Raw genomic sequence first — 72089 nt, 5'->3', positions numbered from 1 at the left:
GTGACGGCCGCCGATGTTTTTTCCATCCCTGTGCATGCAGTATGTAACAGGTATTGTCCATAATACCAATTGTTATTGGTAGAAAAAAATAAAGAACGCATAAAAACAGTTCATATCTTTTATTGCATCACAGCCATACGCGAAAATTCTCGAGGCCCGTGTACTTAGATTTAGGTGCACGTTAAAGAACCCCAGGTGGTCAAAATTTCCGGAGCCCTCCACTACGACGTCTCTCATAATCATATCGGGGTTTTGGCACGTAAAACCCCATAATTTTTATAAACATATGATTTTGGACTTGTGGCACAGAACGTAATAGTCATAACTGTTTGCTGGCACTCCATGTCGACATAACATTTTGCACTTGTGACCAGATCATGATAACCATAACTCTTTGCTGGAACTTTATGTCAACATAACTTTTTTGCACTTGTGGCACAGAACGTGGTAGCCATAACTCGTTGCTGGCATTGCTTGCCATAAGAACCATTTATAATAAACAAATCAAAATAGGTAAGAGCACGAACACATTGATAACGAAGAATGAGACGGTAGAAAACATTAGGAAATGAGTAAATGAAAAACAAAACAATGACAAGAAGCGCAATAACACTTTCAGGTGCCATTGAGACAGCAATGAAACAAGGCATCAAGCACTATTGGCATTAGATCACACAGAAAAATGAACACAATTTTGAACACTTCAATCTGCAACTAAGAAATGTGGTTCTCGCAGATGCAGCATATAACGTAAAAGTTCATGCATGGCCGTGATACATCATCACATCACAGCCACCGTAACAGTACAGTGCAATGTACACGGCCGCTGACACAAAAAGCACAGGTTTGAGCCTGTCGCATTTCGATGGATCAGAAATGCCAGGCGCCCGTGTACATATGTTTCGGTGCATGTTAAACAACACCGGGTGGTCAAAACTTGTGCAACCCTCTAGCACGGCATGTCGCATAAGCACATCGTCGTTTTGGCACACAATATCCCAATAATTGTTATCACATCACGGTAACGTAACCACAACATACACGAAGTGCAATGAAACATAGAGATATCGGCAGATTAAATTAAAATGAAGTGAATAAGCAATAAAAGTGTAAATAAATAGCAGTGACTGATGGACCTCAAAAGCAATATCACAGTTTCTGGTTAGGCACGCGTGTAATCCTTTGGTTGAAGCTTTGAAAAAGCACACATGGAGATGCTCATGGCAGTTCATCAATTCGGTTCATGTCAGAGCTGCTCGATTCATCAGAAGTACTTGAATCTGTGCCCAAAGAAATTATGAGACTTTCTCTTTGGCTGTCTTATCACGTGAGCGCAGTCTCGGCACCAGTTCTGCGAGGTCGAATCGATCTTGAAGTCAGTGTTCTCTGAAGCAACATAGCCTTTGACCTGGCTCCACACGAGCTCTATTGGATTGAGCTCACAGTGGTAAGGAGGCAAGCGCACAACCTCATGACCGGCAGCGCTGGCAAGTGTGTCAATCTGGTAAACAAGGGACATGTGCTTATGCTGCTTCACGATCTGCAGCAGTTCGCTCTTCAGTTGGTCATCCGAAAAAGGGATACTTTTCGATTTGAACCAGCACTGGATGTCGGCTTTTCTTGATGATGAACCTGGCACCTTTTCAACTTGAGCACTGTGATACGACGCATTATCCATCACAACACACTGCGTGGCTTGATGTTCGGTTTGCAACTGTTCAACACACCATTTTTGAAAACGCGCAGCATCCATTTCTGTGTGGTAATCACCAGCGCCCTTCTTGGCACGAAACACTCGGGCGGCTCCATTAACAAAGCCTTCCTCACTGCCAGCATGCAAAACAATTAGGCGTCCTCCTTTACCGCTCGGTGCACGGAGACCTGTTGAGAGGCCTTGACAAAATGCGTCTCGCCGGGACATCACTTTGGTGCCTGCCCATACGGTCTCCTTAGTGTGGCCAGAGTTTACCCAGGTCTCATCAAAGTAGTATATGGTCCTGTAAAAGAAAAAGAAATCAGTCGTATAGTAAAGAGCGTACTTTTACTGGCAACAGCCCATTACTAAACCAGCGGCCTTGATTCAAGGTTATGCCTATGTTACAGCGCGAAGAATCCACTGACAAATCCCATGTGAATAGATATAACAAAGATGAGCTGGGAAAACTTCCCCTGAGTAAAACTGAAGCGAATGTTTAGAAAATATATTTCAGGCTGCTCATAAAAGCTAATGCAACCACATGCCCAATTATGTGCACAGCATATTCGCTGAATAAAATTAGCTATTCTTTTCTTCAAGCCATTTAGATTCCTTGCTCCTACGCGGAAAAAAAGGCAGTAAACCTTCCCAAACAATGCGACGGCAAATTCCTGCAGTACCGAAATGCTCAGTTACATCTTCGGCACAGATCATCGCATCCTCGGCTGATACTATTGTCCACCGTACAAGCGCAAGCATAAACAGCTACATTATTTTACTGGGGAATTTCACTGCGACTTAAGTTAGGATTATGTGAGGCTTTCGATCACTCGCGTCAACAGCACACGTTTGGCGATCACTGATGCAAAGCATACCTTTCGTTTTCGCTCACCATTAGGTACACACGCATGCTCACCATTCGCGTCCACACTTTTACCAACAAGCACGCGCAACGAAAGTTTCCAGAAATTAAAGGAACGCAAGAACTTACCGCTGCTGCCTCCGCATTTCTCGGATTGTTCGGAGGTACTTTCGACGCCAAGCAACGACGTCGTCTCTTTCGAGTAATTCGGAATTCGTTTTTCTCTTTCGGTAGACGAACCCCAATTCGTTCAGCATTCGTTGCATCGTGCGAGTGCTCATCGTCGGCATGTCCATGTCAGGGTCGCTGATCACGTCATTGCGTAGCTACTCGGACGTAGGCAGTTCATTGCACATGAAATAGCTGTGCACTTTGCGCCGCAATGCTGCCAACGCAAACGTGTCGTAGCGCAGCACCCTCGTCTTGGCGGTCATGCGCTTCCCAGCTTCGCCCGACTTCAGCCTTGATTCGAGTTACCGTTCCCATAACTCACTCCGATGAGCTCGTCGACAGTCCGGCAAACAGAATTCGTCGACAGCTTGGGCTGACGGAGCCTTACTCTAGTGTAGACATTGCAAATAACCTACTTGGTTTGTTTGGAGACCCACTTCTTGTCACACTTAGAGTATAGCCTCCTCGGAGAACAAAAAGGAGAGTTTGCGGCCGCACACGGTACCACCGGCACCGGGGACGCCATGTTTACTGCGAGAGCAAGCAGCAGGCTGCAAAAAAATGGTGCGGTCCAAGAAATAAAAAAAATAAAAATTAAGGCGCACGATAACTTTTTTTTTCATGAACAGCTTCCCATACTTGTTCCATATTTATAATGAAGGAAGTTTTATTTATTCGGGCCAAATAACTCTTAGAATCAGAAAATAAGATAGGTGCTATTTCCTGGTGCGCACGCATGCAGGCGGTTCGGCTCTGTAGCTTCCACAGTGCTGTCAAGAAAAGCTGTCGCAGAGTATAGATTCGGTGTCCATGGAAGCCGACTCGTCCTGCGGAAGAGGGGCCTTGCGTTTGGTCTTGTTAGCCTGCGACCCTTGCTCCTGGGTGGAAGGTTTCTGAACACTAACATTTTGTTGGGCGTTAGCCTTCTGAAAAGCATCGAAGTCGGCCCTCATTTGCCGCATTCCCGCCTTTAGACGAGCATTTTCTTGTATGAAAAACGCGACCTTTGGGTCCTCCCTTTGCTCTGGCAATGCTACCTGCGTTACCTTTTTCCGTGTCGTTGTCTGTGGCTTGACTCGATCCGCCCAGGTAGGCTCCTCCTGGATCCGCACCTGGGAGTTGGAGCACCCCCTGGAACGGGAGCGCCCCTTGGAGAGACTGCGCCGACGAGCAGCTGGTGTGACGGAGCGCCCCTCTCTTGGGGCGCTCGACACGCTGGAATTACGTGATCGGCTCTCCCGAGGCGCCTGTGTCTTCTTGGCGCGCTTTCGGCGCCGCCGCCTCCTTTGTCTGACAATGTAAGTTACTTGGAAACGCTCCTTACATTTTTTGTCCGCTGTAGGATTTTGTCCACCGCACAATGAACATTTTGGGATGCACTGATGTCTCTCCACTGGAGATGTTGTTCCGCAGCTTCGGCACACTGTGTTGTTTGGCTTAGGGCAAACATCCGCTCAATGGCCGAGGCCTCCACACCCATAACAAACATCCGTTTGCATCTGTATAACGTGCAGTGAAACATCCTGGCGCCACATAACGCGTAGTTTGGCACTTTCATGCCGTCGAACAGCACGACAACCGTTGTAGTGGTCTTGATTCTTCGAGCCTCCAGGGCCCCAAGGTTTCGGTGATTAATGATCATTGTTTGGAGTTGGGCGTCGTTGATATCGGCGTCGACTTTTCGTATGAGTCCCTTGGACGTGGTGTCCGCGGCGGCTAAGTAAGCGCACACCTTGTACGTTCCTTCGCTCAGCCGAACCAGTTTAATCTCGCGTAGGCATCTGTAACCGTTTTTGCAACGTGTTTCGGAGACCGTTGCCAATTGAGCGTCGTGAAAAGCTTCTCTGAGCAATCATTTACTGAACAAGGGTACGCGAGCCTTAAAGTGTCGGTTGACAGCTTTTCATTGACGTATGACCCGCAGCTACTACGCTATCGGTTTTTCCAAAAGGTGCGAGTGGGATGGGTCAAACCACAGAGAGCAAGCCAGAGAGGAAAGGCAGGGAGGTTAACCTCAAGTGACTTTCCGGTTTGCTACCCTACACTGGGGTGGGGGATAAAGGGGTCAGAGAGAGTGCAAAGAGAGAGAGAGAGAGAGAGCAGGAAAAAAAAACAAAAAAACACAGGCATACATAACAGAATAGGTGTTCCGATAACAGACGTTCTCACAGGCCAGTGGACTTCAGGAAGCGCAGGAGCGCTTGCATGGCCTTCTGATGCGATGTTGAGTCGTGTCGATGTTGCAGAATTCTTTCTTCCGATAAAGGCTGGTCGTCTTACTGATTCAGCACGACGGAAAGCGATTGTCTCTGCACACTGTATTGTGGGCACTGACAAAGAACATGACGAATCGTTTCCGCGTCCCCACAATTGCAGCAGGCTGCACTGTCGGCCATCTCTATGCGGAACGCGTAGGCATTGGTGAACGCGACACCCAACCATAGCCTACACAGAAGGGTCGCATCTCTTCGGGGAAGTCTTGGTAGAAGTCGAAGGCTTAAGGTTGGATCCAAGGTGTATAATCGGGCATGCATAAAATGTGGTTTATTCCAGTCTGATGAAGTACATTGGCGTGCAAGTAGGCGGAGCATCCTTGCAGCATCTGTCCAGACAGCGGGATCGATAGGCGGTTGTCTTCTTCATGAGCTGAACAAGCAGCTTGATCGGCACGTTCATTGCCAATGATTCCACAGTGACCTGGCAGCCAATGAAAGATTATTTGGTGTCCTTTCTCAGTCAGGTGGTGCATGGCCTCTGTGATTTCGAAAACCAGCTGTTCCTGTGGACCGCACCGTAAGGCTGACAGGTGCTGCCTGTTTATTAGCATTTTATTCTGCCCATTGTGTTGGGCGCTGTGGATTGCGTGGAAATACACGTGCTATGCATTTGTCACGCTCCCCCCTTGGTGCGTTGTTTTTTGTGTTGTTTTGAGGGAGAAGAGAAAAACACCGTAAAAGGTGGTAAAGGAAAGGGCGCTTGGAAGAAGCGCAATGCTGGTAATGCCGGAGGACCACTCACACCACGATCCTAGTACAGGATTAGTTTGTACGCTGTACAGGACAAGTAGAGATTAGTAGATTAAACCAACTGATTGGACGCCAGCGGACCACTCTCATAGCCACTCGGTGGTGATTGGGCTGTAAATGTTTGGGCCGGGCACCGCAGGGTAGAAAACGTAGCCGCGTTGCCCCGACCGAGTTTTCTGGACTCAACTTGAGGTGCTATGCACCATCGGCTCTACCTATATAGGGTTGCCCAATGTTAGCCATTTCCACCTTGCATCTGGATGTGAATTTCCTGTAAATAGTTCTTGTAAATACAAAGTGTCTTCAAGTTTCCACCGTATCGGCTTCAAGTCCATCGGAAGCTTCCAGGCAACCCGTCATCGCTATTCGTAGCGGCAGTATTCTCCACTGGCGTAAACCGTCTCTGGCGTTACGTCTCGAACGCCCAAGTTGGGAAGAAACACACGTACCCTCGAGAGAGAGGGAGAAGAATCTTGACATTACCCCTGCTGTTCTAACGTGCGTGCGGGAACACGGCAGTGCCTGGGGGCAGTGCATTGTTCAGGTATAACAGAATGAACAAGTAGCGAAGTGGCCGACACTGCGCTGACACATACATAGGAGCAAGAGGTCTTGAGCGTAATTCACATGCTTTAAATGCATTATTCTCAGCCTCATGTAAAATTTATTTCAATGTAATGAATCAACACGGCTGGGATTTTCCAGGTTATTTTACTCGGCACACATCGTTGCAATAAGGCATATTCAATGGTAAGTAATACGGAAAGGAATCAAATATTACTTGTTTTTTTGTAGATATTAAGGGTACATGTGAATGCTTATACCCAAGGTTGCCAATATGCACTTTGTATTGAAATAATTTTGCGTTCGGCACAGAGACTGAGCCAATGTGGCCTCTTGGGTGCAAATTTATGTGCCCCTTTCCCAGCAATCACGTGGTTATCCCCATTTGTTTGGCTACTCTTGTAGTCAGTATATGATAATAGAAAGCACCCACTGTGCAGACTTGCGAAGAACATGTGCATTAGTAACAAGGCTGTACTCAAGAAACTATCTGTTGGTTTGTTCTGAAAATAAAGAATTGCAGCAAAAGTTTATCGACTTTCTTATACTGACCTGAACATAATGCTGATAAAGGCGCTTGCGCAACGTTTTGCATTTAAATAGATTGCTAATGAACTCATAACTATAATGCAGATATTGTGCTCTTTCAATAATGCCTGCAGCAAGTTGCGCAGACACAATGAACATGCACCCGTTGCCTACAAGCTATTACGGGTTGGAATTACTACGTAAGCTCACCACAGGCAAGACCTAATATTCTGTCCTGCCTGATGTTTGGTACCATATGAGCAAGCACTTCATTTCGTTCCCATGTGCCCGTTTAAGCGGCTACTAATTGGAAATAGCAAACACCAAACCACTTCCTTTATCAACCCTTTCATACAACGTGAGTTCCCTGCACTCATGGCAAAACCTAGATTAGAATATTGGTTTGCTTTGGGATTAAATAAAGTTACTGGCAACAAGATTATGTTATCTTTTGCAGTTTTCTTTTTTTTTCAAACGTTACTGTGCATTAGCTGGCGAAGTTGTTAATACACAAGTAAAAGCTAGACCCCCAAACAAGAACGTGGATAGAGCTTGCGAAAGTTTACTGTCCTCGTGCATCCCTTGCAAGCCTATTTTTTAATCTAGGGAAAGAAATGAAAAGCAAACACAGGCACGGGTGATGCTGATTGCATCAAACGGTCTCAATACGATCATCATTGATTGTTGCCATTGGTGAGGAAGGGAGCATGGCTGTCATGGTACTGATTATGTGCATTTTGATAAGGTGCCATAAGTTGTACAAGTGTTCAATAAGGTATCGTTTAGCGAAAGTATAATAGATTGGCCACCTAGAATATATTACATGGGCATTGGTGCCTTGTGTGTCCCTGTAAATCTCTGTGATTTTTATGGCATCAAATAAATATCAATACTGTTGTTTTCGGTGACATTTAAACCGCCCAGAAAAAATTGTAAATGTGTGATTTCAGCTCAAACAAGGTATCTTGCTAGCAGTATGAATTACTATTTGCCTTCGCGTAAATATTCTGCTCTTGAACTAAGATTTGTTACGCATTTCTCTACATGCATAGGGTGACTGTTATACCTACATATTGCTTTTATGTCAGTCATAATGAAGTGCATACTTGTACCGCTTAACTTTCCGTTCTTTGCTGCATCAAATTAACCACTTCTGCACAACGTTTTTCGACACGTTAGGGGTTTCAATTGATGGCTGAACCCATATTTAGTTTGATGTAGCTGAGTTAAGGTTTTATTAGGTTAAATTTCCACTAGGCCTGTTTCGAGCAGCACTTCCTCTGTGGTACTAATTGTATATATATATATATATATATATATATATATATATATATATATATAAAGTGAGCATCCTAGGAGGCACAGTTTTTTAAACTTTGCAGAGTAACAAACATGAAGAGCAATGTGCAAGTTTATAAGCAAGCCGTACTCGGATCTTCATACGCATACTAACTGATAAGAAATGTGGCTCATCAACCTACGCAACCGCAAACCACGAAAATCACAGCATTTTTAAGGAGGAATGTTAATAGGCAACGCCGCGCAGCTACAGCGTGCAACGCTGCTGCCGAGACAGGCCTTGTAGATTGGATTTAAAACGCGTTTTGTGCGTGTTTATGTGTGTCTGCGTGTGTGTGTGGCTTCTTGGAAGCGGTCTCTATAGCATAACTACGCACAAAAAAGTGCACCGTGGCAGCGGACACAACAGCGTCAACGATATGTGTCGTTGCGATCCGTGTGCTAGCAATAAATAAAAGCGTTCCTGGTTGAGATAAAATGATTGCGCCGTGTTTCGAGCGTGGATTGCCGCGCACATGCGTCGCATGCGGCCGCAGAACCGACTGTGGCAGCGCCACAGTCGCGTTTTCGCCGTGGCGCTGAAACTTGAGCCCACATCGACAAAAAAGTTGGGTGTCGTCTGTTGTAGGCGATAGTTGCCAACATCGAAAACCTTTGCATCGCCAAACAGTTGGGAACTCGCAACTGACGTCACGCCGTCCAATTGGAGTGCGCATACGATCCGCTCGTGCGGACCCAGTGTAAACCGAAATTTGTGCACTTGTGTGCAGTCTCGCACGCGTGCAGATGACATTAGGAAGGCCACGCGGATTGACCATATTTGGGCCGTAAGGCTGGGCTGTTGGGCAATAGTTAACCGGCCTCTTCATATGAGTTCTGCCGATTGCCACCGGGCTCATAGGCGGCTGACAGCGACGAAACATATACCCCAGTCTCAAGATTGTCGTAAGCACTGGTGAAAAAAAGCGCGTCATGCGTACACTGTTGCGTCCCGAATAGGCCGGGCGCATTCTTTGGCTGTTGCCATCGAGGCAAGGCCTTTCATCGGCGTCGCCCAGACGGCAACAGTGCCCGACCCTGATGGTGACGGGCAAACAGGCACCCCAAATCAGCGGTGCGCACCCTTTGAGTGTTTCCCCCGACGCCACCCCCTTCATCCGCGGCCATGACAAGCTGACACCGACCATCACAAGCTCACCGTCGCGGGGATGCCACTGATTGATGGGAGGGGCCAACTTCGTGGAATTACTACCGCTGGAACGGCGACAATATCGGTTTCCCAGATGGCCACACAGTTGCGGAAAATGCGAGGGCGAGGGTGCCACATTAGAGACGGAGTTCTGTGAACAATACAACCCCTCTGATTGGCCGCACCAAGGTCATCAGATTCCCTTGTCGGGTCAACTAAGGAAGACGACTGTTTTATAAGCGGACACCTTGGGTGCAGTGGTGTGTCCTGACGTGTTCTGATATGTGCTCAGACGTGCAGTGATCTGAGACAGTCAAAGTGCTCCCCCATGGAATGGGCTTCAATATCTGGAGCCACTGTAAATATGTAGAATAAATCTTTTTTTCTCTCGCTCCTACCTGCCGTGGTTGCTCAGTGGCTATGGTGTTGGGCTGCTGAGCACGAGGTCATGGGATCGAATCCCGGCCACGGCGGCCGCATTTCGATGTGGGCGAAATGCGAAAACACCCGTGTACTTAGATTTTGGTGCACGTTAAAGAACCCCAGGTGGTTCAATTTTCCGGAGTCCCCCACTACGGCGTGCCTCATAAGCAGGTCGTGGTTTTGGCACGTAAAACCCCATAATTCAATTCTCTCGCTCCTACTCCCGGACGTACTCATCCCTTTGGCTGAAGGATCACCGGCCCAAACGCTACCCCGAGTCCCAACAAAACCCTTAAAGGCAGAGTCATGGGAAACATTACGTTGACTTCACTCGATAGCCTATCTGTGCAGAAGTCTATAATCGTTTTCTGGGCGACAACGCACGACCTTTTGCGTAGAAAAGTGCCACTGAACGTCATGCTACCTCCTTAATTTCAGTCACCCGCGCCAAAAATGAGGCCATGACGTAATCTCCACGTCACCACCTCGGCCGCTCTCTGCGAATCAGCCCCTCCTGTCTCAACTCGCATCGGAGCTGTTCTCGAACCGACCGCCTCCCGCTTCTCGTCACGCATCACACGAGAGAGGTACTATACTCCACGACAGGTGGCGCCACCTGGATTTTCTATTTTCGTCACTTTCTCGCTTAGAAAAACTCTCTTCTCGCTTCGTTTTTTTTGGGAGCTTAGTATTTCAACATAGCTCGACCTATTATTTTCCCGTAGTGTCTCTTTAAAGGTAAGACAAATGTGAGCAAAATATATGGCTGTGCCGAAAGTATTTTAACACGTAGACACTGTACCGAAACGACGGTAAAGAGTACCTGAGGCATTCTTTGTTATACAGAGTTGTTCACCTCACCTTGTTATACAAGCAAGAAAGAAAAATTGCGTTTCGTACGTATAGATAAGCCAGAAAACGCCGCAAGGTTTCGCCTTTTGTTGTAAAGCAGTCTACTGCGTCAAGTGGTTGGCCAAGTATTAATATGAAAAACAAAACTATCCAGTCATCTGAGACCTAGCCTTTTCCCGCTCAATGTGGTTTATTGTATACCTTCTCTAAGAGTTCATAAATTAGGTGCACCTGTAACTGCGTCCGATGAGATAGTTTCGACAAATCACATGGGGTCCTAAGCAGAGCCGTGAAATGGATACTTCGCACGAAACTATTACGCAGGGGGAGGAGGAGGAGGAGGACTTTCAGTTGCAATATAGGTGTATAGAAAATAACTCAAGACGCACGGCTACTTGAAGAAAGAGGACCTCGTCTGCGAATTCATAGGTTCGCGGGGGCTGCAGTTGAAGGCAGGCCTGAATTCTGCAAAGTTGGTGACCGCCTTGGGGCACTCGCCCCTGAGCGAGTCGAGCGTGGGTGGAAGGTTGCGCAGGCTGAAGCACACGGTGATAAAAAAGACCTGGTCTCCGGTAAACACCTTAGTGATGCGACCGATTGGCGGCGTGTCGTCGCGCGAAGCTTTGTAAGCGGCATGCGCCAGCTCAGGGCTGGAACTTCAGCGAAGAGGCTTTCGTTCGCAGGTGATCCGGAGCACTCTGCCGATCTTCTGGCGAGTGCTTCGAACCACTCCTCTGGTGCCCACGAGTTGGTGCGGACATTCCAGTTTCCGCCAACTTAGAGCCTCCCTGATTGATAGCCTTCACCCGCTGCAGGGCGTAAAAGAAACCTAGTCCGCCGCGCACCATTGCTCTAGTTCCCCGCCCAGTGTAGGCGGGTAGGCTGAGGGCTGCAGCGGATATGAGCACCTTATTCAGAACGTAGTCGTACCCAAAGAGCGGCTGAAGGTAGTTGATCGGGAAGTCTAGCACGTCGGTGTACTTAGGTTCGCGCCGTAGTGCGCGAGTGGCTTTCATGGCGTCGATCCAGTACCCGACCAATGATGCCTCTTTGGACGAGAAATTAGCGTAGATAGCGGACAGGCCTTCCTCCGTCAACAGTTCCTTGGGCGGCCAGAGGACAGTCCTGGTGTGCTGGAGCTTCAAGGACGCATTGCGCCTAAACGAGTCGTCGACGAACCAAGACAGAGCGGATATCTTGTCAAGGGCTATCTGCGTCACGCGGCCAAGAAAGCTGTTGATTGCCGCTCTGGACTCGGCCGTGAAATGGGAAACCACGACAAGTGAGCTCAGCAGCAACCCGTACGAGTCCTCGACCCGAATATCGCACAGCCGTCGGCGCCTTACGTCAGACGGCCAAGTCTCTTCCGAACTCTTCGGCAGCTCTTCAAGCGGGGCAAAAGTTTGAATGAAGAACCACGACATATGTAGCAACAAAGAACGCCGGTCAAACTTCAAGAAGAGCCTGTCTATAGTTTCCAGGAGCGCTACGTCGCTTGCATCATGTCTGAGAGGCCATAACCAGCCTCTACCTGGGCATTCATGTTCAGTTCTTTCATCAATTGGGCTGAGGACATGCTGGTTGTGACACTGGTTATATCTTTCAGTAAGAACAGGCCTGGTGAAACCCTTTCTGTCTCGAGAAGCTGTTGAAGCTGGGAAAATACGCTCCTTTCCACAGAGTCTACTGCCTCTATTTCGGCATCACTGCGACGCGGCTCGTCCACCGCGAAAATGTCCTGAAATTTGTTCCAATAGTTCAGGACGCCCTCCACGCGAATGTTTTCTTCCTTATAGGTATACCACAAAGGGCCAAAGTTCGCCGTCATGAAAAACAGGATGTGCGACTCTCCCTTTTGCATCCTCAGCGGCCTAAGCCAAAACCAGAGCTGAATGTCCAGTTGTACGTATGCCAGGTCCAAGAGGACGCCAAATGGACTTGCGCTAGGTAGAGGATCATTCGGCCACGGTATCTTCCGATCCAACATGAACTGTCTCAGCAAAGCTGAGGAAGGTCTATTAGCGGCGTTGTTAGTCATGCAAACTTCAAACATGCCGCGCGCCTTTTTGACTGTGTCGAAGTGGTCAACTCCTCTGGTAATCAAAGTGTGGAAGCCGTTGAAGAACGCTATGATGCCATGACTGGCCAGTACCGAGTCATAGGCGTAGGGGTCAGCCGACGGCTTCCAATTGGAGCAGGCAAATGATTCGAAATCACTGCATGGATTGACGCTCCAGTTCTCCTTCGTCAGAACAAGGTGCCGGTGATTCAGGCACTCACTGCTTCGGCACAGCAGGCAGTCCCGTCCGTGGGGCCAGGGTAGAAGTGCGGATCCAATGTAGAGCACCAGCGCAGCGCTCACAAGCACGACCACCAAACAGGCCACTACGGAGGGCAACGCTCCTCGGGCTCCAACAGCGCTCGGTTCCAAAGGTGCAGCATCCGTCGCCTGGAACAGCAGGAATAAGATCACTGTAAAGACGCTGAAGTCCATTTGCGCGTTTTCAAAAGCAGCTCGTAAATTTTTTTTTTGCTTGGCTATTACATCAGCGGCCGCACTCGACTCCAGCCTATGGCCTCAACTTGTCCTCATGACATTTCACGTCGATAGTGCGCAAATCTCGAATGCATCTTACGGCACTGTACAGTGCACTGTACATCGTACGCAACAAGCTAAAAGTAAAAAGCGACAAGATGTTAACAAATAGCATTGCGAAACAATACGGTCACATAAAGAGACCATAGCAAGATTCGTAGTCTGTTTGATTGTGTACGGCGTGCGTGAGCCACATTCTCCGAGTTTATTCACACTGCAGAGAAAGAAGTGATGGAGCAGTAGGGTGACATGACGACTTAACGAAATTAAATTGCCCAGATTAACGTGCCAAAGCTCTTGAGCAGGCTATGGGGGACGCCGCAGTGGAGAGCTCCGGATTAAAATTTGATCATGAGGGGTGCTTAATGAAACCAGGTTGTGAGTAACCGCAGAGGGCCAATGGTGACATGGCGCAGAGGGCTAATGAATTCTATGTTCCGTCTGTGACGTATGCCGTGACGCACAACTAAAGAAAACACAGTAAAAAGAAGCACATCCTAAGACTGTCACTTCACCTCGGCACTTGGAAATGAGTGCGCTTATATATGAGCGTTATCTCGAAGACGGCCATCTATTTGCTCTACTGACAATGAATCCACGGTTTTGCTAGACACCTGGCCAGAAAGCTCGTCCGCATTCCGGAGAGATGTCTGGCCCGTATAACGGCTCCCGCGAAGCTTCCGTTGAATAGTTTTTTTTTCTTAACCGGACTTTTTATTTGTGCACCACTGTGGCCACGGTCTTGCGTATACGTCACGGTTCTGTTTCATGGGTTTCCTGTAGAACTGGCGTGATCCATTGTTTAAGAGGAAGCTTTTGCTCGGGCCTATCTTCGATGCCGGATACTCAAATACATGTAAAACGCAAGAATGCTTTTATGAGAAAACCGCTGAACCGATTTGAGTGAAATGTATTGCATTTAAGAGAAAAAGTTAAATTGCAGAGACTGCTGCAAATAGAATTTTTTGTTTAGATAGTGCAATGTTTTAGAAGAATTTCAGGATGTTAGTAAACTTGGAAACAAAAATAGAAGCATGAAGTTTACAAATCAACAACTCAGCCATGAAAAACAAATGTGGCATTTCTATAAACAGCACCCGTTGGAGCATCATAAGCAAACAACTTTTTTTTTGCTATACCTTAAAACTTACGGGAATTTGTTATAATGTTTGGAACGGTTTTGCAAATGCAAGATTCCCAACTTAGTGGTGTATTTCCGGGTGGTGCATGATATATGATTGCTGTCCGCTTTGGATGTATTATTAGGTGCAGTTTACAGAATTCCGATATCGTTTTTAGTTGCTGAGGCACAGAGTTCTATACGTGAAGTTTTCTTTTTCGAAATTTTGAAATTCTATATATTTTAAGTAAAAAAGTGGACAGCCTAAATAAAATATCCCTCTCTGAAATCAATACACTTTAGCTTTATTTCTAAATTCCACATAACTCATCAGAATTGGTGCAGAGGTTGCTCTGAGAAACAATTGCCGATTTCCCATAGGAGCCCCCAAGCTCAATGTTCTCCTTAAGTTCAACCTTGAATAATATACTTGTTTGTAAGCGTGTGATCTTGGCCTAATGAGCTAGTGCACCGGCGTACTGGACTCGACGGCAGAGGATATGTTTGTAAAGCGGCGTGGGAAGGAAGAGGAGAAAAAAAAGGGAGAAGGCGGGGATGTTATTCAGAAGCGTGTCTGGTTGGCTAAAAATTACTAAACGCTGTGGTCGTCATACTACCTTACGTTCCATCAGCATAATTTCTATTTCATTCCACTATTATTGTGCTATCGTTAATCAATCTAGATTATGCCACCGTCGTCATGGCATCGTAATTGCGTCGCACTTATTTATCGTCATCACTTCCGAATCATCCTATCGTCGTCATGCTGTCGTCCTCATAATGCCTTCGACGTAATTCCATCGTCGTCACTGCATGCGTCGTCGACCTGCGGTCCTTGTTCTACCGTCGTGAGATAACCTCGGCGAGTCATGGTCATAACAAAGCGGGCCAATCACGGAGACAGTGTATAGCCGCATATAGCCAAATTACTTGAAACACCAGGAGAAACACTACAGATTCTAAATAAAGGTGTCTTAGCTAAAACGGTCAGTGGCTTCTTGTTCGCTATATTGTGAGAATGTTAATAGCGTTAACTTCGATAGTCATCTTAACATGGGTTCTGCCGGAATTTTTTCGTCTTCGCGACACTAACAAACTCGGGTCCACATTGTTCCCAGCTTATTAACACCTCGAATTCCTATAAGTGATCGTGCTCAGGCGTGTGACGCACCCGAAGTTTGATGGAGGTAGCAGTGTGATTTCGACAGTGGCGCTGCCTATCAACAAGGGGAAGCACATTTGGATGGGAGGACATATCGGCGAAAGGCAAACTTCAAGAGTGGCTAGACATCACAGATTCGAATAAAACTGTCAAAGAGTTAGACATATAAATGTATTTCCGTCGTGCTAAAGACATTGGAAACTATTGGATTGGTACGAGAATCGCTGCAAAAACATTCACTAGACTGTCTCAGGTATCCAAGCTATCCTTAACGGGAATCAATGACATGAGTTTTGGTAGAGCTCGTTACATTTTTCAAGAGTGGAAGACGTGCCTAGAGGCAGACACGGCTGCAATATTTTGTTGCTGCACAAAAATATGTAGATTTTCAGCGTAATCACTTTAATAGAAAAACAAAAATAAGTTTTCAAGAAGTTCTTAGAGTACTAGATAAAATTGTAGCAGATAAATTCTGAAAAGTTCATTTGCACCTTTTTTTGTGTCTTAAGGCATAGGGCAACTCACTTTTGGTTTCCATTATTTTTCTTCGCTATATTTTCAAGCGAGTTGAATATTCTGCCTTAGTTTATTGCACAATTAGCCCGACTAAATAAATTGCGACTTTTAAGTGTTCATTGTTCTTAGACAAATGCCTTAAGTCTACGCGGATGCTGCAAAATTTCTCAACATTAATGAGAGGGATGTGAAAAACAAAACAGAAATGCAGAAAATTTTATTTTCTCAGTAAATTTTTATCTTGAGTGCTATTTACACTCGTTAAGTGACTCAACCCTCGTGTTCGCAGCCTTGTATATGTTTTTTGTAGCACTAGGTGCGTTGTCTGAGAATTTACGGGAAGAAACAAGCAGGTCATATTTTAATCTGACGGAGAAAAAAAAAACAAAAAAAGCCTACGTTGTATATGCACTGTACTGAAGCACAAGTAGACAGAGTCCAAATTCGCATATATTTCGAAACAAGGATGCCTAAATTGTCAACTGCAAAACTGACATCATTATAATGAAGCCGAACGAAGCAATAAAAATGGCATGTTCCGTGTGAAAATATGACGAGCGTTAGCCTTGTGGGCCACCAATTTCTGCTTAATGAAAAAAAAAAGATTGTAATGACTGTGTATTATGGTATTCCTGAACGCCAGTAGACCAGCGTATATAAATTTACATTCGCGCCAAAATTATTGGCTTGAGTTCCATCGCTGTACGTGCATCCGAATGACTATATGAGATTCAAAAGTGATATGAAATGGCTGACCGCGACGTGTTCGCGGATGCCTTCGCTAAAGGCATAGGTGTTCACCTATTCCCTCGCTATACTATATCGCCGCACACTTTTAAAGCACGAGCATGGTGATAAACCGATGTGCTTTTCTACAACTTCATATCTACATGTAAGCAGGCGTTCTGCCACTTCCGGTGGTTGTTGCCAGCCTGATCCCTCCCTATTTTCCTAACTGTCCATTGTATGGTTTGTTTTCATACCAAATATTCACATATTAATGTGTGCGTGTTCGGCTAGTAATGAAATGTTTATTTGTCACACAGATAAATTATCAAGCAACCAGCAAGAAGCAGTCCAAAAACCTGCTTTGATGCAGCTCGAAGACCGCCCGGCGGCCGTTGATCACATGACAATATCTTCACAATAGTCGAGAACTCGAGCTAGCTTCGTATAGGCAAAAGGACTAATGGGTCGAACAGGACCTGGCAGGCCAACGTATGGTACTTTCGGGCTCGGGCCAGGCCCGGACCTGAAAAATCGGTCCCTGCAGTGCTCTACTTGGCATAGTCTCATGAGCAGATTCCCATATGATTATGAAAGATATAGTAAAACAGCTTAAGGCGTAACCTGCTTCCCTGGTCAAGCAAAGGTATACAGTCAAGTTCTTTTTCCCTCTTACACTTAAAGAGCGGTTGTATCTCCCCAGGATGAACAGTGTCGCGACGGATTGGATTTTTTCTAGTGCATTAATAAGCAAAAAAATTCTTGCGCTTTACGTGCCAAAACCACGATCTGATTATGAGGCACACCGTAGTGGAGGACTCCGAATTAATTTAGACCACCTGGGGTTCTTTAACGTGCACCCAATGATGCAATAATATGCACATCAGAAAACGGATCCCACGCAGCGCATGCCTTCTTCAAAATTGGTAAGTCTTGTTTGATACGCTGAATCTTTTACGTTAACACGAACATGTTTTAAACTTTGTTGCAAGAAGTTAAGGGCACGCCCTGCATTTCTAACTACGGTATTAACATGTTATGATCAAGAACCATCCTCTGACAGTATAAGACCTAAATATTTCAGTGATTAATAATTGTTTTTATTATTTGGCCTCTTAACAAATACTTATATCTGATTTTGTTATATTTTTCTAGTGTAGCTAATGTGCACATAATCATTTATGTTTAGGGGCACGCTATTAGTGACACAATTTTTATACGCGCTTCAAGTTGGCCGCCAATATAAACACTGCCTCATTAGATGCCCTTGCACACAGTATACAATCATCCACGAGAATTGTATCTCAGTTTCAATAACATCACATATATTGTTAATCAAAACAAAACAAGAAATTCGGCAGAGACATTTAAAGCTGCTTACGTGTGGGTATGCGAAAGCGACCCTTTGGTGAAATGTCTTTTCCGCACTTTCCGTGTCCGTGCAAGTTCTCCCCTGCGTTCTAACGGCGCCTCGGTGAGGCCAAATAAAAACGCACAGCGTCTGAACGCACTCGCTTGCCCACGAGTTTATAACTCGAGGGAGCGCTCCGCGGCGTTCAATTGGACATTAATACATTTTATTGAATTTAGTCATTTTATACAGTCATGACGAGTCGCCACTCCCTATGCCCATTCGCTGCGCCGTCGTGTGCCTAACGACGCACGCACTAGACCACACGTTTAGTCAGCCGGATGGCTTCGACGTGACGTGCGCAATGACGCACGCACTAGGCGCACCTTTAGTGAATCACAACCACGGAGCCGCTGTGGCGTCGGGGGAGTGCGCTCGTCTCGCGGCCCGGAGATCCGGTTTCGATTCCCACCCAGATCAATATTTACCTATTCTTCTGTTCAAAAGGATTAATTTACTTCGTTTACATGAACCTCCCTGCTAAATTTTTCGTCAATTCGAGCATTTTTGACGCGTTTTTACTCTTTGCCGTCAGCCATTTTTGGTAGCGTCATTCGGACACGCCGCCGAATACAACGTCAGATTTTTGCGTAATCAGGCATATAATGCTTTCGCATTATAAAAAATGAACCGGCCTCAACACGGAGCCTTGCGGCACACCAGACGTAGCAGCAACATCATCTGAGCGACTCCCATTCAAAACAGCTCTTCGACGTACTTATTTAACAACACGGAGTTGGAGCCTCTATATTCATAAAGTATTTACGTGTTCATAGTACCGCTAATCTTACCTGGTCAACACATTACCGCTAATCTCACCTGGTATATCGACATTAGTAGCAATGCCGATCGAACGTTGGGTTATTTTCTCCGGTACACTTATAATGCCACCATCCTCTCTCAAGTTACTATAGAAAACACTAATAGGAACAAAATTTGAGTACGCATCCAATGTGTGAAATTCCATTATATTTACTACCTCATTAGAAATCAAAATTACTCCACTCGTTTTGTATGTGCAACTTATGATCGAATAGCTACTATAACCTCAGATAAAACTGAACTTGAATTTGTAACCCTTCATCTGATACAGTCGAAACCGGATATATCAAATCTGAAGGGGATCACAAAAAGTTTGATATATAGGTAATTCGATATATAAAATAATAGGCCCTGAGGCAAACGGTGGCTTACCGATTGGTGCGTCCGAGAGCCGCTAACTTACTGCACGCAACTCGGGGGAAAAAAGCAAGCACACTTTATTTACCCGCAAAAAATTGCTGGATCACTTTCAAATTCATTGAAAAGTTCAAGCTGATTATTTTCTTTACAGTTGTAGCGCCCATCGCTTGCGGAAAATAAACTCGTGAATCGGCACTCAACCCACACGACGACGCCTCGAAAATCAGATAGAAGGAATGTTGATGTTCGAGGTCGCATGCGGGCTAGCCGATCAGCTCGACGGGGCTCAACTAACTGCACATTCTCTTCTCCACTTCCATGGGCCAGAATGCCTCAAAGTGCGCAAAGAAGTGCACTATGAGATCTTCTGCGTGGCGCCACCTTCGATAGATCAAATGTTCTAGTGAACGGGCGTTCTATATACGCGTGCACCAGCCCGATACATTTGCATGGAATTTTCAAGGGGATTTTACAGCTCTTCGATATACAGAACAATTCGTTATATGTTGGTTTGATATATCCGGGTAAGACTGTATCCCCGTCCCAACATATATCGCATCGTATTGATCAGCTGTACAAAATACGTATCAGATTTAGTCACATTAACTTACTTAAGCTCTTTCTATCCTCACACAGCCCCTGAACGGAATCATCTCCCCAAAGAAATCCTAAAGAGTACTAATAAACGCAAGTTTCATGCAACATATCAACGAGCGTACGTTGTGTAATCTCAATTTGTTAATTGCTTACACTGTAAAAAATTTCCGTCAATATACGGAGGATTCTCGTCATTATACGGAAAAATTGCAGTAAAAATACGGAAAATGTCCCATTTTCAGAAATACAGCAAAACTTCCGTTAAAATACGGAAAGTGCTCCCCGTTTTAAGTTTTACGGACATTTTTCCGTAATAATACGGTGACTACACTGTTCTGTACGAAACAGACAGAATTCCGTATTTTTGTTATGCGATCATCCGTATTTTTGCAAGGAAAACTATACACGCTGTCTGCGTGAGTGCTTGTACTCACAAAGTTTCCTCTAAGCATATTTTATTACAACGTAAATGGCGCCTGTGTTTGTACTGACGGTTATTTGGTGTCAGCACTATATATATATATATATATCGCGCATATAAGTTTTAGTGAACGAAGAGCGGTGGCCATACATGACAACGTAAACAAACCTGCGCCGTTCAGGTGCTGGTGCATTGGCAATTACATTGGTGCGCTGTGCAAAAATTGTGCGCACTCTCAATCAGTACCGAAACGCAGTATAATGACCATGATTGCGTTTGCACTTAACAAGAAATGGCCTCGAAGAGAACTGGCGGCCTATAAATCCAAGTACTGCGGCTAGATGAAATTTTAGACTGAGAGAAAGAATTAACTCAGGAGTGGAAGGGTTTTACTGAACTGTACAGTATTTGGTTTCAATCGCCCCATTGTATTTGCAAAATATCTCATCTCCGTCAACTGCCATTCATTGACACACCCCCATTACGCATAATCTGCACTGTTCAATTGTTGACAGTGTTCTCGATTCTTGCGGTAAGATGTAATCGCAAGCATTTATTCTTGTTTATTTATTTAGATACCCTAAGGGCCCACAGGGGCCTTACATAAGGGGGGGGGGGGGGACATAGAGCAGAACACAATTTTCACAAATGAAGGAGCATCGCAGGTGGTAAATACATCACTTTGGGGTACAGCAAGTCGTGAAACATATTAACAAGGTAAATATTCTCACAAAATTCACACTCAACGAAGCAAGAACGAAATAGCGAAAGCGAATAAGGGCTCTGGGAGAGAAAAATGTTACTAAAAGTGCTAGGATTGTCAATACGTTAGTAATGCTGACTGAAATAAAGAAGACTGTGTGTTATCGTGGCAATTCTGGAGGGTAACTCATTCCATTCTTTTATTTATGAGGTTAACGGCGAATTCTTGTACTTTTCCGTCCGGGCGAAGGTATATATAGGGTTAACTTTGTAGGCATGATCGATGCGATGTGAAGTATGAGGTGGCGGTAAAATGTGTGACCGGGCAAATGATGTGTTGCTGTGATAAAGTGTGTGAAAAAAGCATAATCTGGCGAATTTTCTGCGCATTGCGAGTGGCGGCATGTTGAGTGTTTGTTTCAAAGATGAAACGCTTTGAAATCGGGAGTAGGATGACATGCGAATCGCGCTGCTTTATTCTGGATGGCTTCGAGTAGATTGGTAAGGGCGATCTGGTAGGGATGCCAAATGAATGATGCATATTCCAGGGAGGGACGCACGAAGAAAGTGTACGCTTGAAGCCTGGTGTCCCTGTCAGTCAGATGCAAGCGTCACTTCAGAAAGCCAAGTTTCTTTTGCGCTTTAGTTGTGATATATTTTATATGGCCAGTCCATGTAAAGCTAGAATTTATGTAGACACCGAGGTATTTAACCGATGTAACCGAGTGTACTATGCTATTGTTTAATATATAAGTATTAGTTTGAGACGTTGGAACGGAAGTGAAGTTCAGGTGATTGGTCTTTTCTGTGTTAATTTGCATCTGCCATTTGCAGCACCATTCTGTTAGCTTATTAAGGCAGATTGCAGTGTTTTAATGTCGTTAGGGCTAGCCATGGATATATCTCTCTGTAAATCACACAATCATCGGCAAAAAGGCGAACTATTGAATTAATATTTAATGCTATGTCATTAATATATACCATGTATCATTTAGCGATTCATCTTGAAACAAGACCGGCGAACGTACACTTTCTTGTACGGAATTCTGCTGTACAAAAACAGATGGACGCATTGTGAGTGAAGAACAGAAACGATGGACGGTTAGGCTGCTTGACTCTCGGCATGTTTGAATAGGCAAAGTTCCGAATTTGTCGCTGTGTGGTGTATGTTTGTGCGCTCGTCATGTGCCGTCATAGCGCGGGTACACTTGCGCGGAATGTGTTTCACTCAGCTACAAAACTTTGCACGCTGCGGTTTGCACGTTGCACGCTGCAAACTACGGGAAGGTGATCGAAGATGAGTGATAAAGCACTGTGTGTACTGTCAAAAGGAAAGAGAGGAAGAAAAAGAAAAAAAACGTCCTGTCCCGAGTTGGCATAATGATTCAACCTTTATTTCTTTTTTAACCCAACATGTAACACCATTTATTACATGAGCTTTATCCATGGGTAAAAGTAATGGCACAACTCATTATTTTCCCGTTCATTACTTGCACCAGCCAGTACAAATTAACACTATACTAGTCTACTAGAGCTTATTGACGCATCGCATTACACTCTAGCACGGCATTGCAACGCTCACTGGACTCTCGTCTGGTTGACTTCTCTGCCTTTCCTCTCCTTGCTTTCTCTATCTCTTTGTATACAATGTACTACCTTGTGGCAGAGAAAGCGATCTCCTCTTCCAGAGTTCAATTATTTGTCAAGCAAACATTTTACTCTTCCAACAACTACTGCATAAATGGGAAAACGAAACCGATTTTGTTTTGTTCTCCGCGCTCCCAGCACCAGGTGGAACCACGCGCGGCGCTTCCGATCTCGGAGGATGTAACAAGACGAGCGGTTGACGGAGCTGCATTGTGTAGTCAGCCGGCTTTTACCGTTTTACGTTGTACAGCTTGTTAGTTTACCGTAAATATGTCTTGATTTGTACTCAAGAGTGGAGCAAGGCCCTAGGGAACAGAGATTGACGCATCGTGAGCGAAGAACAGACGCGATGGATGGTTAGGCTGCTTGACTCTCGGCTGTACGACTCTCGGCATGTTAGGACTGGCAAAGTTCCGAATTTGTCGCGGTGTGGTGTACGCTTCTGTGCACGTCAAGTGCCGTCCTAGCGCGGGGATGTTTGAACGGAATGTGTCCCTTCGTCTACAAAACTCTGCACGCTGCGGCATCGAAGAAGTCCTGTGAACGGGTGCACGTATGCGCTTGGATACGGGATAGCCTGCCCTCAACGGATGTTCAGCAGTGTACGCACGCTGCGCGTACGCGTACGTATGAGGTAAGCCCGTTGTAATTCTATTTGTTCGGTTTGCATAGCGTAGCTGTTTAGATGATGTGTGGTAAGCTGGCGTCGCGAACAGAACTATATATATATTTTTTTCAAAAGGCCAGTAAACAGCGTTATAGGGCGAAAATGGCGCGTGAATAGGAAAAAGGATCACATATAATTTCACATCGATCTCCATGGTAGCGCGATCGAAATTTTTTGTGTGGCGCGTATAATCTATTGCTCATGCGCGTTAAAAACTTAGAATAAGAGTGCATTCAGTTGCGCACAAAATTTGTATTGACGCTTGTACTGGCACTATACGTGCGATAGTTGCCTCCTTGCTTGCATGCATTTTCATTGAAGTTACAAAAAAAAATTTTTTTTGCTCTGCTGTGTCTTTCCTTGGCGCAACTGCTTGTGGTGCAATAAGACGTTTTGCTTCTAATGATGTCTGGGCAGTCCAAGCGTTCGTGTCGTGTAGCTAGCTGTAAATGTATCAGTTGCAAAAAAATTGTTCATGCCAGAGAAGCAAATGCAATCAACATAGACTGTATTTTATAAATACATCAGTTGAACTGCTTACGCAGAAAGTAGATATGCATGAAAATCAGATGATTGTGCTGATGCTTAGCAAGAACAAGGTAACATAACATTACTGATTCAATATTTTCTTTTACTGAAAGACTAGTTGCTGGTGTCCTGCTGGAGCTGAGAAGAAATCTGCTGCCTGCCATGAGGCCATGTCTCTCAAGTTACCGCAATATTATTGCCTTCAAAGTGAGTGGATTTGTTTCTCTCAGCATTTTACTACCAACCTGCATCATGGTGATCCACTTAGCTGTGTAGGTGATCACTGTTAGTGACATTGGAGTGCTGGTGGACAAACACCCTTTGAATGTTACAAGACGCAGCTGTGGCAATATGTGAAGGTGTTAATATACGGTGTCCCAACTATGATGCATAAATATTTTTTAAAATGCAGATGCCACGTAGCTGGACAAAACCAAGTTATTACGTTTGCCATTGCTTGGAGATACTGAGAATATTCTTTGCATTCTGCCTAATTAGATCATTAGTCTTAATCAACCTCTCAATTACTCTAATTAGATGAAAAGTGTAAGTGAGGAAATTGTAGAACACCATGAACAACTCCCGATACAGCATCCTGTTGTGCAAAAAGTGCTACATAAGTGTTCTTTCGAACGGGAAAGAAGCTCGCGAATACCCATAAAATTGCCGCATGAATGGCCGCTCGAGGCTCTTTGTGTGTATTCGTGGCTTTCTTTCACGCTCGGAAAAACTTTCATGTCGCACGTATTTCATGTAATTAAAATATGAGAAGTTGATTAAATAGTTTACACTTAATTTTGCAATTAGCCAGAATGCAAAAAAGTGAGTATCTCCAGGTGATGGCAAACGTTATCATGGTTGTGTCCAGATACGTAGCATTTGCATATTTTCAAACCTTTGTGTGTAATAGTTGGGACGCCCCGTATAAGCCAGATTTGTTTCTCCTAGTTAATATATTGATGACATTCGATTGTGGTGTAGCAGGCAAAAATGCTAAACAGGAAGAAATAGTTTTAATTTGCTCTTGGTAGGTTGTTGAAGCAAATCAACCAAGTTGTTACACATGAAATGCAGCATTTGTAGGTGTGTTCTGCAGCCCTAAATAACTTTAAAGTGCTACTACTATAATTTCTCTAAAGCATGCAGCAAGGTTCAGCATTCCAGGAGGCTGGCATCAAGAGGGATATATTTATATGAATTTTATATGTGAAAATGAGGTGTTCTTGTTTGGATGACTGTATAAACTTTTGCTGTAATTCCAGTCTTCCATGAGGCAGACTTGGACGGGAAAATTGATTTCTTTTGGGCGATGTGGTACAAATGCATGGGGTAATGCTTGTATGCATACACATTACATCCCTATTGCTTAGCCAAGTGGTGCCCTTGCGTGTTAAAATTTACAGGGCTCAGATTGAAGAATGTCAACTTTTGTAAAATCAACTACACCTTTTAGGTTATGAGATTACAATTATTGCATACCGTCATAGTCTGGTATATGGGCTGAATGTTTTAAAGCGAAGCTTTGTACCTCTACCAGCCAAGGGTTCTGTCGTGTCCGTCGTAAGCAAAAAACGATCCTGACGAACCGCTAACAATTGCAGGTATAGCAGTATAGCTTACTTGAATTCAGGCATTCAGCGTACAACTAAGCACTCGTTTTCGCAAGAAAAACCACAAAAACAAGCTTCAAAGTGATGAGCTAACATGATGGATGAGAAGGGCTGCGGGCAAACAACGGAAACAAGCTCGGGCAAACAACGGAAACAAGCTCGGCGCGGTCCGTAAGATTAGATTGCAGCTGTTGCAAAGCTTATGCAGCTGCTTGAAAGAGGGTTGACGTCATTCGAAACCCTTCCAGCCTAGTAACTGCTTCGGGTCATTTTCTAGACTACCCCACTATGGGGTAGTCTAGTAATGTATATCACACCAATCATAAAGCAGTAGTGAACATTGTTGTGAAGTAAATAATAATAAAGGCCATGGTTAAAGTTACGTTGTAGTGTGTGAAATATCAAGTGCGCCGCAGTCACCGTGAGGGTGGCGCAAAAAGCTTCGCTTTCCAACCACCTTCACAGGGTAGATTGGCGGGCAATTTTTTTTTCACTTTGTCTATGAAACCCTGCACACTGCGGTATCATGAAAATTTATTCTATGTAAAACAAGCCATGCTGCTTGCCAGTTTATGCAAATATAAGGCAACTTTTCTAGGAATGTTTCTGGCCTTGTAGTGTACTTCACGTTATATTCTGTAAGGCTATAAAGCAGATTGTTCTTCTGTACATTTTCTGGAACTTTAAACTGCGGCAATCTAAACCACTTGGCAACAATGCTGTGATCGCTACTGCATGTGGAGCCATGTTCAAGCACACACGAGCAAACGCAGCTTTGCCTTGTTCAATTGTGTCGCGGGTACTTCTGAAGCACTGCCTATTTAGTAAATAATCTTGGTGGCACGGAAGCGCCATCTGCTTCTATGCATTGCTTTGTTTCCTTGTGGCATCACGTCACATTATAATCGTAATATATATTTTTTTTTTTCATTTTCTGAGTTTCATATTGCCCCCCCTCATTATGCTATAATTGTGGTTGCGTTATTTATGTGCAAATATTTATGTATAGATGACCACTGCTCCAAGTTCCATTTTATCGCAAAGTAAGCTAAGAGTACCCAAGGAATTATGTATAGCAAAATACCAAAGTCAAACTGCCGAACACAACCAAGCAGACTCAGTGCACAGTCTCTCACCAGATTGCATTGGTCATGTAAAGGTGTACAGCATACCTCTTTATTACTTACTGAACAAGCTGTGAGAAAACTGAATACTTATGTAGCTTCAATTAAGTGCTATCAGCCATTACTTCTGCCCTCGGCAATTGTGGACTAATATCACGGCTTTTCCTTTTCTAACTCATTTTGCTTATTATAGAGGGATTACTGCCTGTGTTCATAGGAAATAAATGACATGGGCAATCAAACGCCAAGAGTGTATAAACTTGGAACATTGATTGTGCAGTTTGATGGTTCAGAATAAGTAGAAATACAGCATAACAACTTAACTTTTACTTGAAACAGCACTAGAGCATACAGTAAACATACTTGCCTGCTGTAGCCCCTGTGCCAAGTAAATTTCAATTCTGCTTCTTGCATCCTATCAGAGCGCTGGTAACATGTTTCACATTTCTATCAGCCAACTAACCTGTCTTGTAGCAGTAAAAATGCGCCAACTATATTTTTTAACAATATGCTAGAATATGCAGGCAGTTCGCTTCGAAAACTAAAGCCATAGAATCAATACAGTGATACGACTTTTGGTTCGCATGTCACAGGTTGAGAAAAGTAAGGTGGGAGCTGTTTCCAATGTTCCGACTAGAAAGCAAAGCTAGTATAAAAGGTTGCACACCACTGAGCTCTACTTAGGGGGCTGGATAGCGCATTGAGCGCCTTCGACTGAAGCCAACCTTGTCCCAGAAGTTGGTTCTTCACGACTTTGCTGTGGCATTTCACCTGCATGGGAGTGCGGCATTTCTTCTGCTATAATGCTTGCCCTTTGTGCCGTAAGCTACCAAAGCAGTCCAGAGAAGTATTTCGAGAAGACGTCCAGAATTTTCCATCACAGCACTGACAGCATTGCTAACATCAGTGGCGCGTTCTGAAAACACTTGTGAATCAGAAAATGCTTTCTGTAAGAAAAACTTATCACGTACGGGTTCAGAACGTCGTAAAAGCTCTCACCAGACATGTGGAGACATCGCCTAGATGTGTAAAACCATGAAGAAAAATTTTTACGGCAGCAATATTATGCGACGGCACACACTAGTAAGTGCAGCGTATGCCCTACTTTTGGGACAAGCCGCTGCACGACACTGCATTTCCGCTGGCTTCATCTACGCCTGGCTCTGTGGGCAGCAAAGCGGCATCCAGCAAAACATAGTAGAGATCAGTGGTGCACATAGTATTTTATGTCCCCTTTCTCCACGCCAGCTGAACACACGGTAACTGTTTCCAAAGCAGAAAAACTAAGGGCAAGGGCTCTGTACACATTGCATCGTAAAGTGGCTGATGCTTGGGCAAAGCAAATACTGTGCATGGTAGATTTGTATGAGGCAAGCTAGGAGTCAAAAAGCCTGATGGATACTAGCAAATTACCAACATATTGTTGCATGTTGAAATTCTTTTTTTATTCCTCATCACTCATTTGTGTAGGGGAGACGGCTCTCACAACTGGAGAAGCCTGGGAAGCATGCAGTACTCCACAAAACCGGTTTCAATGTAAAATGTGTCTGCATCTCATAATTTCATGGCTGCAAGAGTGAGCCCACTGGTAAACACATCAGAGTGTTCATGATGTCATGCATTATCCACTTTATCTGCACGTCATACCTATCTTGAGAAAGCTGATATTGCCTTTAGAGAAATTGTAGATGTGAGCTTGCATTTCAGAATGCACAACAAGCTTAACACATACAACACCAGAACAATTTGTTGAGAATTTCGGATCAGGAATCTTCGAAGCATGATTTGTTTAGTGGTGTTAAGATTCTGCTTAAGGTTGTTGATTGTTACATTCATATAGTGTTCAAGCATTGCTGTAACAACATTCTTCGCTTGGAGTACATAGTAAGGGTGTACTCCACATGAGCTGGTGGCATTTTGCTCCATATTCAAAAACTGGTTTCTTCTTCAGTTGAGATTTTCAAGTTTGCTTTCTTTATTAGCTGTTGTATGTAACCTATCCTAAACGTTTGAATAGTGAACACAACGTAGCCTTTTTGATTGATTTTGTGGATTGTACATCCTTGCTGCAAACAATTTAATTTGATAACTGTTTCCACCTTTATGAAAAATAATTGCTTGAAGCAGCCATAGCCACCAATATTACTAGCATGACACTATTATGAGAATTGTGATATTGTACTCTGATTTATAATGTTTTTAAACATATGGAGCTCTGCCTGTGGTGTAAATGGGTTCCTGATATCCATTCGTGATGCAAGAATTTCGTGATGCAAGAATTTGAAGAATAAACTGAAGCAAGAATGTTTACTTACTTTTCAAGCTCATGGCAATTTCCTCATGAAAAGTAAAATAACTAGAAATAAGTTTACTGAGCTGAGAAGAGTGCTACAAATGTCTCATTTGAATAGTGCCATATACAGAAGCTACAACAAATGTTTACTATTTTGGTTGCATTTGTATATATGGTGTTGCAAGCTGTATTCAGAATGGCCACAGCTCAGTCATGATTGTGGTATTGTGCAATGAAGTACAGCTGGCATCACCCGGAAAGTGTTGCAAAGTTACAAATACAACTTAAATGTGTTCTTTTAGGAAAAAAAGACTTAGCTCAGAAAATTATCCTTTTATATGCAGCCTGTCGAGACAAGGTTTCTTTACATGGCCATGGCCCTCAAGGAAGAAACCGAGACTGCAGACTGCCAACGTTCATTCCTGTCCTGGCAAAGACGGGCCAGCAGTAACCAGCTGGGTTTTACAAAGTGAACTCATCACAGCTTGAGCCACTCCATGCCACAAGCAGTTGCTCGTCGAGCCACCGTGCAAAGGTTCCTTGGGGCACAAGTCCAACTCAGCGCCACCACCTCTCTTCTGCAGTTTTTCTACCTACTTAGCTAACCAGGTGGGTCAAAGATAGCAGATGGAAAGGGAAACACAGCTTTAAGCATAGAACCTGCTCAAGCTTAATGCAGTTTGAGAGTGAACAGTGAACGAGAAATAGGTAGAGAGAAATAGGACACCTCTTCTCCCTCAGAGAATTGGCAGTGAAAAAAAGAAGCTTATGAAGGGGCTTGAATATTGGTCGGAATAATTTGGCATAGGTAGGATAATGACTATGAATGTTTCTGGCAAAGGTAGTGGTAGTACGCTGAATAATCAAGGAGTTTAGATATAGATTAAAAAACATATTTCATTCCACTACCAGAATTTTAAATCATCCCAATAATTCTTTTATTTGACGGTTTATGCGTGTTGAGTGCCAATGTTTCTTGATGCCTGCTTCTTGCTGAGGTCATTCTTATGCTGCATAATTCACCTGTTCAAGTTCCATGTTTCTCCCGTACAAGCAAATTTACATTCATCACAAGAAAACTTATAGATTTCCAGAAACTTGCTGATTAAATGAGAGGTCAGCATGCACCCCAGGCTTTCTTAGATATGCGTTCAAGAGCCTCGGATCTCGTGAATGTTAGACATACTCCTGCTGAGCAAGTTCTTGGTATCATCTACAAGGTCATTTCAGAATATGAGTTTGCTTAAGTTGGAGAAATAGTCAGTTGAAGACATGTCAAGCGATATCGCTGTCGATGCATCTACATTCCAACTGAAATAAAAGTAAATATAGCACCAAACGCAAGAATTATTCGGATGATGCCATTCTTGCAGTGGAATGAAATCCTTCTTCTAATCTAAATATGCAATCCATAATAATTCATACTACTAAATACTTCCAAAGGGGTTGCGTTGTGAATTATGCATGTTGTATTCCGTATTTTCTTACTATAAGACCCAACGATGCTTAAACAGCAGAGAAAACATTAAGAGCTGAGTACTTCATACTTTATATTGCTCCATAAATCAGTTTCCCTGCCAACCTCAGCATCCCACGCTAGTAATGTTTGGGAGAATGTGTGAAACAAGGCACCTGACGCATAGGGTAGTGCTGTGCACTTTGTTTGGGAATGAAGGTCATACTGTACATGTATGTGATAGCCATACGTGTCATTACTTTTAAAAAAAAGGAAGCAAAACTGCGAGTCGGCCTAAGTGGAACAGATTCATTTTTAAAAAATATTTTGTGCATAAACAAACAAGGATGCAGAAAAAGAGCAACACAAGCACGATCGTGTTCTAACAACTGGTTTTATTTTCGAAGAACCATTTACTTAAGAACCCACAGATCTGTGCTATCCAGTCAACAGAACAAATCAATAGTGTATATAACAACACTTGTGATAAAAATGCCACGGATAAGCGCGACCCGGTCAACATAAAAACAGCAATGCGCATAAAACAAGCACTTAAGATGAAAAGAAAGGAGCGAATCTAGCAGTGAAACAGAAGGATGACTGATGCATTTTTCCTTTAGTTTTGCAATCCAGTGCGCTTCAACAATTTCTCTCGCGGTTTGATTTCGATGCCTAAACAATATGCCGGTGCTTCTAAGTCAAGGTGAGCACGCATGTTCTTGACAAAGCATAGCCAAATGCTTACTAGGGCCACCTTTCAGACTGGACAAGTGTTCCCTTAGTCTCGTGTTAATGCATCTTGCAGTCTGCCCTACGTACACATGACCACATGTCATAGGAACCTGATACACAACTTCCTTCGCGCAATGAAGAAATTGGTTTTCACGCGGATTTTTAATACTGCATTCTTTCTATGCATCATCCTTACTTTCGAACTTACTTTTTATCCTAGAACACACATTATTTTTTGTTTTTAGCCGAAAACACCACTTTTACTTCGTAACTCCCAGCCACCTTTTTAAGTCTGTGTGAAAGGCCATGCACATACGGAATCACTGAAACCTTGGAAGCTAATTCTTTCTTCCTTTGATTTTTTGTGCATAGTTATTTATCCTGTGTAAGTTTTTCATTAGTCTAGCACGTGACGCCAGCATCACAGCGAGCAGGCACCCGGCCTCTCTCAACCGATCAACTTGCTCAAGAAAGGCAATGTTTACTGTGCGGTAACATGACTTCAACAATGCTGACCAGCAACATGAGATGACTATGCCATTCTTCACAAGCCTGGAATGGTTTGAGGCATAGTTCATTAGTGGTATTCCAGCTCGGGGCGTGAATGACCAACACACAGGTTCTGGTAGAATTTGTAACTTGACATAAAGGAACTGGTAGCTTGTTATGTACCGGTACTTCTGAAGTAAAAGTCAAGCCTTCAATAGTAGTAGAAGCCTTTGCCTCTCTAGGCAAAGGCTTAAATTTTACTTTGCAAGTACTGGTAGATAAGAAGCTACAGTTTCTTGTTAACAAGCTACATGAACTATGCCTCAAGCAATTCCAGGCTTGTGAAGAATGGCACAGTCATTTCAGGTCAGCATTGTTGAAGTCGTGTTGCCGCACTGTAAACATTGCCTTTCTTGAGCAAGTTGATCAGGTAAGAGAGGCCGGGTACGTGCTCGCTGTGATGCTGGCGTCATGCGCTAGACTAATGAAAGAACTTACAGGATAAAGAACTATGCACAAAAAATCAAAGGCAGAAAGAATTAGCTTCCAAGGTTTCAGTGATTCCATATATGCATGGCCTTGCACACAGGCTTGAAAAGGTGGCTGGGAGTTACGAAGTAAAAGTGGTGTTTTCGGCTAAAAACAAAAGAGGTAATGTGTGTTCTAGGGTAAAAAGTAAGTTCGAAAGTAAGGGTGATGCAAAGAAAGAATGTTGTATTAAACATCCGCATAAGAACCAATTTCTTGATTGTGCGAAGAATGTTGAATATCAGGTTCCTATGACATGTGGTCATGTGTACGTAGGGCGGACTGCAAGATGCGTTAACACGATACTAAGGGAACACTTGTCCAGTCTGAAAGGTGGCCCTAGTAAGCATTTGGCCATGCATTGTCAAGAACATGCGTGCTCACCTTGTCTTAGAAGCACCGGCACATTGTTTAGGCAACGAAATCAAACCGCGAGAGAAATTGTGGAAGTGCACTGAATTGCAAAACTAAAGTAAAAATGCATCAGTCATCCTTATGTTTCATTGCTAGATAAAGCGAATTCACTCCTGTCATCTTATCTTTAACATAGTTTCATCTTAAGTGCTCGTTTTATGTGCATTGCTGTTTTAACACGAAAGTGTTTTATGCCGGGGTCCACCAAGACTTCACTGACGTATTTCCGTCACGGAAATACGTCATAGAACATAATACAAAGAAAGAAACCAGAAGAAAAAGTTCCACAAACATGCAAAATTTGGAAATCGAACCCACGACCTCTCGGTCCGCGACGATAGATCGCCGAGCGTTTAACCCATTGCGCCACAAACGCATTTGCAGAGAGCTACACAGACGCGCCTTATATATCTAACACTCCTCCGTGTACCCGCGCTCTTGCTCGGGGCGGTGCCGCCGCCTACGAGCAGAAAAGAGAAGTACTGCATTATGACACTAACGCGCACCGACAGTGAACGCTTCGGTGGTCTCAGCACTACGACGCCTCGATGCCAGCATTCGAAGGGACGCTGGCATCAAGAAGCACTACCAACGCCACCTAGGTGGCGTTCACCGTACTCAGCACAGCGGAGCGTGGCCTCCGCAATTAGCTCTGAAAATGTTTCTGAAGTTGATCGCGGAGGCTGCAATTACGACGCGCTGTACGCGCTGATTTGACTCGGTGACGATTCAGTTACGTGCTTTGTCTTGCGCGTTGTGCTAGCGTGTGCAGCGTAGTGCAGCTTCCATATGCACGACGGTTGCTCATGGTCATCGACGTTGGTAGTCGTGATGGAGGAGACGTGCCACCAGGCGTCAGCGTGGGTGCATCAACGCCTAAGGGCGCTTTAGCCACAAAACACCAATAGACATTATATATCAATGTGCAATAAACATTACACTACTTCTGTGAAGACACGTTTCACTTTCGTGTTCTATACCGATTCCTATATAAGAGGGATCAACCACATTTTTTTATGTTGACGGGGTCGCGCTGATCCGTGGCATTTTTATCACACGTGTTGTTATATGTGCTATTGATGTGTCCTGTTGATTGGATTGAGCAGATCTGTGGGTTCTTAAGCAAATGGTTCTTCGTCCTTGTTCGTTTTTTTTAATAAAAAGAGTTTTTCAAAACTGCTAGAGGTTTTTACTGTGTGCCGTTTAAAAAAAAGAAAAAAGCCTCGCAGCTGTTACTAAATGCACTCTCCAGAGCTTTGCACTATGCAGCTGTACTAGTTTACACGGAATACACTTCACCTCTCCTCACGGCCCAGGTGGCTATTCAGGTTTTTCAAAGGTGTTTCATTGTATGGGATGACACATAGAGCATCACTCATTTGCATTCCAATTCTGTCGTATGAGGTAAATTCGTTAGAGTGTTTTAAATTGCCCTAAATGTATTACAGCTGTGGACCATTACACTGGCAGTAGCTTGCAGTAATTATAGCTTGTAGAAATATAATTGCAACTGCCATGTTATGTGTACCTGCTAGTGCACAGGCATCGGCCACAGCAATCTTTAGGGTACACTAGTTTCTTCTATTTTGGAGTACGCATCCTCCACCAGATTAAAATGTGAAGTGGATTGTCATTTGCGGCGTATACTCCTGCGTAAACTTCATAACCATTTCTCCTCATCTGCTCTACAGATCATTGTTGGCAGAACTGCAAAAGCAGGGTGCCTGTTTACAGCACCCGTAGAGAGCAAAGTCTGTGAATCTTGAATGAATAATCAAATAATTTTAGTATTCGTCAGCAAGGTTAACACTTTGTGTCTTCCACTGTGGTGTTTTTCAAATTCTAAGGTTGGCACATGTGCACAAGGTTTGACTACAGGATGTCATTTTGCAGGAAAAAGTGTGTTTGCACGTGAGGTTCTGCTGCACAGAATGTCATGCGTTTTCTTATGTGTCGGTCACCATCTCGCAAACTGCTCCTTTCGGAGTTGGAAGGCAACATTAATGCAAGCACACTTAATGTTCGAAAAAAAAAGGATGCGCCCATTCTCTTATTTTCGATGGGGGCAAAATGCGAAAACACCCGTGTACTTAGATTTAGGTGCACGTTAAAGAATCCCAGGTGTTCCAAATTTCCGGAATCCCCCACTATGGCGTGCCTCATAATCAGATCGTGGTTTTGGCACGTAAAACCACATAATTTAATTTTTTTGATCTCCTTATTCTCCTCACTTGATGCCTAGTGTTCTAATAGCATGATCGACACGATGAGCATCAATGTGATGTGTAATTATTGTGTATTGGGGGCCAGGGTACATTCATTTTAGCAGCTTTTTCGGTTGACTTGAATCAGTATTTAGAATGCTGTTTGCTTCTTTTACTCATTGTTACCAAATATCACTTTTGACTTCGGCTACAAGTATAATGTTTGCTAGCACTCCTGCCAACCGATATAACTTGAAGGCATCTGTGATAAAAAAAAAACAGCTAATGATTTCCCAAGAGCTAAGGTCCAGTGAGACCAATAAATTTTAAGCTAATACCTGTGGATGGTGCTGCAGAATGAATGCCCATCCAGTAGGACTGTCCCATACCATTTTCTTCCATAAAGTTACATTGAAGATTTGAACAGAATCTGAACGTAGACTTGTCTGCAAAGTGACCCATTTCCTTATCCAAGTAGTACAGCTTCAGCAGGAAGACTGAAACTTCCAAGTCGTCAGTAGTGGCATGAACATACAGTAAACAGCGCTAAACTTTTCTCTATCTTGCACCTTGTTATCATTTACCGTCCCATTTTTTTCGCAGGCTGTTCTTTACTATTTATGGTCATACCCAGTTTAATTTGGTGTCCTGGCTTATTTAATATTTGACCAATATCTTTTTTTCTTTATGGGATCTTGATGAAATGTTTATTGATAACGTACCTTCATTTGCCATTTCCACTGATCTTAACCAGACACATCATGTTACAAAGTTTATTTTGCCTAATTCATCATTGCTTTTTTTTTGCCAAATGTCCAAACAGTTTATTTTAATTCCTCTGTTGATTTCTGGGAAGAATAGGTCTACTAGGTCTACAGATCGTTTTCTGTTTAGGTCATCCCTACTTATAACTTATGTAAGCTACTACTGTAAGTTGTTACTAACATAACAACTTACAGCAGTGACCCTACACACTCCATCACAATCACTGCAAAACACACCCTTCCTACCTTTATTTTAACACTTTGGTTTCTCTTGTCCTACTATATGCACCAGATGAGGGTAGGGGTGAGTGAGCTATGCACATCCAAAACCGCTGCCAAGGAAAACAGTTGCTGCCCTGATAACACGTATCTGTCGAAATGTTGGCTACAGCAACATCCCTTGTTCTGACAATGTTGAACCAATTTCATGGTTTTTTCATACTTCAGTTACCGCTTTGTTGTGTTCTGTGATTGTCTTTTGTTGCCACTTCGTTTAGGATGGAAATTCACCAATATTATTTGTTTCTCCTAACAGCAGCAAGTTTGTCCTTGCAAGGCATGTGGGAACAGCTTTCACCAGGAAACAGTGCAAGACGAGTGGTCGAAGAAAATTAAATTGCTTCTGTGATCTAAAGTACTAAACGAATAAAATTTTGCACTTATTTGTATATATGTTGTGCAATTCATTCATATCACAAAAGGCAAAGTGTTTGATCTTTTGAGCTATTTCAATGTGTTGGCCAGACAGTTTTCTCCATAGCGACCTGCTGCTTCTGCGATGAGCTGTATTCATGACATTTGCATTAAAGGATATGTACTATCGGGGACAAAAGTGCCCAGGACGTGCGAGTGTCGACCAAATTGATCTCTGCACTATCGGCCGCTATCATCTGCGTTGCAGACCACTTTCCGAATGCAAATGTTAGCGTGGCTGATCCCAGCAGAAAGTGCACCAATAAAATTCGGTCGACATTCGCACATTTTGGGCACTTCTGTCCCCGATAGTACATTCTCTAAACAATCAATATGCTCTGTAAAACGTAATACAGGAAACACCTGTATTTTAACGATTGGACCGTATAGTACAGATTTTGCATACGGAGCCTTTTTATTTCTGAGTACGGAAACACCTGTATGTTAACGGTTGGACCGTATAGTACAGATTCAGCATACAGAGTCTTTCGTTTTCTGGATACGGAAACACCTGTATTTTAACGGTTGGACCGTATAGTACAGATTCAGCATACGGAGCATTTCGTTTTCTGGATACGAAAACACCTGTATTTTAACGGTTGGACCGTATACTACAGATTCAACATACAGCGCCTTCCGTTTTCTGAATACGGAAAGCACCTGTACATTAACGGTCGAGCCATACGATTCAGCATACAGAGTCTTCCGTTTTCTGAATATGTAAGCACTCGTATTTTCTAATACGGTCTCTATTTTTACGGTTGTCCGTTCTACGGAAATGACCGTTCTTTACTTACGGAAAGTGTTCGGTCACAAATTACCAGCAGATTTGCCGTAAAACCAAAGCAATTTTTTTTACAGTGTACTACATTCCTCTTTAATTCTTTGTAATATCAGGTAATATTGAATAATTGTAAAACTCTTCCTGGTGCACAATGAAGCTTTTTCCACGTATCACCACCTAAAATTATATGATTAGAAAGTTACTTTTTAATCATTGCATTATTTGTTTAGCCTGCTCAACCCACTCCCTTCCGTAATGCCTTTGAGCGCTGACGGCGCCAATAAATAAATTATTAAACTGTAAAAAGAATTTCTTGTATGAGGGGCGGTCACCTCCGGAAATGTTTCATAATAATAATAATCAGCCTATTTTTATGTCCATGGCAGGACGAAGGCCTCTCTCTCCCAGCAACCTCCAATGACCCCTGTCCGGCGACGTATAAAATATGTGCATTATTTAAAGCTACATAGTTTAACACTACATAGCTAAGCTCCCTTTTTAGTTCTGAAATAACTAATCAGTTGTCGCTCTTAGCCGCTTATTTTGTCTGTGCACGAAAGTCTCTCGTCTTCTTTGCTCAAATGGCAAGCTAATCAACGAGCTCTTGAAACTTATATCACCTTGTTAAATACGTTGCTATGTGTTTTTGGACACACACGGTAAAATAAAAAAATGTATATTGTTTTATAAATGCCCTGGATGAAATTGCTGTGAAAAGACAAAGCTGTGTAATACATTTGAGCGTTTCATTACATGCCTATAGCTAGGAAGCTTATGCAAACAAATGACTGTGTATTATTACATTCTCAAATTCCTACGGCATTTCCAATATGTGGAGAATCCAGTTTATTTTATAAATGATTCACAATCCGACTTAGTGATGTTTCGACCATATATTTGATAGAGAGAAATGAGCATGACAACAAGCAACATATGTTAGAGGACAAAATGTTTATCAAATTTTGCAAAATAAACTGTGTTTGCTATCCGAACAACATATTTCTACCCTGAAACAGATAGGAAATTTAATCACATGCATCAAAGTTTGCATTGCGAGTATTATGAAGTACAGTTTCAGTTTTCTTTCTTGATATTTATGATATATGACAGTTGATGTGATGACTTCAATTTCCTGTTTTACGTTTAGGCTACTGACACTGCACAAACTATATTTTTTTGTCATAATACGGAATACAGGCAGCAGAGTGCGGCTCATAAACATATCGGGATAATAAGGTGTAATTTGTGGATATATTTCTCGCTATGGGTAATATAGGAGCCCCTTTCTCACAAATATGTGTCTTGGTTCAGAGCGCGTATGCTGAAAGAGGACTGATTGTCCGCGCTTTCCGCGCAGCTACCGAAGTGACCGTGAAAGCCTTTCGCTGTTTAAAGGTTCAAGCCTTTCGATGCCAAGCGCCTGAGATATACCCAAAGAACGTGCTTGTCCGGAACCAGAAAGGTCGCAGTATCATGCCGAGGGCGGAATTACCTTTCTACGGGTTGGTCGTGGCCTTGAAAAAAAATAAAAACCGGGGAGTGACAAATCATTTTTAACGATGGGCTGTCGCTCTTATCGTTATCACGAATTACGACATGTTCCAGCGTACCGCGCTTTGTCGGGAAGCAGTGACGGTTCATTCTTTAGAAAGGGTATTTATTTTTGTTCCGCAACGTAACTTACGTCGTCGGGGCAGATCTAAAAATATCAAGGGCATGAGTCAGGAGGTGGTACCTAGGTGAAATGAACGCCCGAGAAATATGGACTTGTACAGTCCCTTTCTTTTGAAAACGGTATTTTTCTAACAGCTTAACAGAAGGCTAATCAGTCCTGATATTATTAAACTAACTTTTTAGGAGAGACACTCTCAGATGACTTTAATATATATATACAATAAAGGGCGCTGTAATTTCCACCGTGACTTAACGTAGGTACGTTGGCGTACTTCATGTAATAATCCCAGTCAGCCTACTCACCTGTACCGCATTACTATCACGTCTACAATGGCCTCGGCTGCAGCCCAAGAAGCAATTGCCTACCTCTTCTCATTGCTAAAGACTCGGTAGGCGTAAGACAGGCCAAAATTCGAATAGGAATGCGCAGTATGGAATTAGTATGGAAGCTTCAGTGATATAGAACGTATGCATTACACTCGCGTCTGTCTAGAATCGGACAGTAGCATGCATTTACTCTGACTATTCATTTATGATCAGTGTCTAAAGGTGTTTATTCGGCAGAGCTTGAAGCAGCGCTACGTCAATGGTCAGCGCAGTAACAGCTTCCAAGCACGAGAGCCGTTGCCGATCAAGAGCGCTCGACCATAGAGAAAGGAATTAAACAAAAGGGGACACTCCCATAGGGCACCGCGGCCAATTGACAGCAGCGTGCCAAGCGGTCGGCATCAATCACTTCCGATTTCGGTTTTGGGCGCGCGTATTTTGAACGCAAGCTAGCACGCCGGCTGCGCCCCACTCCCTCCTTTTTTTATTTGCTCTTCGTACAGAATTGGTTTATTATTTAGTAAAAATGATTGCTAACGATCTCGTAAAGTCCCATCAAATCTGTGCCACGTGCAAATTCACAAAGTAGAGGCAAGACCTTTTGTGCAATGAGGAAATATTTATTTTGCTCAATATAAAAGCTCGTTCTACGCTTTTTGTGCGTTCATCCAACGTTGTGACCCCAGGAGGTAAGCAGTAGTTCCTGTATGAAGCTCTATCGGACGCCACCAGCTGAAAAAAGTAAATTACAAGCATGTTACATTTACAAGCACGTAACAGGATGTTACAAGCATGTGTCATTTTGGTATTTAGACATAGGAATACTGCGTGTAGAGGCGAAACGTGCGAAAGCGGTGAATGGGCGGCATTACAAACAAAAGCAATTCGCTTTTACATACATGGCGTAGAAAATACCCAACTCATCCCAAAGAATACCATAAAATATGAAAACATCTGATTTCCAAGCGTTACCTCAATTCCGGGCATTATTTCCTGCCCTTTGGCAGCACAAATACACGGGCGACTTCGTGTTTCCAAAATTTGGCCTCGGGCGACGCGACGGTACGCTAAATACATAGAGACGGACGCAACAGGCACTCACGACAAATGCCTTTTTTCAGTCCTTTAGAAGACGGAATTTTCGAATTACAAGTTTCTGATATTTTCGTCGGCGTTACATAGAGAAAGAAATTCAACAAGAGGGGACACTCGGCAAAAACTGGCCACAGGAAACACGTCACCATACGTCACGCTATAGTATTTATGCCGAACGTTACCTGCCGCGAGCATCGAAAAAAAAGAAAGTGAAATTAAGTTAACAAACATTGATTTATTTTTTAAACTCTTTCCCGCGAAAACTAAAACGTTTTGCGTTTAAATTACCTTAAACTTTGCGACTCATTTTTCTTTCCTGACCTAGCGACAGGCCAATGACACGCCAGATGCATGCATCATCCGCCAGACACTCCCCCGAAGCCAGCGAGGACGGCTGCGCGCGCGTTTGAGCGCTCGCGCGCGGAGACCCGTCTGTCTCGTTTTTTTTTTCGTTTTTTTTTAATGTAACCTGGTTTATTTGGCTCTCAGCGTATTCTTGCGTTCCTTCTGCACTGGGACAAGACACCACTGCACTATTGGCCTACGGCAAGGTGAGAGAGAGAGAGACAAAACTTTATTTTGATGGGGCACGGAGAAGCGTCGATCTCCGTAGTGGGTGGAGCCTTCAGTCCAGGGCCTCAGCGGCGGTGGCAGCACTTTCGGCTCTGGCGATAAGCTTTCGTTGATCCTCCAGTGCCGAGCTGATCAGCACCATCTCCCACTGCCCGTGCGTTGCGTTTCGATGTGGGGAGTTATTGGGGATATTTTGGCATGCCCATGTGGTGTGATAGAGGGTACCTCGCTCTGTACAAAAAGGACAAAGGGGCTGATAAAGGGTGGGGTACATCGCGTGAAGGAGCGTGAGGTGAGGATAGGTGTTGGTCTGGAGTTGCCTCCAGGTCGTGCCTTCAGCTCTGGTGAGGGATGGGTGCGGTGGCGGCATCGTTCTTCTCGAAAGGCGGTAGTGCTGCACTATATCGTAGTAAGTTTGTAGTGTGTCTGGACTTGGGTCTTCTGGCGTCTCTTGCAGTGCCCGGTTGCAGTGACCTCGGGCTATCGTGTGTGCCCGATGGTTTCCGCTGACGCCTTCATGTCCCGGTGTCCAAATTGTCGTGGTGCGGGGTATTTCGTTGAGGCGGTGTAGAATATCGCATGCGATTTTATGTAGATGGCCGTTCGCATAGGCTCGACATGCTGACTGACAGTCTGTAAGAATATATAGTTCATGGTTTTCTCTCGATGCCGAGATGGCGAGGGCAATGGCGGCCTTTTCGGCTGCGGCGACGTTCTGCGTACGAACGGAGGCGGATACCAGTTCTTGCTGTCTGTGTCCAGCCACGCTGATTACCATGCTCTCTCCCTTCGGGTACATGGCCGCATCTGTCCAGCGAGCAGTGGAGAGAGTGCCGTATCTCCTTTCTATTGTTATCGCTCGTGCTTTTCTCCTGCCCAAGTGATATTCCGGGTGAATGTTACGCGGAACAGCGGCCACCATTATTTGCTCATGTAGGGACTTGCGGAGTACTTCTTGACTGTTGGTTGTCGCCACGGGGTATGGCAACCTTCGAAGTGTTGCTCTGCCTGTTCTAGTGATGTTGAGGCGTGTGATTTGCGCATGTCGATGTGCTTGAATTATTTCTTCTAAGGTGTTGTGGATGCCCAGAGATAGAAGTTTCGTTGTTCCGGTGCCTGGAGGAAGGCCGAGGGCTTGTTTGTACGCTTTCCGCAGTAACACATTTAATTGGGCTTTTTCTTTTGATGTTAAGTTCAGATAAGGTGTCGCGTACGTGACTCTACTGACGATAAGGGCCTGAGTCAAGCGTAGTAAGTCTACTTCCTACATGCCATGTCTGCGACTGGCAACTCTATTAATCATGCGAGCTACGCTGTAGGCAGTTTGTTTTAGTGCGTTTACAGTGTGGTTATTGCGACCACTATTTTGCATGGAGACACCTAATATGCGGAGTGTTTGAACTCTGGGTATAGGTTTTTGGTTTAGGTGTATTTCTATGGCCTCTCTCTCTGTGCTTTTTCTTCTGGATTTCTTTTTGAGAACGAGGAGCTCGGATTATTCTGGGGAGCATTACAGGTTGCACTCTTTGGCGTATTCGGTGACAGCGTCTGTCGCCGCTTGCAGGGCGTCCTGCTGTTCTCCATCTGGGCCTCGAGTTGTCCAAATGGTAATGTCATCCGCATATATTGCGTGACGAAGGTACGGAATTTTCTCTAGATGCTCTGGGAGGTTTTTCATGGCGACGTTGAAAAGAAAAGGCGATAAGATTGATCCCTGAGGCGTGCCTCTATTTGGAACCTTTTTCTCTTTTGTTCTGAGGGTATCCACGCCTACTGTTTCGAAATCTTGTTTCACAGTCTACGACGCAATTAGGCTTACGGCACGGTACCGAGACTTAAGACGCAGTTAGCGAAAGACAGCTCGGCCATCCTGGCGCAGTTAATTTCAGTTAATGAATCGTGCTGGGACATGTTTCCGACGCTTCCTAGGGGATTATTTTAACTTATTTCGGTTTTTGAAGCACACTGGCCGCACAGGGCGCCGTTTCGCACTTAGCGAGAACAAACTCGGCCGCGGTGCGTAGTCTAGTGCATCTTGCTAAGAGAAGTTTGTGCCGCTTTCTCTGACGCAAGACATTACTGAAAAGTAATTTCGTTACTTTCTGGGGTACTTTTAAAGGACGCTGACCGCACAGCGCGCTGTGACGCAGTTAGCGATAAGCAGGTCGGCCGTTGTGATAAAGTTAGTTTGGCGTGTAATGAATCTTAAAGTGACAAGTTTGTGACGTTTTTTGTGGCCCCGCAACAACATCTACCTTCTCTCGGTACTAACGCCTGTTGAAAACGCGATAGGCGATTCCCAAGAGTGATAACATATGGGAGTGTGTTGCTGGCGCCGGCAGAACGCGCGAAAGATAACGCCGAGGAACATATCAAAAACTTGTTATTCAAAAATTCCGTCTTCTAAAGGACTGAATACAGGCTTTGCACCCACGTATTTTTCTCCAGTGCCTGTTTCGTCCGTCTCTGTGTATGTAGCGTACCGTCGCGTCGCCCGAGGCCAAGTTTTGGAAACGCGAACTCGCCCGTGTATTTGTGCTGCTAAAGTGCAGGAAATAATGCCCGGAAATGTGGGAACGCTTCAAAATCAGATGTTTTCATATTTTATGGTATTGTTTGGGATGAGTCGGGTATTTTCTACGCCATGTATGTAAAAGCGAATTGCTTTTGTTTGTAATGCCGCCCATTCACCGCTTTCGCAAGTTTCGCCTCTACACGCAGTATTCCTATGTCTAAATACCAAAATGACACATGCCTGTAACATGCTGTTACGTGCTTGTAAATGTAACATTCTTGTAATTTACGCTTTTTCAGCTGGTGCCGTCCGGTGAAGCTTCATACGGGAACTACTGCTTACCAGGGGCCACAATGTTGGATGCATGCACAAAGCGCGGAACGAGCTTTTATCTAGAGCGAAATAAATATTTCCACATATTACAAAAGCTGTTGCGTCTACTGTGTCAAATTGCACGTGGCACAGATTCGATGGGATTTGACGAGATCGTTCCCAATCATTTTTACCAAATAATAAACCGATTCCGCATGAAGAGCAAAAAATGGGGGGGGGGGAGGCGCAGCCGGCGTGCTCGCTTGCGTTCAAAATGGGCGCGCCCAAAACCGAAACCAGAAGTGATTTATGCCGGCCGCTTGGCGCGCTGCAGTCAATTCGGCTGCTGGGCTCTATGGGAGTGTCCGCTCTTGTTGAATTCCTTTCTCTATAGGCGTTATCTTTCGCGCGTTCTACCGGCGCCAGCAGCACACCCCATGTTATTATTCTTGGCAATCACCCATCGCGTTTTTAACAGGCGTGAGTACCGAAAGAAGGTATATGTTGTTGCGGAGCCACAAAAAACGTGACAGACTACACCCTCTAAGATTTATTACACGCCAAACTATCACCACGGCCGAGCTGCTTATTGCTAACTGCGTCACAGCGCGCTGTGCGGCCAGCGTGCCTCAAAAGTACCCCAGAAAGTAACGAAATTAATTTTCAGTAATGTCTGGCGTCAGAGAAAGCGGCACAAACTTCTAGCAAGATGCACTAAACTACGCACCATGGCCGAGTTAGTTCTCGCTAACTGCGACACGGCGCTCTGTGCGGCTGGTGTAGCTCAAAAACCGAAATAAGTTACCATAATCCCCTAGGAAGCGTCGGAAACATGTCTCAGCACGATTCATTAACTCAAATTAACTGCGCCAGGATGGCCGAGCTCTTTTTCGCTAACTGCGTCTTAAGTATCGGTCCCGTGCCGTAAGGCTAACTGCGTCGTAGACTGTGAAACAAGATTTCTCACCTTGCCGTAGTCCAATAGTGCAGTGGTGTCTCGTCCCAGTGCAGAAGGAACGCAAGAATACGCTGAGAGCCCAATAAACCAGGTTACGTTAAAAAAAAAAGAAGGAGACAGACGGGTCGCCGCGCGCGCAGCCGTCCTCGCTGGCTTCGGGGGAGTGTCTGGCGGATAACGCATGCATCTGGCGCGTCATTGACCTGTGGCTAGGTAAGGCAAGGAAAATAAGTCGCAAAGCTTAAGTTCATTTACACGCAAAACGTTTTAGTTTTCGCGGCAAAGAATTTAAAAAATAAATGAATGCCTGTTAACTTAATTTCACTTTGTTTTTCTTTCGATGCTCGCGGCAGCTAACGTTCGGCATCAAAAGTATAGCGTGACCTATGGTGACGTGTTTCCTGTTGCCAGTTTTTGCCGAGTATCCCCTCTTGTTCTATGGCTAGACCCACTAGCGTCTCTCTTCTTCGGTACAATCAACCCCGGGAGCAATAAGGGAGCCGTCCGGCGACCTAACAGTTCGTCACGATGAGCGGGTCGTAGTAAGGCTTTAGACGGTCGACATGGAAAATGTCTCGTCCACGGCGGCGCATGTCTGAAGATGGCTCTACTGGTTCTATCACATAGTTCACAGGAGATGTGCGTTAGATGACACGATAAGGGCCTTCATACTTCGGAACCAGTTTTGATAAGAGGCCAGGTGCAGTGAAAGGGACTGAGAGCCACACGAGCATTCCGGGATCGAAGGTGACCGTGAAAGTGGCGTCACCGCGAGTGCTCCCCTGGCGCTCTTGATCTTCGCTAGTAAAGGCCCGAGCGAGGTCGCGGCACTCTTCTGCATGTCTGACCGTGGCAGAAATAGGCATGAACTCAGATGCATCCGGCCGACACGGCAGAATTGTGCCGATGATGTGCGAAGGGTGCTGACCATACAGTAAGAAATATAGGGTGAAAACCCAGTGGTGCTCTGCGTAGCGGTGTTATACGCGTAGGTTACGAAGGGTAGGATGGCGTCCCAGTTCGTGTGGTCGGAGGAGACGTACATTGAAAGCATATCACCGGGCGCACGGTTGAAGCGTTCCGCGAGGCCATTCGTTTGAGGGTGGTACGCCGTAGTTGTGCGATGAACAGCGTAGCACTCTTTGAGAATGGCTTCAACTACCTCCGACAGGAAGACGCGTCCGCGATCGCTGAGCAGTTCTTGAGGTGGACCATGCCGCAGAATGAATCGAATGAATTAATAAAAAAAAGCATTCTGAGCTTCTATCGCTAGGTTTGCGTCGTGAAGTCACCTGACCTTGCACAAGTTCTACAATTCTACGCTCCAATATTCCATCATCAAGAGCTCGGCGCTTGTCATCACGTATAAGCTAAAAAACAGCCTCGCCTTCAGAACGAATAGTCAGCGTCAAAAGCTTTCGGACGCCGGAAGCTGGAAAAATATATTTCTACGCCTGAGGCACGCATCGTGGTATTCGGATTTACAGCGTATACTGGTCAAGAGCAAACAAAATTGTTGCGTAGTTTTAGTGGCTGCGGACGTAGCTGTGTTGAAAATGAACTTATTCGCATAACATCGGGCGCGTAAACTCTTGACGGCGACTGTGTAATTGAACACCTGTATTTTCTTTATTCTGGACAGAATTTTTTTAATGAATGGCCTCCCAGCCAACGTCATGCAGTGCTTACACCTGGTTAATTTTTAAGACAGCCATCTCACACATGATGTATTAAGTATATGAACTGAACTATTATTTTTTTTATTTTATTTTATTTTATTGATACTGCAATCCCAGGGAGGGATTTTCGCAGGGTAGGCATACAGATACAAGCACGGATCAAATATTTACAAACAAACAAAGCCAAAAACAACAAAGGCCGCAAATGATTAGTAAACAAACAAAATGGATCAGCATTGAAGACAACAAAAAAGTTCAATGATGGCAGTGCAACATAGGGGTACAGCAAGGTTCATGGCATATCTTAATTATTCAGGAACACATAAATATTGAGTGATTATATTATTACAAAATGTAAGTGGCATAAAGGCAATAACAATAAGAAATGAGCAACTATATGGGCAGCAGGGAATGAATACATCAGAAAATAAATGTTAATGGACACTGAGGCTGCTGGTGAATGAGGTCAGAGATTTCTGTAGTACTTGATCGTAAGTAAGCCGATTCCATTCCGTTACTGTTCTTGGAAAAAATGAATATTTAAAGCAGTTATTACGCTGACGAAAAGGGGTGATTGTAAGATTATGACGTTGTCTTGTAGTGTAACCTGAGGAAAAGGATATTAGTCCGTCGATATTAATCTTGAAATGGCCTTTGATTATTTGGTATAAGAACTTAAGTCGAGAAACGCGATTTCTTTCGGATACAGATGTCAAACCAGCCCTATTTAACAGATCAGTTACTGATGTGCGTCCATAGTTATTGTAAACAAAACGAACTGCTTTCTTTTGTATGTTTTCAATTTTATTAATGTTCGTTTTAGTAAATGGATCCCAAATTATCGCCGCCTAATCTAATACTGGAAGGACAACCGATTTGTAAGCTTGAAGCCGGACTCTGGGTGTGGAGAGTTTTAGTGCTCGCCTAAGAAAAAATAGTTTACGGTTAGCATTGCTTATCACCTGATCAATGTGCTTAGTCCAGTCAAGGTCGTTAGTAATCCATAATCCTAGATATTTGTATTGTGCAACTTCGGAGAGGATATTATCAGCAAAAGAATATTGGAATATTAGGGGATTTTTCTTGCGAGTTATTCTCATGTAAACGGTTTTTTGAAAATTTATTGGCATCTGCCAGGCATCACACCATTCAATAATCTTTTGGAAGGTGTCGTTCAGTGTTTTTTGATCGGATGTAGTTTTAATTTCGGAGTAGAGCACGCAGTCATCTGCGTATAATTTAATATGAACTGGAATGTCTTTTACGATGTCATTTATATAAATGATGAAGAGAAGTGGCCCAAGCACAGAACCCTGAGGGACTCCAGAGTCAACAGAAAGAGACTGAGATGAATGATTACGAAAAGTGACATATTGTTGACGGTTATTCAAGTATGTTGAAATCCAATTAGTAATCTTGTCATTTTTTATTATGCTATTAACTTTGGAAAGCAGCTTTTTGTGAGAAACTTTATCAAATGCTTTTGCGAAATCCATAAAAATGGCATCTGTTTGGTTTCCGTTATTAATAGAGCTAGCAAAGTCATGTACAGTTTGGACTAATTGAGTGCAAGTAGAATAACCTTTCCGGAATCCGTGCTGAAGATTTGTAATAAAATCATGCTTTACAAAAAAATCAGAGATGTGGGTATGTATTATGTGCTCCATAATTTTGCAAGCTGTCGATGTTAGAGAGATTGGCCTGTAATTATTGATGCACTGTTTCTTACCGTTTTTATGAACTGGTTGTACTCTGGCCGTCCTCCAGTCGTTCGGAACCTGTCCTTCGTTTAGAGATCTTGAAAATAATATACACAAGTACTTGGCTACCCACTCTGCATACCTAGTTAGGAATGCATTTGGAATTTTATCGGGTCCGGGGGACTTCTTGGTATCTAGATTCAAAAGCATTTTAATGATACCTTGCTCGCTGATGACAAGATCAGGCATCGGAGGTAAACATGTTTCAAAAGCTGGCAGTATGCCATTATCATTAGTGAAAACAGATTTGAAGTATTCGTTAAAAGCAGATGCTATTTCTTTTTCGTTATGGGTTAGAGTGCCATTGACTTCAAACGCATGACAATCTCTGGATACCGGAGAGATTGTGCGCCAGAATTTCTCTGGTGAAGTTGAAATAAAGTTAGGCAACAAGTTGCCAAAATATTTTTCTTTATCGAGTGCTATTTGACTTTTTAATTGAACGCCAAGAACAGAAATTTTTTCTTGCAGACACCTAGGACGGCTAACTGCTTGCTTTTTCTTTTTCAATCGTTTTAATTTTCTGCGCATTTGTATTGAAGTACGAGAAATCCAGGGATTCTCGCGTTTTACCTTTTTAATAATGGTTGGCACAAAACGGTCAATGCACATCAATACGAGATCCTTGAATGATATCCACAAATCGTCTACATTTGCTGTTGACATTGAAAAACTATCGAAATGAAAGGATAAGACATCGATTATCGATGTGTCATCTGCACGTGAGAAGTTAGGAAAAGAAGAATGTTTACTATTTTTGTCGATAGCAGTATCATATAAGGTAAGGAGTACGGCCTGGTGATCGGAGATTCCCGTGACAATTTCGCATTCTGATTTATTACTAATAGATCCGCTCACGAAGAAAAGGTCTAGTATAGATTTAGAACTCTCGTGTATCCTAGTGTACTCGCCAACAACTTGAGATAAATCAAATGCAAATGCTATATCCAACATAGCATCGCCTGTTTTGTCGTTATGGTTTACGAGGGACATTGCGGACCAGTCGATATTAGGCAGGTTGAAATCGCCAGCAAGAATTATCCGATCGCCAGGTTTAATATACGTGTTCATGTAAACTTTTAAATCATCGAAAACTGACAGGGAAGAGGAAGGGGGCCTGTACATCACGCCTATGATGTACCTGATTCGACCACAATAAGCTTTACTAAAAATGCACTCGACATTTGACACATCAGGCATCCTGAAAACTCGTAATGATTTTTTGTAGATAATACAGACGCCACCACCTCTACCAATGTGATCTTTCCGTAGTGCATTGTACCCAGCAGGCATGAATGCGCTGTCAAAAATTTCATCATGTAACCAAGTTTCAGTCAGTACAGCAATGTCACAATTGTTAGAAAGAAGAAGCCCCTCAAGCTCGGTTGCCTTATTAATTACACTTCTGCAGTTAACATTCAGGACTATCAAGGACGTAGTCTCATGTTGTTTCTGTCACTTATTTTTCCTTTTCGTCAATCTGGTACGCTCTCTTTTCTCTGCATCCCAGGCATACAGAATACCATCTATGCTAATTTTATCGAAGACCAGCTTTACTTTAGCGCCGTTTGCTTTTTCTTCCGCTGCACTGTCCCACAAAAGTTTACGCACCTCACGAACGCGCTTTGAAAAGTCTTCGGATAAAGACAACGACGAGCCTTTTAGTTTGTACGATGCATGTAAAATGGACGTCTTTTCCCGATAGTCAAGAAATTTTATAATAACCAGCCTAGATTTCCCATTGGATTTACGGCCAAGCCTATGAAGTCTTTCAATACCTGTAGGCGTTATACCTATCTTCTTTGTTATTAAGTCGTTCTTTATCTTCTTCTCGAGTTCTTCAAACGTCTCCTTTCCCGACTCTTCTAAACCATAGACAATGAGGTTATTGCGACGGCTCCGGTTTTCTAATTCATCCACCTTATTCGTGAGAAATGATAATTGACTGTCAAACTCTGTAATTCTTTTTTTGATTTCACTCACTTGTTTCGGCAGTGAGCCAAAACTGGATAACTGTTGTTCAATATAATCTATTCTATTGCTTAGTGTCGATATTTGCTCTTTTATTTCATTCTGTGTAACGACGATTCCTTCAATAGTTCCTTGGACCTTCTTTTGGCCGTCTAGTAGCTCTGATAGCAGCTCCTTCTCCGAAGGTCCTGGGTTTGTCTCAATGTCGCCCGAAAGAAGTAGGCTAGTAGGCAGTAATGCAATGTTTGTCAAAATACATTTGATACACTGTGGGCAGGGCAGCAGCAATAAAAATCGGTCATCGCTACGGTAACAGTACATAGGAACGTTTTTACTAACCTGTAGAGCAAAGCAGAAGTGGTTGCTGAACATGTTGCCGATACTGCTGCCGGCCTGCCCACTGACGAAAGGCGGTGTTGCTCGGTCTTTTAAAGGAGCTCGGCGAGGCACGTGATGTGAAGTCACAGTTGTCACGAAAGACCAATACGTTGTTACTTTTGGAACGTAGGGCACCTTAATCACCGGGCATCTGGCACGTGTCAGACTTTCTGCAGTAAGCTCATTGAACACATTCACGTCGATTGTCGTTGATGCGCAGTCGCAGGGCCATCGATGATTCCCGCGATGCATAGGCTCGTAGGTCTGGTCCACGTACGTAGCCGCTGAGTCGCAGCCATGCAGTGGAAACGGTCCGCTCAGAAGGCCCGCAAAAACCTGTAGAGCAAAGCAGAAGTGGTTGCTGAACATGTTGCCGATACTGCTGCTGGCCTAGTAGTAGGTCATCATTATCCCCAGTGAGGTGTAATACATATGTAAACAAATAAAAATATAACAACATTGCCTATTAAATATTTCTCAAATCTCAGTATTTCTCAAATCTCAGGACTACTTCAAATCTTCGCCTGTTCGTCTTGTGTACCTCCCTATGCTTTCTAGTGAGCCGAAAGGGCGAAATCCAAGGGTGAAATTGACATGTCCTGTGGCACCATGGCAGAAAAGGGAAGGTGTGGCTTAGTGGGACCATATGGAAGGTTCAGCTGCCATATTGCTACTCACGCACAAGGAACGACACTTTTGTATTTTATTTACAGGCAGCAGACAAAGTGATAAATGCTGCTCACTGAACGATGGCGTGATCATGACAAAACCACCGTACCGATATAGGCCATAAACGGTTCTAATAAGGGAACATTTCTGCAAACCCTCACGATCCTTTCTCATGCTTCTTAAATTCTTCAAACACGTTATATTTAGGGTAGGAGAATATTCTCTTGTTGTGCTACTGAGCACGAGATCGCGGGATCGAATCCCGGCCGCGGCGGCCACATTTTCATGGAGGCGAAATGCAAAAACGCCCGTGTTCTTGCGTGATAGTGCACGTTAAAGAACCCCAGGTTGTCAAAATTAATCCGGAGCCGTCCACTAGGACGTGCCTCATAATCAGAACTGGTTTTGGCACGTAAAACTCCAGAAAGAAGAAGAAGCAGAATATTCTCACAGAATTACTGAAGCATTGCACCAGTAAATATATAATGGTGCTGCTACCTTACTCAGCAATAGAGTTAGTCAGGAAAAGAACAGCAGAATACTATAGCAACTTTGGTGATTGTAGCCGAAAACAATGTCTTCTTGCACAACTTTGTGGACATAACTCAAAAAGGGTCTGGTCTGTGAATGGAATCGTTCTCTATGTTTCCGCGACAAGTTACATTAACACGTCCCGGTGTCTTTTCGAATAATTTCTATGAATACCTTTAGTACTTCTCGAATTTCGTGAATGTATCTAGCAATGGTTCAAATGACAAGGCACGTGCGCTGCATATCGAGGATTGAATGTTTATGTTTCGAGGTACCGGTTTGTACTAACAAAACCAGCTTGCGCAATAATTCCGACAGCCTTCATTTGCACCGAAGATCAGGTACGCAAAATTCCTGATTTGATATAATGCAAATATACTCAGTCAAATTGCTTCAACGGTATCCTTTTGTAAGAATACTACGTCTGGGGATGCAGCCAACTTTTCTACTTCTATGTCTTTGAATTGCACACACTGGACACTATTTATTTTTGTGGTACGTTTCAAGCTGCACCAGAGTCGCACAAACACGCCTTTCCCGTGACATAGCTGAAGAGGCCGCCAAGAATATTTATTAGTAATGTCTTCATAACTATTCGCCTTAAGAATGAAATGAACTTTCTAAACACATTACCTGGGTTTATCGTCTAAAATACACCTGAAGTGCAGAAGAAGTTTGGAAGCACGTTCGCATGTTCACAAAACCAGCCAGCTATTTGTTACGAAGAGGCTGGTACAGTACAAGCAAACGAAACAAGAACCGTAACTAAATGACCTGCATTTCGCAATATGCCATCTGGCAGAAAACCGCCAAGCTAAGCCGCGACAAAGGTATAAAAATAGCGCGGCGCAGCTGGCTCCGAACCTGCGAACTTACAATCGTGGTATCAGTGATATTGATCTGTGGACGCTCAGAACGCTCGGCTATCTCTTATTTTTTTTATTTATTGCCGGTCTCTGACATTATGCAGAGCACACACTTTAGAACAAAATAAATAAAAAAACAAAACTACAAAACATATTGAAAAACATGAAAGCCACCAGTCCTACATGAACTGGCGTTGTCTAACTAAAATTTTTTTAAAGCTGTCAAAGGTTCTAGCCACTGTCGTGGCTAGAACCTGTCGGGTACACAATCTTCCTGTTTTCTTTATTACAATAAAGCGAGACATACTCTCTCGAAAATAAATACGTGCAGGCCTAGCGTCTGGGTCGCAATGGTACCCAGCCATCCTTGCCCGCCATAAACAGTGGACGCCCTGGAGCATTATTAAATCGTATGGAACTCCTTCCTCATTGTTTATCGCTAGGTGCCTTATCCCATGCGGACTCAATGGAAAATCCTTCTTCATTGTCCGTTTTAGGACATCCCAGAAGCAGACGCCTTCCCAGCAATGCAAGAACACATGATCTGTGGTTTCAGGTTGCTTGCAGATCAAGCAATGTGAGCCCCATGGTACAAGGAAGCCACGTTCTTCCATGAATGTTTTCACTGACAGTGTTCCTGCGTGTAGCCTAAAAAAGAATGTTTTTACCCCCAGTAGGCACCTCCATTCTTTTCACCCGTTTAAGGACATCCTGTCCTGGTCCTCCACTGTATACCGCTCTGTACAATGGCACTGGGAATACAATATCGCATACATCTCTATATAACGTCTTTCTTTTCACGCCAGATAAATAATCGTAAGAAAAACGCACAGAAAGAAAGCGCACACTATCAACAACTTCTTTTAGATAGCCGCGAATCGTTCCTGGCATACTATTGGTACTAACAATGAATGCCGGCAAAGCGGCTCTTAACCTGAGCTGTAATACCGTACGCAAAAATGAATCACGCACATCTCGAAAAAAGAAAAATCTATTGACAAGCTGTCGTACAAAAAGATGCGCCAACCCCAGCCCCCCTTCCTTCACCCGCCTGAACAGATTTGTTCGGCTACATCTTTCCCAGTTGGAGTCCCAGATAAAAACGGCGAACACTCTGTGCAACCTTTGCACGTTTACCCTTGAACAAAACCACGTCTGCATGACGTACCACAACTTCGTAATGAAAAACATATTACATACAGTTGCCCTTGCGAAAATGGACAGGTTGATGCCTTTACACCTGTCTGCTTTTTTCTCTTGTTGCTTTTACTTGGTTCGTCCAGTATCCCTCGCTATGTTTCTAAGTGTCCATGGGAACACCGAGATACTTGGTAGGCATTTTCACCCAGCTCACATTCGCAAACTTGTCCCGGGCCGAAGACCACTATCCGTGCCACAAACCGAGGGACTTACCCCAGTTCATTTTATTGCCCGTCACATCACAAAACTGCTTCACAACGCGTATCGTTTCTGTTACACTTTCTCTGTTTGTACAACACACGCCTATATCATCTGCATATGCCAGGAGCTTGACTTCTGTGGCTGCCAAGCTATAACTTCGTATTTGCTCGTTCTCAATTATTGCCAAACACATCGTTTCTATGTAAATTGCAAACAAAAGAGGACTGAGGGGGCAGCCTTGACGCGCAGAACGCATGACGTTAATGGGGGCCCCCAATGATTTATTCACAATTAAGCGTGTTGTGCAGTTCTGATACGCCAACGCCATTCCCTCAGTGATGATGGCACCTACATTAACGTGATCCAGAATGGCAAACAAAATATCATGAGACACACAGTCAAACGCTTTCTCTAGGTCCAGCTGAAGCACTGCGACGCCGTCGTACGTTATGTCACAGCACTCGAGCACCCACCGCATCGTGTGAATATTCGAAAAAATTGACCTGCCTTTGATCCCACACGCTTGGTGGTCTGCGACTATTTCTTTGATGACTCTTTGCAGTCTGGCTGCCAAAACCTTCATAAAAATCTTATAATCGACATTAGTTAGAGATATCGGCCTATAAGACGTCACTAGCCTAAGTTTCTCCGCTTGGTCACTCTTAGGTAACAGGATGGTATGCGCTTTACCAAAAGAAGGCGGCAAAGTTTTGTTCACATAGGCAGCGTTAAACAGGCCTGTTAGCAGGGGCGACACTTCTTTCTTAAAAGCTTTATAAAAGCACGCGCTGAGACCGTCAGGTCCGGGTGCTTTACCATTGTTCAAATCAATTATTGCTTTTTCGACTTCGTGTTCTCTTATATTCCCTTCTAATCGGTCCTTCGTGTCGTCACTCAATCGCGGCATGCGACCGAGAAAACCCTTCTTAAACTCATCTACATTGGCTTCTTGAAATGCAAACAGCGGCTGGTAATAGTCTAAAAACACTCGGCCTATGCTCTTATTATCGTCGACAAGTATGCCGTTCCACAAGATCTTATAGACATGATTACGTCGACCATGAGCTTTTTCAAGTCCAAGCGCCCTTTTGGTGGGCGTCTCCCCCGCTACTAATGCGTTTGCTCTTGCGCGCACAATCGCGCTTTGATAGCGTTCTTTGTCGAACTGCTCAATTTTTTCTTTAATGGTTCGCATATCTTGCTTGTACTGCCCTGGTTCTTTGCATTCCAGCGCTATCAGCTGCTTAAGTATCTTTCGTAAGTCTCTTTCTTTCATCTCCCTCTGAAACTTTAAGCAGCTCGATCTTTCTATTGCTTTCATTTTCAACTTCTGTTTGAACCATTCCCATTTCTCTGTTATGGTTTCAGTACGTTCATCGCATACTTCCATAATGGTCCCATGTATTGCCTCTACAAATGGCTCGTCTTTTAGTAGTAAGGCATTCATTTTCCATAGGTGCCAGTTAAAAGATTCGTTCTTCTTCTTCATACCTATGTTACATACACTTCACCAAGCAGTGATCTGTGAACGACACAGGTGCAACAGAATAACTGTGGCACTTTGGAATCATGTTCTGTGACATGTACAAACGGTCTAACCGCGCATGACTACTCCCTTGAAATCGCGTATACATCACTTCCCGCTCTCCCTCCAGACACTCAATTACATCGTCTAGTTCATTTTCGCTAATCAGCTTAGACAATATATGACTGCTTTTATCGCGGATACCACCATTATTGGATCGGTCCCGAGCACTCAAAACACAGTTGAAATCTCCCAACAAAAGCATGCACTTTTCACTGCTAATATACTGAAAAAGATTCGAAAAAAATAATGCCCGTTCTTCTACACCGTTTGGCGCATATATGCATATAACTCGAAATTGAACTTCACAAAAAACAAAATCGCGAAATACAATCCTTCCGGATTGACATGAAAACACACTTTGTACTACAAGGTCTGGCAACTTCTTAACAAACAGGACACATCCGGCGGACGTCCCTACCGCGTGGCTCACGACCGCATAATATCTAGTCGTGAAACGCCGCACCATGCTCCCGGTCTCCTCCTCCCCGTCTACCTTGGTCTCCTGGACAGCTAAAACATCTATGTCGTGGTCAGTGGCCAACCGTAGGACTTGACTTTGCCTACGGCTAGCCGCCAAGCCTCGCACGTTTAGTGTGGCAATACTGAGAGACGGGTCAGGTGCCATGCTGTACTAAAGAATGAAGTAGGCCCGGATCATGGTGCTTACCTTTCACGACTAGCCCTCGGCTAGCCGTCTCCGGAACCTTCCGGCTTACCGGCGTTGTTCGGGGGAGGCGCTTTGTCGCCAGGCGTTCTCTCCGGCGGGATGTTGGGCTTTGGCTTGAAGCCCATTCGCCTCCCAAAAGGCGTTTTTGTCGGCGGTCCCTCGTTGGAGCTCGTTGCACCCTCATCTCGGTCCTTTGTCTCGTCGTGGGTGCGCTTGACTGGAGCGGGAGTCGTAGTTAGGTCGTCGTCGTTGACGGCCTCGTCCTGTTGCATTGCCTTCGTGTCGTCGATGGGTGCATCTCCACTAACGCCCCCCGTCGCCTGATCTTCTGTAGTCGCGACTTGTGCCGACGCACTCGGCATCGCAGCAGCCTCAGCCACCTTGCCGTCTGCGTTCCCGGCCAACGCAGCACCGCTCGTCGCCAGTGGCACCGGGTCTCCGGCTCCTTTGGCAGCGTCCTCCGCCTCCACCACGTCCATGACGTTCTCTGCCGCAACGTCAGTCGCAGCCGGGCCCGTCACGGCGGCGTACGATTTCACGCAGTCAGCGTCCTCGTGGCCGAAACGTCTGCACCGTGAGCAGCGGGGGACTTTACATCCCCGGCGGACGTGTCCCGTGCCCTGGCAACGCAAGCACTGCATGGGCCGGCCGGGAACAACCACCAAGGCCAACTCTCCGCCGACGCGGACCTGATGAGGAAGGTTCTCCACTTTGACGCCGCTCTGCAGCTTCAGCAGCACGGTTCTGGTGGTTGACGTCTTGTCCCCCATGCCTTGGACGCGCCACCTCTCCCGGCTTACCTCCTCCACCTTGCCGAAAGCTGCGAACGCAGTCCGGATGTCCTCGTCTGCCACGCCGTACAGTAGCCAGTGAAGCCTAAGCTTCACCTGCTGGTCCTGTGGGTCGACGATTACGCACCGTCGTGCCTTCACCTGTAGTTCCTTGTGGGCTATCAGCCGTTTCGTGGCGGTTGCATCCGTGAGGGTCACCGCCCAGACGTGGTTTATCTGGTACGCCCCTATGCACACCACCTCCGGTAGCAAGCCCGTCGGCAGCAGGGCGTCCCTAAAATCCTCGACCTTGTAGGGTCTGACAAGCACATCCCCGTGCAAAAACACGGTGTTAATCGCCACTCGTCCTTTTGGCAATTGAGGCAGAATAAACGGGTATTCCTTATCGTCGTTAGTCCTGTTACCGCGGCCAAAAGTGACCGCTGTCGCTGCCCTTGAAGAGGCCATGATCCCACGAACCGTCACGCTCGGTGGCCGGAAGCATAATGACGCTCGGCTATCTCTTCGACGCGTCCCGGTAGGCAAAAACTAGGTTTATACATGTAGCACAATAAATTCCACGACCTTGTTACAAAAACTGCGATTTTCGAACGACTTTTTTGCCATTTCAACAGCTGCTGCTGCAACTAGCTGAAAGCTGAGTCATTGAAGTTCATAAATCCCCGAAAATACGTCAATCGATGCCATAGGTTCATCGCAAAATGATTTTTACTGGCCAAAAAATCCTCCAAAATTTGGCCTTTTCCATAGACTCCCATACTTTAAACTTCGCCCACAATTTGGAACGCGTTTTCTGCCATAAATAATGGTACTGCCAGCAGGAGATGTCGGGCTGAGCGCCTAGAGCCTATTTCCACGTGAATATTTTGAAAGATGGCTTCTATGATTAGTTATTTGGGAAAAACGACACCGTCCCAGAGAAAGCGTGCATGTTTTCAGAGGCGGCCGCTAGAGGCGCTCTTCGGCGATGTCCCAAATTCCTGGTAATGAGGGGACCATAAGCAAAACTCAGCGTACCGCCCAAAGGCAGCTCACAGCCGAACGGGCCGAATCGTGTATTCCGCGCTCGTTCAAATCACGTGCGTGCATTTCTGTAACAGACGAGGCGCATCAAACCCGACGCAAACATCCCACCTCTATCACTGCGTGTCCATCTGGCTCATATTTACGGCGTGGCTATAGACGAAATGTTAGCATGACATGTCTGATGTCAGAAATGAGCGGGATGTCTTGTGCAATCCGGAATTGATTAAACCTAAATAGCCTAATTTCCCTTATGAAGGCCTAAATCATTATAGACCATTTCTTTTTAATTACGCATTTGAAGTAACCCAGAGATTGAGTCGTTGCTCTGTCTCTTCGCTTTTTTCGATGTAAGGTGGGGCGGACTTCGGAAGAGGGCACCAGAATTCACGCCGTCTCTACAAAGTTGGATGAACTCGATATATTTTATGTCACATCCAACTTTCCTGACTTCTATCCCGCGAAGCTAACATACGTTTGTAGACGTTATTTGGCAATCAATAGAATGAAATCTATGTAATAATATTTTATGTATTGGTTTGTCTAGTGTTATTACACGTGTAATTAATTGTCTTGAGTTCACATCGTGTCTATATGTTTGTGCAATAAGGTCCCCCTAAGTGTGAGTACTATATTGACCAGAAATGTGCTCTACCACATGAGTGTTGGCGTAATGCTTCTTTTGGGGGCTCATGATTTTTTTGAGAGCACATAAGCAGAGAGATTTCTGTCGAAACCATAAATGCCAAGAATCTTTTTTAAGAGTAGATTAGATAGATTACAGGCAAAAAGGCTCTGCTGGGATAACTGGCCACAAGGTATGCTTTTCGAGTAAAAATGATTGTACTTAACCATATTTGAAACGTTGTTAAGACTTCAAAAATGCGTTTTAGTTGCGGATACCCAGGAATTAGGCACATTTCGTTCAATATCCTTGTTTCGCCAACACGTGGCGTATCGACCGATTTCGAAATTCGCGCAATGACGTATGCCATGACGCATAATTAAAGAAAACACAAAGGAAGAAGTGGAGCAGGGGCGCGATCGAAGATCTTTGTTCGGTTCACATTCTGTTCAGTTGCTGCAGCGTTAGAAAGTGGCAGTACGTAAAATTTGTGACAATGGGAGGGACAGCGCAGCCAATCGGCAAGCGGTGAACTCCCCGGACGACAAACGATCGTTTTTTGGTGACGTCAAAATGACGACACGCTCCTATCAATCATTTTGATTACGAGACATACAGCTTCTCAATATAACACCTAAAGGGTAATCTGGCGCCACCTTCTATGGGAGTTTCCTAAAGGGCGCTGTTCCGTCATGGGAATGACGGGATATGTGTCTGCGAGCCTTGTGTTGGCTAAAAATTAAATTAATTAAATTATGGGGTTTTACGTGCCAAAACCAGTTGTGATTATGAGGCACGCCGTAGTGGGGGACTCCGGAAATTTGGACCACCTGGGGTTCTTTAACGTGCACCTAAATCTAAGTACACGGGTGTTTTCGCATTTCGCCCCCATCGAAATGCGGCCGCCGTGGCCGGGATTCGATCCCGCGACCTCGTGCTCAGCAGCCCAACACCATAGCCACTGAGCAACCACGGCGGGTCTTGTGTTGGCTGTTGTTGTACGAGGCTTCGTCTAAAACGTGGATATGGCTGCACAAATAATGCGCTCTTAAAATAAAATCAACATAGAAGGCTTTCATTCACTCATATTACATCTCTCAATAAAGTTTGCTCACCTAGTATGCAGAATCAAGGGAAGAAGAGCAAGAACAGAGGACAAGTTGTTCCAAAGCGAGCGAAAATCTTGTAGTCTGTCCTCCAACTTTAGCGGTGAGCTGATTCTTTTTACGTTTCATATAATTGTACATTCAATAATGAGTTGAAGCTAACCATTTCGACAGAATTACCTGTCTGGGTGGTAAAATTGATTAAGACTTAGAGATTGACTCCAACCAAATAAGGAAATTTACTAGCCAGACGTTTCGGAACCAATTCGGCTCCTTCTTCAAGGAGTATTCTTCGGAGGTGGCGGTGTGCCGCTTTTAAAAGGTCCATCGTAAGAAAGGATAGGAAGGGGGAGAGAGCGTAAGGTGCGGAGACACTTGACAGGGCACCTGTCGCGTATAGTCTGGCAGTTTTCCGCCAGATAACATATTACTAAATGCTGGTCATTTAGTTACGGTATACTTGTTTTTTTTTTTCTTTCTACCTTCCCCAACCCCTTCGTACAAAAATGTAGCTGGCTGGTTTTGTGAACTGTGAATGTGCTTCCAACATTCTTTTGCCTTTTAGATATAAAATATTTTAGAGAATAAATCGAGGTAACGTATTTTTGAATGCTTGCTTCTTTCTTAAGGCGAATATTTTTGAAGATATTATTAAGAAATACTTCTTGCCACTGGAGCTATGTCATGGCTAAGGCATGTATGTGTGACTCTTATGCTGCTTGAAACGTACTAGAAAAAAGTTTTACTTCCAGTGTGAGCAAATAAAATACACATTTGAACAAAAACCGCCAGCAGCCACAGAAGTAGTATTCGCACAAATGAATATAGCCGAAGCTATCCGACGCAGTCCGTTTGGGTTGTATCAAAGCAGGATTTTTGCATACGTGGTCATCGTGAAAATGAAGGCTGCCCGAATGATTGCACAAGTTTGTTCGCGTAGCACGAATAGACACTTCGAAACATATAAATTATGTCCTCAGTATGCAGTGCACGTGTCTTATCATTTGAACCATTCTCATATAGGTCCTAGGAAATCCAAAAATACTTATTGTCTGTGTATCTTTATACCACGATGAACGCAAAGGAGTATTGAAAATTTTAGGAAAGGACACAGGGACTGGTTAATGCAGCCTATCGTGTAAGAAAAGGCAAGGATTCGAACCGCAGATGCTTACTTTAGCTACGCCTACGAAGTTTGCACGAAGACCTTGTCCTCAGCTACTATCAGCGCAGTTGCTATTGCATTCGGCGGTTCAGTTCTTGACTCACGCTGCTGCATGCCAGATCGCAGCACCATGATATATAAGGACTTGTGCAATTTATATGAAATTTTGTGAGAGTATTCTTCGACCTTTCTTTTAAATAATTTCAACAATTGAAGAAACATCGCAAAAGAACATGAAAGTTTGCTAGAAATATTCCTTTATTAGAAACACTGAAGTCTCACAGCGGTACGGTGGCTTTGCCATAATCACGCTAGCGCCCACTGAAGGCCGTTTATATTTTTCTTCAGTGTCTATATGTAAAACTCAATGGTGTCGTTCGTTGTGCGTTAGTAGCACAATGGCAGCTGAGCCTTTCAATATTATCGCACTAAGCTAGACATTCCTTTTTCTGCCATAGTACCGCAACACGTGGCTATATCGCGCGTGAATACTGGCCTTTCAATTTCCCGGAAATAATAGGGAGGTACACGAGGCGAGAAGGCCAAGTCTTGTAGTAGTACTGAGATCTAGGTAAAATGTCATGAGCCTTTTCAGTGTCCTTTATGGTTTACATGTTTATTCAACCTCAGTTAGGCTAATAATAATGTATTACATGAGAGTTAATTCGTTATACTTCATACATCACGTCTACGATGGCTTTCCCGAAAATTATAATCCAGGCTGAGGTACTGCGTGACGTTGACTGGAGGGCCATTCATTAAAATAATGTGTGCAGAATAATAATAAAAAAAGAATACAGACGCTCAATGGCGCAGTTGCCGTCACATGTTTAGGTGGCCGAGGTTCTTCGAACAAGTTTAATTTCAACGCAGCCAGTAAAACTGTGCAAAACGGTTGTTTATTTTAGACTAGCAAATGATGAAAATCCGAACACCACGTGGCGCGCCTATGCTGCGGAAATATCAACCTTTTATCCGATTCCGCAGTCCGTAAGCTTCTGATGCTGACTATACGCTTCGAAGGCGGTAGACGTATTTTTCGATGATAAGGTGATAACAAGCACCGCGCCCTTGATGATAGAATATTCTAGCGCAGAATGGTAGAACCTTTGCAAGTTCAGGAGACTTCATGGCACATGCCTAGCGATAGAATCTCAGCATGCTTTTTTTGGTAACACTGATGATGAATGCATAGTCAGAGTAAATTAATCTTACAGTTCGATTTTGGACAGACTCGAGTGTACTGCACAGGCTCCATGGAGGGATCGTTTCTAGAATTACGAAAATTTTAAAAATCGTCTGCGGCACATGATAGCATAATTTATTTCCTTGTGCTGTATTCGAAGAGGTGGACATTACTGCCTTGAGAAATCAAAAAAGATATTGAGCCTGTTAGCAATTTACTAATTTCCTTCAAAATTAATGTCTTTACGGCAGACATTAGAATTTACAAATTGTAGCCGGTGAGATTGCAAGACGTATCCACTTAAAATGAAGGTTCAGGATGACACCATGCAGTTTCGAGATATTCTTTCCTCAAGTGTGGGACAAAATACATGGGCGTTCCAGTTACTTTTGTGCTTCAATCCAAAATAGAGCGTTTTATTAAAAAGTAAGTGGAACAACACGGTATTTTTTCGGCGATTTTCATGGCGAATATCTTTAAACTGAGGTTATTCTGGAAATTAATTCCAAGTACCTATGCCTTGCAAGCTCACCGACTGCAATTCGTAAGTTCTCCTATGTACCCTAAAGTTATTAGTTAGGAAGGTAATTATTGAATTCGGTGAATATATCTTTCGACTTGTCGTGCAGGTAATGTCTACCTCTCCGAAAAATCCAGCTCAAGGACTAGAATTATGTGATCTGCAGTAAGCGATTTCTAAAAATTTAGTAAAACTTAAATATGATCACTCCGTAATCGCAACCCGCCGTGGTTGCTCAGTGGCTATGGTGTTGGGCTGCTGAGCATGAGGTCGCGGGATCGAATCCGGGCACCGGCGGCCGCATTTCGACGGGGGCAAAATGCGAAAACACCGGTGTACTTAGATTTAGGTGCACGTTAAAGAACCCCAGGTGGTCCAAATTTCCGGAGTCCCCCACTACGGCGTGCCTCATAATCAGGTCGTGGTTTTGGCACATAAAAGCCCCATATGTTTTTCCGTATATCGCTGAAGTTTCCCTGCTAATTCCATACTGCGCATTCCTATTCTACTTTTGGTCTGTCTTACGCCTAGCGGCATTTTAGTAATCGGATGATGTAGGCGGTTGTTTCTTGGGATGTTGCCAAAGCCATGGTTGATGCGATTAGTAATGACCTATATGCGAGTAGGCTGACAGGGCAGATTACTTGAAGTGTGCCAAATGACCTATGTGATGTCACAGTGGATATAACAGAGCTCCTTATTGTATATATTAAAATGTTCTGACAGTGTGTCCGACAAAAAATGGTCAAAGTTTAGTTATATTAGGAATTATAAGCCATCTGTTAAGCTATTGAAAAAAAATACGGTGTTTGAAGTTCTGTTGTGTGTTAAATTGCAAGGTTACCATTGCTTCCAAAGAAAGGGTCTGCATAAGTCCACTTTTCTCGCACATAGTTCATTTCGCCCGGGTACCACCGCCCGACTCATGACCTCTATATTTCAAATCTGCCCCTGTGAAGTAAATTATGTAGCGGAACAAAAATACATACCGTTTCAAAAGAAAGCTTCATGAGAAAGCGCGGTGCGTTGGCGCGAGTTGTCATCTGCGATAAAGAGCGGCAGGCCATCATTCAGAAGTAACTTGAAGGCGACTAACCCGTACAACGGTAATCCCGACATTTACATGATGCTTGCGGCATATCGGTGGCCGGCGAGCGCGTTTTTTTTTGTGTATATTTATGGCGTATGGCATGAAAAGGTTTAAACCTTTAAACAATGAAGGATTTTCCTAATCACTTTGGTAGCTTCACAGAAAGCCCGCAAGTCCGCTTTCAGCACAGACGCTCTAAAACAAGAAACATATTTACGAGAATAGGGATCATAAATATTACCCATGGCAAGAAATTTATCCATAAATTACCCCTCATTATCCCCTAAGTCTTGATGAACCGCATTCTGCGGCCTGTGTTCCGCAGTAAAATAAACATTATGGTTAGTGCAGTGTCAGAAGGCTAGACTAAAAATTAGGAAATTGAAGTCAGAGTCACATCACCTGTCATATATCATAAATTGAAAGAAAGAAACCTGAAACTGCACTTCAAAATACTCGCAAGGCAAAATTTGATGCATGGGATTCACTTTCTTATCTGTTTGAAGATACAAATAATGTTTAGATGATAACACACAGTTTCACCTGCCCTGGTGGCGTAATAGCTTCGGTTTTGCGCTGCTAAGCCTGAAGGTGGAGTACTTTGAGAAGTTCATATGAAACTGCGATTTTTGAACTTTTTTTGCTATTTCAAGAGCTGCTACTCCTGCAACAAGATGAAAGCTGAGTCATTGAAGTTGATAAACCACCGGGAATATATCAATCGATGCAATATTTTATTCGCAAATTGCTTCTTACTGGCCAGAAAAGCCTCCAAAATTCGAACATTTCCATAGACTCTCTTACTTCAAAATTCGCCCGCAATTTGGAATGGGTTTTCAGCCGTAAGTAATTGTACCGCTTGTATGAGATGTCGGGCTAGGCGTGTACCGCCTATTTCAACGGCAATGTTTTTAAAGGTGGCTTCTATGATTATATTTTTGCGACAAACAACGTTCTCCCATAGAAAATGCGCAAGTTTGCAAGGGCGGCCGCTAGAGGCGCTGTACGCCAATTTCCCTAATTCCTGGGCATGAGGAATGCAATCGCAATCAGTAAACAATTACAGAGAAAGCGTTTCATATACTGGAATTAGACGAATGGCTCAGCTCACCCATCCCAGGAGTGTGAAAGGTCCAACTGAACTCTCACCATTCCGAGAAGTTAAAAGGAGTGAAATTACGGAGATAATTTCAACTCTACGGAATGGAGTAGGAATGCAATGGCGTACCCCACTCCGGCAACTCTGCAGTCACGACAGGTCAACGACTCCCGAAGACAGCATGTAAGATCTTCGGACTCCTTCACTTTAAATGTAAAGGGAGAAATGACGAGACGGCCAAACGGACGACTTACGCTGCCCTGCTTGGGCTTTTTTCTCCTTTGCCGTCGCTGAGCTGCTTTTCTGGCCCCGTCGACCTTGGCTCTCCTGGGACGGGGCCCGTGGTGGGCGACGGAACCAGAGGGAGACGGGGAACCAGCAGCGTCAATCTTCCTCCGCGGTGGCCTTATCGTTGCCCGCTCGGCCGCTAGCGCTGCCGACGAGACTTCTTCACTTCCTTTCCCCATCCATGCACACACAGAGACATCAGAAGGTTAGACAAAAAGAAGACGGGAGAAAATTCGTTTCTAAAAAATTGGGGGTAGCTTGCACTAGTGGCGCAAGGCTAAAGACAAAGCGGGGCTGGTCGGTTCCTAGCTAGTCCTGGCTATACGAAGTGATGCTAAGTTATACGAAGTAATGCCAAGTGATGCTAAGTTATACAAAGTAATGCCAAGTGATGCTAAGTTATATGAATTAATGCTAAGTTTTACGTAGTGATGCAAAACGATGCAAAGTGAATGCAAAGTCGCACCGCTACAGTAATCACAGAGTCCAATCGGCGTCGACGCTGGCTGTCTCGCTTAGCAGCGCGCCGTGATTCTGGGTAAGCGGCTTCTTCTTCGGCAGTGCGAATCTTCCTTGGTCACCCCGCCGCCGTCTGGCGCGCCGCCGCCGCGCACTGGCTTTCATACGGAACGAAGGAGCGCATGCACAGTTGGCCGTGACGTCACGTCTTACTGGCGGAGCATGCGCATTAGCGCGCAGATGGTGGTGAAGTCGTAGGGGAAGTGGGGCGAAAGCTATGCGCAGTGTACGGGCGACGAGCGCAGACGCACCGGGATGATGTCACGGCGCATGCACAGTAGCGCGCAGCTGGCGGGAGCTCGGCGGAGCCGTGTCTGCGTATGGCGAAGCGAGCGCGCACCTGCACCGGCGGTTACTAGGCGACGCGAGGTGACGTCATCGCTCCGCGTAGTTTTTTTCTGTCTACGACAGACAGATTACGCTCAGCATAAACAGCTCCGCTGTTAAAATGTTTTGCGGAAAAGGGTCTCATCATGATATAGTTGGCACACACCGTACAGCTTTAAACTGCAGATGATCGCTTTATGAGCGATGGCGTTTTGCGTCACTAAGTTACAGATTGACTATTGAGATACGCTGTCGCTTAAAGGGACACTAAAGAGAAACAGGAAGTTCAGCTGGAATAAATAAGGGACCTTCAGGAATGCATGCAGTTTTTGTTGGGTGCAAAAATATGAGTTATTAGCGGAGAAATTCGTAAACAAAGACCAAATATAACTTCCTCAATTTCTCTCACCCCAGATCTGGCGCTGAAGCAGTGTCGTCACAGATTTCATAGCTCTCGGCAAATCAGTATGCGCCATGATACGTCACCGCTTGCGTAAACGGCCGAGGCACTGGATGCATCATGGCTGCATGCTTGGTCGCTGCGTTTGCGTTCGCCGCGATGGATACCGTTGCTGCCGCGGAACCTTGCAACGAAGAGCTCGCCAGGAAAGCAGGACTGCATTTCAGCGATATTCAGTGAAACGGAGCGCGAAATGATTCTCCGTGCTCGAGCGGTAGGTGTTTCTGCGTGCGATGGCGGTGAGCCGCCGGCCGCGCCAGCGCAAAGCAGAGCTTCGATAGTTTTCGTCGACGGAAGGCGAAGCGTCCGGTCCGCCAGGCGACGATGTTCCCGACAGAACAAGCGTAGAAAGTTGCGCACGTACTCGGTATGGTTATTTCGTGGCTTTATTTAATGACATTCATCACTCACCGAGCCGCCAGTTCGCTGCTGCAGGGGCACCGGTAAGGGGTTTGACGAAGGCCGAATTGAGGGAACAGCTGCTCGAGAAAGGACTGGCCTCTGGGGCACGCCAAGATACTCTCCGAGGGCAGGATTATACACATAATCCGAGGGCGAGAAATGCAGAGAGCCCACCATCGCTTTTTCTGGCTCTTTTGCCGTTTTATCATCGGCAGAGCACTGAGCCATTGCGAACGCCGGGGAGCCGGGGATCACCACGCGACACCACATGAAAGGACACAATCGAGTCAACACTGCCGCTGCCCCTGAGCAAACGCCTTGGACCATTTATACAGCCCTCAACACTACACACACGAGGCATTTTTTGGCTGTTTCCCGCGATGTCAACGTTTTTCGAGCCACGCAACACGCACCGTAGAGCGGTACAGGCGCGCGCGACGATGCATTGACCAAAAACGAAACTACGAAACTATCACGACCGAATGTATCGCCATGCCATTTTTTCTTATTTATTAAATTTTGTGCTAAACTTGTACTTCCTCGCTTGAAACAGTTTAAAAAGTTGGCAAATGCTGTTTATGTACGTTTAGGGTGTATTTCATTTTGAGTTTTATTAACAGCGATAAATCGCTCTCGACCAATCGCGACCGGCCTGCATTTGTAATCTCCGACGTCAAGAATGTGTAGTGCGGGAAATTCGAAGGGGCGTCAGCACCAATCCTTCAGTTTTCCGCTATTTTCTCGCTTATTAAACATCTGTTTGCAGTAAGAATGGTATGGCTGTGATCGTGAAAGGATAATCTACCATTTAAGCTCAACTTCCGGTTTCTCTTTAGTGTCCCTTTAACTGAACGAGTTCGGCTGAAAGCAGCAGTGCATAGCACATAGATTCGTGACTGATTGATTAGATTGATTGAAATAATTAACGATACGGTCTACGAGAGACGCCGCTGAGGAAGGCTCGAGATTCTTTAATGTTTGCATAGCAGTGGTAAACCCACGGCCGAGAATCGACCCTGCGACCTCGCGCACAGCAGCAAAAACTGCCGAGGAAATTCCTATAAAGGTCCACTTGTACAAAGCGAAGCGCAGAACCTGTGCCGCTTCTTTTTTTATGTATTTATTTATTTCAGCGTTGTGCTACATTCCGATGGCTCATGCGAACACCATGAGTGCAATACGAGAAAGTGTGTTTAGCGCGTTATGTGAACGCCTGGATAACATTCTTTTTGCCAGTTCATAAGGTAGTCTATACCCTTCCGAGTTACTGCAAGTGAAAAATTCGCTGGCAGTCTTTTCAGTAACACACGAGGTAAAGCTCGCTTACGGAACAATGCTTACTTGCAGTACTCCGAGACTTAGCGCCGTATTCAAGAACGCAACTTAAGTTCAAGCCGATGTTTGACTTGATCTCAGTGACGCCTGGCGTGAAGGTGCCCAGAAGGCTCATTGCGTTTCCTTCGGCGCGCTCACGACCAACGTCATTTAAATCAAGTCAAGCAAGGGCTTCAACTTCGGTTGCGTTCTTGAATACGGGCCTTATAATTTGCCATAGATTACTTACCTAAACTCTGCAATCATCACCATCTTATTGTAATTCACTGCAGGACGAGGGCCTCTCACAGATCTCTAATTAGCCCTACCTGAAGCACGGAGCGAGCCAGATTGCGGCTCGATAAGTATACTGGCTTCACGCTAGGCCGATGGTGAGGCACAGACAGCCACGTCACTGATGGCTGCCTGCTAGACGCGTGACATTTGCTCTCTTCGGTAGTTTTGGATTTCTGAGTGAAGTTGTCGAGAATTTCAGTAAGCTGTAAAAATTAGGCAGCGTCAACTTTTCGTATATCTTCAAATATTGCGTTACATCCAATCGTCCGACTCTTTCAAATAAAATGTTAGTGTAATTTGCATAATTACTTGTCTAATTACAACCTCGAATCATTTTAATATGTACTCCTTTGTGGTAAAAGCAATCCCGGGTAAGTTGTTTCATCATCGCATCTTCCCTATTTTTCAAGTAATTTGAAGCGCATTTCTTAAATAACCTTTTATAGTCTACCATATATGCGATCATATTTAGTTATTTTAGCGGTGGTTATAAAGCATAGGTTTATTCTACAGTTTTTTATTGCAATGGCCCGACCGTTTTCCACTTCCACAATGTGTCGACGGTGGCAAACTTCTCGTGAAAATATTTTTGTATTGAAATTTTCGAAGAGAATGGTAGTGAAAAGAAGAAAGTTTATATAGCACGGCTATGGCTAACTACAGCGTCGCAATGTCACAACCAGTGCTACTGCCCTCCGGAGTCTCATTGTCGAACCGGCAACGGGGGTTCCGACAATGATTTAAACAAATTGGTAGGGATTGTCCCGGGCTGATCGACCTATCTTTTCCTAGATCTTCTCTCGGCTGTTGTCTTTGCAAACATGACCACTCACCCACGGTCCCGAATGTAGATAGCCAGCTGTCTTGACAATGCTTGCGGTTTACCTCAACAACTCAAGAGGCCAACAACTCAAGAGATCGTGACGGAAGGACGCCACGCAAGGCGGCACGACTTGCAATGTAGGAGACGTGCGCCAACGCTCAAGGCGTTCATCATTTTCGCGAATTCTAGCTTTCAATGTGCTTTCTGTCTCCGTGCCTGACAACGCGTTGCTTGCAATGTGTTGTTTACTTTCGTAGTCATACTCACTCTATATATCGGTGGAGACAACCGGAGGTCCGTCCCACGTACACCTTATCATAATCGTAATACATATGGGTGGGATAAACCTCAATCTTCGTCGCACGACGGGTATTTTTTGCCGCGGAAGTTATTCAGTAGCGTCGATTGTGACTATGGCGAACTTAGATGTTACTAGCTGTCCGTTGTTACTGTCCGCACATGGTGGTAGATCAAAATCACTATGCCACAGGCGGTGAAATGTATGCCGTCTATTTGAGAAATTGTACTTCACTGTGCAGCCACGCCCGAAGCGGACAGATATGGTCTTCTAGCAGCGGCACTGTAGTCCATTGGCACTGTCCTACTTTCAAAGTGTACAAAGTGTATAAACTATAAGAGGTTCTATAGCCTCAAGTCAGCCAAGTGTGCTAGCCACCGTGGAGCGCAAGGAAGCTGCTAACATGGTGCACTTTTTGTGGCAGAGGTGCATCGCTTACCTGAGTCACCGAATCGCTTACCTGAGTCACGCCGTGAAGGAGTTAGGGGATCGAAACGGCGTGGTTCGTCGTGGAGAGTTCCGGCTGTAGGCGGCCTGTTCGGGGTCCCCTGCGCAGGCCCGGAACGAGCCGGGACGGCTGCGGGCGTTTGCCTTGTCGGGTGTGGCTCGCAAGACGCCGGCGTCTCGCACGGCATCCCCGTCTCCGCCATACCGGGGCAGTCGTCCTCGGCATCCGCATGGCGGTGCTACGTCTCCACTGAGGCGACCGTTTTCGGCTCACCGCTTTTGCTGCTCACGAAGGAGATGCCTGGGGACGACTTGGCTGATTTGCGAACCTTGCCGCTTTTAGCGGACGTTGGATCAGGCGTCGATGTCTCCATCTTTTTTTTTGTTGTTGTTGTTGTTATAGTTGATGGCGATGTGAATTGCTCAGCATACGGCACTTACCCATGAGAAATAATAATTGGCTACACGTCGAGAAAAATAAATTACGAACAGCAAATACAAAAATGTGATCTAAACGAGATACGTTGTTAACACGGAATTAACAAGAAAGTAACAAAATATGTGTGAAGTTCCCAGAAGACAAGGAGCGAAGGCCGAACAAGAAAGGGGGTGGGGCGAAAAGAAGGAAGAAGAGGTAGTTGTAGAATGAAAATGGAGAAACGGCAACAGTTAACATGTGACAAAACGAAATCGCATCACAGACGACAACGTGACTTGCTCGATGAACTTGCGAAGTGCTGGGTGAATATTTATGCGTTTAAGACCAACACTGTACAGCTCCAAACAATAATAAATTTCAACAGTCATTTTTGTTTCTCACTCAACTTCATCTTCTTCATCTACTTCTACATAATGGGTTAGAGTCATGGATATTTTGGCCACTGCGGGCTTGCGATATTTATTCTCGGGGAACAACAACACCAACGACTAATTGGTAGAATACTCCATTTAGGTAGATGCGCGCTGGCGGCAAGGCCGGATTTAGTCTTTTTGCGGTGTTGGCATTGCACTCTTAGACGCAAAAGACAAGAAGAAAGAATTCAGTTTAGTACAAAATGCACACGCGAAAAAGCACTCTGTTCGATAAGTCTGCTCAGACAGCATCAAGGTGTAACGACTTCAGAAATATGAGGGGAATTTTTCAGCAAAAATCGAACAGAAATATTATATGCAGTAGCTACCAGCAATCCTCTCTCTGAGCTATGTCTTTTCTAACACATTTCCCAAGCAACCGCAATATCGAAGATGTCCTGGGGCGAAACAAAAAAAAGAAACCATACGCGACCCTAACCTTTGACTAACGTGTCTCTTAATGGCACTCACACCTCGGCGTTGGTGTTCTTTAGGTTAACTTTGTGTGTGCATGTTTTGAAAGAACGCCAAAGACACAGAAAACCACCGTCTGTAGGTCTTTTTCTTCTTGTGGGTAGGCTGTACTTGGCGCGGCGGCTTCCTCGTCGACCATCTCCATGGCGAACGCAACAAGCGAACGGAGGAGCAAGCGAGCGAACGTCTTTCCCCTGGCACGATATGCGGGCGAGGAGCGAGGGAGGGCGAAGAGGAAGTGCAGTGCACGCCACCTGGCAAGACGTAGCCCCCTAGCGAGCGGCACACGAAGCGCACCTTACGCGCCCTCTCTGGTGCTGACGTCAGAGCACGTAATGAGCGCGCGCGCGCAGCTGTTGTGAGCAGGCGAGCAGGTGCGCGCCGGGAGAGGAGAAGCGGGAGAAGAGGGATTGACGTCACATTCGCTCTGCTAGGCAGATGTTCTGTCTATGCCAATGTTTCAATTGTACCAAGCCCTGTTCGTAGGCTATATAAGATACAGCATGCCGGTGCTCTCGAACATGAGACCCAGCTGTGTGCGGACGGTAGAGAACATACAAGCTCAAGGTTTGCGCACGTGCTTGGGCCTACCACGCTGCACCTCAACGAATGGAACCATTGCGGAAGCTCGGGCTTGTCCCATCAACGTATATATGCTCTGCGAACCTCTTCGAGTGCACCTACGCTTGTTGACCCGACATAGGCAACATCCCCTATCAGCACTCCCTGCAACACACCCAAACTGCAGTTTTTCAGGAACTATATTGCGTCATGAGAACATTCTGCCGTTTAGATTCTCTTCCCCATTCACTCCTAGTGCACCTCCGTGGGTCCTACCTACACCGCTTGTTAAACTCCAAATCCCTGAGATTACGAAGAAGTCCTGTGTTTCCTCCATTGGCCTTAAGCAACTTACCCTATCGCACATTTTCACAGCATACAGTGGTACTTCACACGTGTATACCGATGGCTCTGTTACCCCATGTGCCTCTGCCGCAGCCTTTGTCATCCCGCAAATATCCATCGTTCGACGGTTTCAATTA

The 72089-nt window shown here is 44.6% G+C and overlaps 1 long non-coding RNA gene across 1 annotated transcript; it reads left to right on the top strand.

The window, feature by feature from the left end:
- The first annotated feature begins 22600 nt into the window (after positions 1–22600).
- LOC125942205 (uncharacterized) lies at positions 22601–36152 on the top strand. The gene is made up of 4 exons (XR_007464896.1): positions 22601–23324; positions 23999–24092; positions 29257–29521; positions 36035–36152. It is a non-coding gene; the product is annotated as an uncharacterized LOC125942205 (long non-coding RNA).
- Positions 36153–72089: the final 35937 nt, after the last annotated feature.

Source organism: Dermacentor silvarum, chromosome 1 (genome assembly GCF_013339745.2).
Source record: "Dermacentor silvarum isolate Dsil-2018 chromosome 1, BIME_Dsil_1.4, whole genome shotgun sequence".
Classification (NCBI taxonomy): Eukaryota; Metazoa; Arthropoda; class Arachnida; order Ixodida; family Ixodidae; genus Dermacentor; species Dermacentor silvarum.
This window is presented reverse-complemented; position numbering and strand designations above follow the sequence as displayed.